At 35.3% G+C, this 61,944-nt stretch overlaps 1 protein-coding gene across 1 annotated transcript; it reads left to right on the forward strand.

Annotated features, from left to right (window-relative positions):
• Positions 1–19,389: 19,389 nt before the first annotated feature.
• LOC104610711 (NADP-dependent glyceraldehyde-3-phosphate dehydrogenase-like) lies at positions 19,390–28,069 on the forward strand. Its single transcript, XM_010277460.3, has 9 exons — positions 19,390–19,967; positions 20,762–20,955; positions 21,050–21,178; positions 25,667–25,786; positions 26,045–26,181; positions 26,288–26,443; positions 26,556–26,934; positions 27,414–27,530; positions 27,629–28,069. The coding sequence occupies exons 1-9, from the start codon at positions 19,823–19,825 to the stop codon at positions 27,740–27,742; spliced, it is 1,491 nt and encodes a 496-aa protein (XP_010275762.1). The 5' UTR covers positions 19,390–19,822; the 3' UTR covers positions 27,743–28,069.
• Positions 28,070–61,944: the final 33,875 nt, after the last annotated feature.

Here is a 61,944-nt window from a genome sequence, read left to right on the forward strand (position 1 = left end):
ACGTAGCTCGTCGTTATTACTATTGTCGCTATATGCTTCCAACCGAAGTGAGGGGATTTCAATTTCGGCTAGGATGACTGCCTCCGTGCCGTAGGTGAGGTTGAAGGGAATTTCTCCAGTGGTGGTCTTCTCTGTAGTTTGGTATGCCCATAAGACGTTGGGCAGGTCGTTTGCCCATAACCCTTTAGCTCAATCTAGCCTGGGTTTTAGTCCGCGGATGATAGCTCTGTTCGTGACTTCTGCCTGACCGTTTGCTTGTGGGTACGCAACCAACGTGAAGTTTTGCCGGATCCCCATGCCTTGGCACCACTCTTGGAATTTGATGTCTTCGAACTGCTTTCTGTTATCAGAGATTAGCACCCGAGGTAGCCCGAAGTGGCACACTATGCTCTTCTAGAAGAAGTTCTGGACGTTTCGAGCTGTGATGGTTACGAAAGTCTCAGCTTCAACCCACTTGGTGAAGTAGTCTACTGCCACTACTAGGAACTTCCTTCCTTCTGTTGCTTCTAGGATTGGCCTGAGTAGGTCGATATACCATTGTGTGAAGGGCCATGGGCTGGTGAGGTACTTGAGGTCGGCGGCGGGCTGATGGTGAATATTGGTGTGCTTCTGGCACTTCTCGCACTTCCTGATTAGCCCGACGACGTCTGCTTTCATTGTTGGCCAATAGTACCCCTATCGTAGTGCCTTCTGAGCGACGACCCTACCCCCCAAGTGTCCGCCACATAGGCCTTCATGAATGTCGCGAAGTACGAGCTCGGCTTCGGGAGGTCGCAAGCAGCGTAGGTAGGGGAGCGTGTAGGATTTTCGGTATAGCCGTCCGTCTATCATGACGTACTTGACTGCCTGACGCTCTACCCTCCTGGTGGCGTTGCGTTCCGCGGGGAGGGTTCCATGTAGCAAGAAGCTCGCGAGTGGATCAATCCAGCTCGGTTCTGCTTGGGTGACATGAGCGACCTCCTCTGCCCCCCGGAGAATGCTAGGCCGAGGTAACTCCTCTATGTACACAGTTCTCATGGTATTGTCACTGGTGCTGGCTAGCCGGGACAGGGCGTTAGCCTCAGTGTTCTCTGACCTCGGGATTTGCTTGATGAAGTGTGACTGGAAGCTAAGTAGTGCCTCTCTTACTTTGCCAAGTAGGCGATCATAGACGGCTCGCGGGCTTCGTATTCCCCTGTAACTTGGTTGACCACGAGCTGAGAATCGCTGCAGATAACTATGTGTTTTGCCTTCACCTCTTGCGCCAGAGCTAGCCCTGCTATCAACGCCTCGTATTCCGCCACATTGTTGGATGCCGCGAATTCAAAGCGCAGTGTGTTCTCCAGTTTCGTGCCACTCGGACCGCGGAGAACTACATCGGCTCCGCTGCCTTGCTGGTTTGAGGAGCCAATTGATGATGCGCGATCCGGTCTGTCCAAGTTGTCGGTTACCTCGCTTCTGACGAGATCGGAGGTGCCTGAAACAAGGGAGAAAATGGAAGCTTCTGGGGAGGAACCCGGTTGGAACACTCCGAAGCTCAAGTTAGTGTTTTTTCAGAAGGCAAGGGAAATGAGGAATTCTAAGACCAGAAAATGCAAGAATCACATACCCTTTTCTTTGTGAGATGGAGGCCTTTTATAATCACCCTGTGTGCTCATTTCCATGCCTCTGCCAGTTCAAGCATCATTGCCTCTGCCAGATCGGGTCACTTCCTTCTGTCAATTGCCAGTTCGGGTGTCATAACCTCCACTGCCAGTTGCCAGGGCCGCCTCTGTCCGTCTGGGATGGCGGTGGCAGGTGGTCGTTGGATGGCGATTGTCATGTGTCAGTCCTTTGATCGGTCAGGTGTGCCGCCTCTGTGTATGGTCTTCTGGGCGTCAAATTCGGTTGCTCAGTCAGGCGATTTGGAGCCGAAGTGGTCTTTTAGTGTGAAGTCTCGAGTTCGGATAGGAGTATGGCCCGAACTACCCCTAGGTGGGTAGTTCGGGTTTTCGGCCTTTGGTGCTCTTTGTAAGGCTCAGGACCTCGAAGGGAGAGCTCGTGACTCTTTAGTTTGGAGCTTGGTTTGTAGGTTCCTTTGAGGGAGCTCGGCTCTCTTTAATTCGGAGCCTGGGTTGCAAGTTCCTTCGAGGGAGCTCGGCTCTTTAGTTCGGAGCTCGGGTTGCTTCCACGTGTTGCATGGCCGAGGGGTCGGGTCAAATCTTCCTCCATCAGGTTGATTAATAGCTGATTAATGGTTGGTACTAGATTAATACATTTTGAAAGTTTGGGTACTGAATTATCGCATTTTAAAGTCTGGGGACCAAAATGTCACTAGGCCCAAAGTACATGGTATAATCTGGAATTGCCCCAAAAAACACATTGGTTTGGTCAGAAAACTGTTGACTCGAACAATCTAACTATCAAACTGTGACCCAGACAATGGTTCATAGGCTGAGAGCTGATTTTTATATTATAAATATTTTATTATGTTAGTTATGACATCATTGGTGGACTCATTCGAACAAGACAATTGAACTGTCGACTCAAAACTAGGAGGCAAAAGCAATTTCGTTTTCTAGTCAATTTTTGAAGTACTAGTGGAGAAGCCCGTGCGATGCACAGATTAAAAATGAATGAAAAAATAACTAAATTATTTAATGCAAATCAAGTATGATAAAGAAAATACAATTTGGGATGAAAATATCAACTTGACCCCAAGTTGGGAAGAACTTGGATTTAGGCCATTAGAAAGTGGTTCAGTTGATGTTTGACAATTTATGATTATTTCTTTGCTATTACTTTCTCATTTGTTTGTATGTGTGTTATATACTATCTTTCCTGCCCTTTCTTGTATTGTCTTTAATTTTCACTTTTCACTACTTCATCACAAAATATAAAGCCGGTTGTGTTGTATTGACATGACACGATTTTGCGGGTTGTCTATGCTTTAACAGGTCATGCCATGTTGACACATGGTCCTAGGTGGGTCGTGCTCTACCTGACCTGAAACTCTTCAAAGGTTAGGCTTACAACACAATCCCAAGCGGGCTCAGCCATAGGCTGAGGTGTGAGAGACATGATTTTTTATTAAAAAATTTGAAAAAATAATGAAAAGTTAAATAAATTAACAAAATAGACAAGAACTTGAAAAAAATCTTAAAATTTTATTATATATGAATTTTGATGTATGCAATTGTTTATATATGAAATTAAAAACATTACAATATAATTTGAATATATATATATAGCCCAATCCCAACACAACTCGGGGGTATGGGCTAGCCCAATTGCTACAATGATCGAGTTGTGTTGGGTATAACCCACTTTATAGTTTCACATTTATGAGAGATCAAACATTGGAATAGCAAAAAATGATGAAGGTAAAAATGAAAGGATGCAACTTAGGTTGATAGTCAGTATGTTAATGGTTAGTATTCATTTTTATCAGAAAAAACTTTGTTTCATAGTGTACAACCCATTTAATGATAGGTTAAATAAATATTGGAATAACAAAAAGTATAGAGGGTAAAAAGGGATCATGGTTCGATCCGATCCAAAGTTTGATCCTATTTTATCGGATTCGGATATCTTCATTACGGATTTTCATATCAGTCTGGATAATCGGATCTGATTAAAAACAAAATCGGATTTAGATCATCCCTATCCGATTCAGAAGGATCCAATATGTTATTTATATTATATTTTTATAAATTTTTATATTATTTATTTTTTATAAAAAACATGTATATATAATGAAAATAGTTGAAAAATACTCACTTTTTTTTTGGTTTTTTTGTTTAAATTGTTACATTTTCTGTTTTAGTAATTTATTATTTAAAAAAATTAAATATGATTGGATCTCTTTTAACAAAATACAATTGCTACAGTGATCGAGTTGTGTTGGGTATAACCCACTTTATAGTTTCACATTTATGAGAGATCAAACATTGGAATAGCAAAAAATGATGAAGGTAAAAATGAAAGGATGCAACTTTGGTTGATAGTCAGTATGTTAATGGTTAGTATTCATTTTATCGGAAAAAACTTTGTTTCATAGTGTACATCCCATTTAATGATAGGTTAAATAAATATTGGAATAACAAAAAATATAGAGGGTGAAAAGGGATCATGATTCGATCCGATCCAAAGTTTGATCCTATTTTATCGGATTCGGATATCTTCATTACAGATTGTCATATCAGTCTAGATAATCGGATCTGATTAAAAACCAAATTGGATTTAGATCATCCCTATCCGACTCAAAAGGATCCGATATGTTATGTATATTATATTTTTATAAATTTTTATATTATTTATTTTTTATAAAAAGCATGTATATATAATGAAAATAGTTGAAAAATACTTTCATTTTTATTGGTTTTTTGTTTAAATCGTTACATTTTCTGTTTTAGTAATTTATTATTTAAAAAATTAAATATGATTGGTTCAGATTTGAATATCGAACATCCTTATCAAATTCAAATCTAAATCAATATTTATGAAATCCGATTAGATTACATTGAACCTATAATTTATCATATAGGCTTTGGATATACCCTGATCTGAATCTGATCCAATCCATTTGCTTCCCTATAAAAAGGGAAAGTGTAACTATGTTTTTTGATGAAAGATTGTTACCATCCTCATTTTTATTATAGATTATAGAAATACATAATGGTTATAGAGAAATTAGGATATAATGGCTAAGGAGGGACAATAATGAAAATATAAAATACTAAATATAACATTATAAAATACAATTGGAATAACAATGACAAAAAGGGGCAATAATTAGGTGATAATATTGAAACCCTAGGATGCTCTCTCCTTTAACGAAACCCTAGGGCGCCTCCAAAGGAATTTGGGGGCGGCTTCCTTCAATCTTGAAGGGAGACGCCCATCTGGGCTCTCCTCCTCCTTCCTCCTTTTGGGTTTTTTCTTTCTTCCTCTCACCCTCTCTCTATTTTGAGAGAATTTTCCTCTCGAGTTTCTCAAGGTTTTGTTCTCTTTCTCTGTCTGTGGTTCTCCAACAAATGATGATGAGATCCGTTCGTTGTTTTCCGTCAATGGCAGCCGTTTGGAATCTACTTGTAGATTTGCTCGCGTTGTGGATTGGAGACGTGCTTTTCTACTTTTCTACTTCTGTTGGTGATGTTTATTCACCGTTATTTGACTATAGAAGTTCTTTATGTTCTCCTTCATCCAATTCTTATTTTGTTCTCTTGAGAAATTGTTCCTTGGTTTTTCTTAGTGGCCTTTTCGGCATCTTTTGTATCAATTTCTTGATTGAATGAAATATGACGCCTATGGGCGATTTCAAAAAAAAGGGGAGGGAATATAGAAATAGATATATAATTGGAATAATAATGACTAAAGAGGGGTAATAAAGGAAATAGATAATTGGATTACCCATCTATCATTCTCATTTTTATATATGATAATAGAAATAAATAAAAATATTCTATCTTTATTCCTCACTTGAATTGGTGTGTCATAAAAAGGGGCAATAGTGGAAATAGAAAAAATCAGGGTCTTTTGATATATAACGGTTATAGAGAAATTAGGATACAATGGATAAGGAGGGACAATAATGGAAATATAAAATTCTATATAATATTATAAAATACAATTGGAATAACAATGACTAAAGGGGCAATAATAGAAATAGATATGTAATTGGAATGATAATGACTAAAGAGAGGTGATAATGGAAATAGATAATTGGATTACCCATCTAACATTCTCATTTTTATATATGATAATAGAAATAAATAAAAATATCCTATCCTTACTCCTCACTTGAATTGGTGTGTCATAAAAAGGGGCTATAGTGGAAATAGAAAAATTAGGGTCTTTTGACGATAACCATTCTCATTTTTATAAATGGTACAGATTACTACAACCAGCTATAGAACTTATAGACCAAATCAAACATGACAACATATTTAAAACTTTTCTAGCCAATTTTTTAAATATTTAAAACTCTTTAAATGGCAACATATCAAACATGTTATATATTTAACAAATCATTTAAAGAATTAATGAGACAAGGTTCAACTAAGTTTGTAAATGGAGAATTTCAAATCGAATTAGTGCATATTCAAATTCCATTGGAAGAAGAAGAAGAAGAAGAATTTCATTGTATAAATGATTATATATTATATTAATGTATATAATATATCCAGTTCAATTTAAATTCGAAATTATTGTACAAGAAGAAGAAGAAGAAGAACTTCATTGTATAAATGATTATATATTATATTAATGTATATAATATATGCATATAAATAAATAAACAATTTGGATATCGGATCAAATCATTTAATATTTGAATTCAATCTAATTAAATAATTGGTCTGAAAATGATATTCAAAATTGACCATTAATACTAATAAATTATTCAAATTTGATTTGATCACCTTGAATCTCCAATTCTAATTTAAAGTTTTAAATACCATTTAATACCTAGGTTCAACTATGATATCGAAAAAACGTTAACCAACCAACTAATATCATAAAAGTGTAAATTGATAACCAATCAAGTGGCATTTATCAAAATTCATACCAGGATTTTGATTGATGAAAGCTCTTCTACAGTGTGAGAAAGACATGATACCAGAAGGGCTTTGACCAATCAACCCCCCCCCCCCTCCTGAATTTGGTTATAATTACTCTTTTACCCTACGCCCATGCTAACGCGTCATGCACACAAATCTTCACAACAGTTCAGTCCTTGGTGAGGATACATATTGGGAGGTTTAGGAGGCAGGGAAGGGTCTAGAATTTATAAAAATCTTTACCAAAATCACCTCATTACTATCTCTATCCTTGAATCTACCGCTAGAGCTTGGCTGAAAATGCAATATCACCTTAACCATCCCTTCCCAGGGCAAATAAGAATTAGCTGAACACAATAACAGACTCTATAGAGTCAATGATAATGTTCTACACAATAATAAAAGGGGTTTTTGTAGTTCAATCCATCCCAGAAATCTGAATCCCACCATACAAGTAGAATGAATCTTGACCGTGGATTGATATTAAATTCATGACTATATGAAACCCACTCCTTTCACAGGGAGACCCACACCTTCGCGTTCAATTAATCCCAACTATCCACTAGGGCTCCAAGAAATTAGGGCCGGCTGTCTTTAGTGCTGACAAGTTAAGGTTCACGTTCTTGGTTTCTAATTGTACACACCGTCGTATGTTCCGTAGCAGTCTGACAACATTGGTGTTATAACTTAAACGTGTGAAGGTGAATTACATGTATGCCTTCGATCTTTCCACACCGGCTGAGAAAGAAATTAGATACAAACAAAAGCAACTCATCTTTATCGACTGGTCAATTGCGTGCCACTGTCGCAGTGCCACCCACCGGCCCTCTGTTAAGTACTTGAGTTTCTCGTTGGTTGTAATGGAGACATAAATAATGTTTGGTTTGAAGGAAAAAGGTAAAAAAAGGAAGGAAAAGATAAAAAAACTTATACAAGATTTATAAAAATTTTTCTGTCTTTCCCTTTCTTTTTTCTTTACTTTTTCCTTTAAACCAAACACATAGAGATGGAATTCCACCTTCACCCGGGACTATCCTTGTTGTGTATTCATTTTGTACACATCACAAAGTTAAATCCAAATACCATATGTCATATATGGTAAGTATTTTATATCAATGTTTTAAAATGTAATTCAGAAGTAGAATCATTTTAGCTATCGGTTTTGGGTTAATGGTTTGATCGTATGGTTCTAATGGATAGTTCATTTCAATTTAAAAAAATAATAATAAAATGGCCAAAACTATTGTCAAGGTTGAACGGTTAATAATTTGACTGTGTGGGTCAATGAATCACTGACCAAACCAATAATTTTGGGCAAAAATAGGTTATGTGTAAAACGGAACAGGATGCCTGAATGGTTTCTGGCCTGAATGGTCCAACCATGTAGATCGACAGACGACAGTTCAAAAACCATGCTTTATACACAAATTCTGATGGCACATTCGTACTTTTACACTAATTACAGAGCACACCCCACACACATACGCGTCTCATTATATGAGATGTTTCCAATGCACACAGTTCTCTCATGTTGAGAAATTAGAGAAGGCACCTTGGGATGTTCGGTTTATTTCTTTTGACATTGCTGGGAGATCCTTCCCTCATTTGATTTAAAAGTTCTTCTGTGTAAAAAAAAATTAAAAAAAAATGGAATCTACCATCCAATGCAGCAATGCTGTCCTAAAATTGTTACTCTTGTAGTCTTATTTCAAACAAGTTGTTTGCATCAGCCAGGATTCAGGAGTGTTGGTCTGTGCTTGTGGTACAACAAATGATTATTAATAATCTTGCCCTAATTATAATTGGGTTGGGAACTTGGGATGGGTTTTGGTTGGTTAGGCCGGGTTAGGTTGGGTGGAGGCCAGTCCTAACACAATTCAAGTTGTCAAACTCCCAACTGATTGACCCGGCACTGACCCAGCTTTTTAGAAGCTTTTGCTTTCAAATATAATTTGTTGATGGACACATATATATATTAATATATAAATTTATAGATATATTGTATATATATACACATATGAAGGCATATTGAATTTGGGTTAGGTTTAATATGGTAAGGTACAAGGCCTCAGCCCTAATTCAATCAGAAGTTAAGTTGGATTCATAATTTTTAACTTTAACACAACCCAACTTAGACCAGTTGAGTTCAATCTAACTTAATCCATTTCACATTAAGGTTTTAATAATTTCTAGGTCTGTCATAAATTATATTAATTTGACTTGATTCCATACATTTATTAAATAGGGTCAGCATTGGATCTACCCAGACCAGCACGACCCGTGGACAGCACTACAAGTGATCGTCCATGATAGGATGCCACAGTGGGATATGAAAATAAGATGAGAAAGAAGGAAGATGTGTGGTGTCCTCTTAGCTCCATTATGTCACCCAGCATCACGATCCCAACGCTCTGTAATGTGGTTGACAGTAAACTGATTAAGTATTATGTGCTGCATGCTGTTACCAACTGTCCCAACCTACCCACCAATTTTGAGTCACTCGGTAGAACTGTGGAAGGTGAATCATTCCCCCCCTTCATCCAACCCCAGCATCCATGAGTTTTTGGGTACTTTTTTCCGTTTCAGCCACCAAACTATTGTTAGTAAACAAAACAACACGGCTCGACTTTGGACCAGTTCAGTACGATGGTACATGGGTCGTGTCAGGCTTTGTACGATCAAGCAGGCCATGTTGGGGCTAGAGTTTTAGGTTCACGGGCCAGATCAGCATGGCATGATCGAGCGAGCCGTGTTGTCCATGGCCCATGTGTCGGCACAGTTCATATATATTATTTATATATGTTATATATAATATATTATATAAATTATAATTAAATAATACTATAATATATAATATATTAATAAAATAAATAATTGTTTTTTATTTTGTTATACTAATTTATTTAATTATTGTATATATAAGCAATTGTATACATCAAAATTCATATAAAATTAAAATATTATTTTTTTTTCAATTTTTTTAAATAATTTTGACCCGGTCCACAGCACAGCACGGGCCCACACGGGCTTGAGCTGTAGGCTATGCCAGACCAACCCTACAAGTTATCCCAAGAAAGAGCGGCATGACCCATTTTACACCTCTACAACTGGTACCCAAATGATCATAGTTTAACAGGAATTTAATGAATTGAGCTCAAGAATCGGAGCCACAGAAACGGTTCAATAAATGAAAAGGGCAGAAAAATGGTAACAAGTATTTCGAATTGGAGAACAAATTGAATCGAGAGATAAATGGTAATCTAGTGCACAAGGCTCCGCTAATGCGGGGCATATGTATGCAACCTTACTCCTATACATACAGATAGGGGGTGCTTTCAAGATTTAAACTGTGATCACCCTGGTTGCAATGAAGCAACCCAATCGTCGCAATTGGATTGAGATATGATGAAAGAAATGAAGAAGCTGAAAACATTCACAATTGCATCGATGGCCGTTGTCCCAGAAAACGGCCAGCTCCACACGGGTGCCACATTAGAAAAAAATGGTACGTGAAGAAACACAGGCTTATTGGGGACTGTTATTCCCGAAAACAATCACGCCTTATAATTTGGAAAAGTATGATCTGAGAAAACGTTGAAATTGATGTTTTCTCGTTTTCAGAACTGTTACCGTCAACGGTACTATGATATGACACTGGCATCATGTAAACTATTGAATAATGTGGATCATTGCTAAAAAAGGGGCCAAACAAAAAGGAGCCATTGGATAATGCGGATCAATCATATGTTATATGCCAAATGAAAAAAGAGCCGTTTTCTTAGAAAACGGTGCAATAGATCCTCATCCATACAATACCGTTATTTCAGGAAACGGCTCTGAAACAACGGCATTGATGTCAAACACCAGCTTAGCTTAATAAGGAATGTGTTGAATCCAATGACATGTATGGCTAGTTGAATTGGAAATAGAATTCATATGTAGACATTTATAACATTAGGAGGTGTTTGGCAATATAACTGATTTTGGTTTTTAAAACCAAAAATAAATCAGTATGTTTGAGTAATCAATTCAACTAATATGTCAGTATTTTTTTTTTTTTTTTGTGTGTGTGTGGGGGGGGGGGGGGGGTTGGGTCATTTTTTGGCCTGCATATTTCTAAGGGGCACAGGTTACTTAGATGACAGCTGAAATAGCTGAATTCTACGACTGACTTATTTTTTAAAGTATAGTAATAAGTAATCAACCGAATTTCAGCTTCCTGAATGAATTATTAAATAGAAAACAAAATAATAAGTCATTTGGTTCAGCCACTTCAACTGTGGAATGCATCTAATCTGCAATTGCCATTCCATTGCCCCTTTCAGTCCCCGCATAATCCTATCCACACATACATTGGATAGGAACTTGCATAAGAAATCATGAAGAAGCTCCTCAACAACCTAAAGTCGCTGGAATAACTCTCTTGGATCTATTTGAGCCATACATTGTGTTCTCCCCTCCCCCATTTTTTTTTTCTGTTTTTAGTTTCTTTCTATATGTGGTGTAAGATGATTGAGCATACAAAGTGGACATATTAAGTTAAATTTAAGACCTAATCAATGTGATTCATCATCATCCTAAATGCATCCTATCCGTCCAACCATAAACATGGCCCACCATGTCAGCAATTTTGGACCACCCCATCGGCCGGCAGTTGGATGTAGCACAACTTAGTCATGAAAAGTCACCTTTGTGATGGTTAAACTACCAAAAGGGACAGAAGAAACCAAAGAAAATGAAATGTATGGAAATGGAATGGTTGTTACAAGAAGTAGCTGAAATGAGAAACTCTCAGTCTAGTTTTGAGGCCACGCTTCATTCTTTCCACAGCCCCCCGGCTTGTGGTTCTCCTTTCAACTTAAAACAAAGGCAAAAGCTGTGGTTCTCTTTGCACAAAAAGGAAAGCTTGAGGTATAAGTATAACCAGCTTAACGATTTTTACGAAATTTTACATCATTTCAAAATTTTCCTTTTAAGAACAAATTTGGCAATTTTCTTTTTAATAGAAATTTTATAAAATTTATTTATTTAAATATCAATTTAAAAGAAAAGGGATAAGGTATAGCAACAAAAATATAAAATTAAATTAAATAGTCTATGTAGAAAAAATAATCAATATATTTACTTTGCATAAACAAGCATTAATAAAAGACCATATATAATAATCTGGAGGTCTAGCTAGCTCCCAAGACTCATAAAATGGTATGGTAGCTAGTTTTTCATCCACTCCATGACCACCACATGTTCACTGGATAAGGACCCAGTTCAATAGGCCCACAATGGATATCAAATTTGAATAATAATCAATTTGTTTGGATCTATATAAGAAGTAATTTATTGCAAATTGAAGGAACTAGAAGAACTAGGGATAAGACGATATCAATCAAAATAGTAAGAATGATTTAAGTATTCATAATTTAACAATGGATATAACACTAAATAGAATAAAATGGTGAAACCTGATTCATATAATAATCGGGATAAGGATTGAATGATGATGATTCAACTTGAAACATGATCATTTACAAGTGTATATACTTACTTGCATGCCAAACTTTAATTATAAAAAGTCATGGTTAAAAGTCATTGGAACACTATATAGAACTCTCTCTCTCTCTCTGAGATAAAAAGCAATACTTTTAGGAGTTGAGAATATCAATAATGGTAATCTAAATATGTAATGGGGCTGAAGTCCTATATATAGCCCCATATCATCTGATTTTATTTATTGTTTTAAAGCTCGATAAGCTTTGGAGAATAATGTAAAGCTTTGATTGAGATGATGTGTAATTCATGGTTGGAAGTGACCTGTTAAGCCTTCTTTTAGTTGCAAGTTGAGACCCAACCACTGAAGCAGATTGCAACTACAAGTCATGTTGGCCCTACACCACTCCAGTTTTTAGATTGTTTTCAGATCTCTAATGCTTCATATTAGAAAGCTCTGAAGATAATGTGTAAGTCTTGGAGTTACAAATCATCATCATTAAATTGATTAAACTCCCAGAAATTTTTTAGGATAATGCAAAGTATTGATTAGAACCCATCCAAGAGTTCTGTTGTTGAAGACCTTTAGGAACTGGGACACATTATTTGTAATCAAAATTACTATCATTTATCAAACACATACACACATCTTATCACCCATCTCCAAATAGAAAAAAAGGAGAAGGAAATAAGAGAAAATAATATGAAAATGAATATAAAAAAGTCATGTTTCCTTTTCCATCTCCACTAACACAGTCTTTCTGCTTTATTTTAAGTGGTTCTGAAATCCCGCATGCTTATTCATCCCATAAATGAGAAATATACAATTTGTCAAGTATTTATAATAAAAAATATATGTTTCTAATGTATAAAAGTTATACTTGAAAGAAGTTAAACAATGATGATAAATCACAAAATATGCTATTGCAAAGTAAATTAAAATATGATATGAACTGCCTTTTTCTTTCCTTTAGCTTAAGCAAAGCTTTCTCTCTCCAGGCTAAAGTACAATGCTTGTAGATTAACCAGGAATATTAAGAAAATACTTGGTTAATGAAAAACAGACAACATTCTTCTGAAATGTGTTCTTTTCAGACAATGCCTGATGTTAAATTTGGCTAGGTATGCAACTTGGGTGGGCGCAATTTAAGCCCGGATCGACCAAACTCAAAATTTTATATGGGCTGGGCTTGGATGTTCGATACATCCATATATAGATGTATATTTATATATAGGCATACATATTTGCACTAGTGGTTCAATTGTCCAGGTCGAACGGTTTGAATGGTTTGAATATTAGGGCAAATGTTTATTTGAGATTTGCCCTAATATGCAAACCTCATAAGAGATGTCGGCTGAGAGAAGAAAGAGAATTGTTGCCTGAGATAGAAAAAAAGAAAGAAGAAGAAGGAGGGAAGAAGAAAGGAAGAGGATGAGGATGATTGGATGTTCACCGGTGACAATGAGGCGGCGGCAACAAATACAAATCTGAGATCTGAGTTCTGGATCTCATAACTCAGATCTCAGATATGAGTTCGTGTCTTCTTCTTCTTCTTCTTCCTCTTCTAACTGGATCACAGATCTGAGATCTGGGAAGATCTGACTTTGTGTCTTCTTCTTCTTCTTCGTGTTAGATCCCAGATCTGAATTCGTGTCTGATCTCAGATCTGAACCATCGAGTTCTCTCTATAACTTTATATTGCGAACTGCTGACCGGGTCGAACGAGTCAACGGTTCGACCGCTTGGGTCAGCGGTTTTCTGACAAAGTCAACGGGTTTTGACCCAATAACGGGTTAGGGGTGAAACGGAACCGATTGTCCAAACGATTTCCGATCCGAATGTCCGGGTCAACGACGACTCAAAAACATTGTATTTGCATATATATATATATATGTACATAATACATACATATATGCATACATAATTGCATAAATACATATGTATACATGTGTAATTTTTAAAATGGGTTCATTGACCAACCCGAATGCATTATTACAATTCGGGTTGAACTCTAGGTGGGAGAGCTCGGCCCAAGCTTGGGCCTTAAACCCAAAATCTTAAGATTGGGCCTGGATTGACCATAAACCCAGCCTAACCTACATGACGGGCACCCCTAAATCTGACTTATTAATTAGGTGTTTGGCACCAAAGTGTTTCATAAGCATTTCATTTCACCTAATTCTTTTTAGAAACACAAAAAAATAGAGATACAGATTGATTGTCCATTTAAAGAGGTTTGGCTTATTAGTATAATATATTTATAATGACAACTATATGATATCTCGAAAAAGAAGTCAGCTTTTTCAAACTTTAATGTGCTACAATCACCTTACTGTTTCAAGATCATCAAGACAATTCAAGAATATCGCCAATTTAACAATTCAAGAAACCCTGGAGCGATTCATTGCAAAATGCAAATTTCTTATCATTATTGCTGATGTGGTATGAATGATACATGTGATTGGGTAGGCATCTGCTATCAACACAATGCTCCCAACTCTGTCCCAACAGGGTACTACAACAGCAAATCCTATTGCCTCCACCTAATTTTGTCAAGGGATATTTATTGTTCAGTCCACCCCATAAAACTTTAGTACAACTTGTACAGTTAGAGAGTAACAACGGGGAAGAATCAAAATTCAAGGGAGTAGTAAATCATAGGTGGAATCTTCCTATTCCTTTCACCCTTTTTTCTTGGAATTAATGTCATCCTATTACATATGTACCCACACCAAAAGATGCAAAAGTACTATATATAGAAAGGAATATTTTATAGTTATTACTCATACGTAATATTTTTAGGAAATTTGTCTAAAATTCACCATAACTTTTCAAGTCTTCATATCAACGATTTTATGTTTTCCAAAACTCACCATTCGTTAAAACATTATTAGTGTTCATTGACAGAAATTATTCATATCAGTATAAATACAACTTTTATGACTAAATTGCCCCTAAATGGCTGATCAGCCTTATTAAATATATTCTTATGTCAACTTATTTTTTATTCAATACACTTTGTTCTAACTGGCATCTGTTAAAAGTGGACGTTGGGTCCTACAGAGCCATGTTTTCTCTTCTTGACCATAGAGCTTTTCTTGATCTCTGTTCTTATTGCATTTGAAATTAAAAGGGATAATTGGATAAAGTGACAGTTGTGTTGTGCAAGTAGATATGGAGCATCAGATGAATTTGATTTGAATCAAAAGCATTCTTTTTTTTTTTTTTATTTGAAGCTCTTTTTTTACTTAAATATGTAAAATGGGCAGAAATTTTTTTAGACTGAAATATTTGAAATATACTTTTGTTGTTTCTTTTTTACTAAAGTTTTGCTTTATTTTCCATTTATAACAAAACAAGGGGTAAAATAATAATCTACCAATATCTGTTAGTCTATTTAGCATCAACTTAGTGATATGGGTATGGTGAGTTTTAGACAATTTCCCATATTTTTATTAATTTGAAACAGCTCACTTTAGATACTATAAAGCCTACTTATTCACATGAAATTCATTACATGAATGTGTCCCCTTAAATCAATTTCAAATTCTTGCCCACCTTCTATGAGAAAATATAGAATACAAAAAGCATATTAGTTGGAGACAAATTTGATAGAGTCCACTAAATAGATTTTACCCTCTTATGCCTCTACCATGAATCATACTAGTAGCTACATGATGGCCCAAAGAGGGTCGAGTTTACAAAAACATTACATCACAAAAAAAAAAAAAAAAAAAATTAGAAAAAGGTAGAGATAGTGGGATCCACGTAGAAATATTAGGGGTGCCAACTAGATCAGATTTGGTCCAATATGAGTCCATTACAGATGAACCTGGTCCAATCTAATCCAATGAATACTTTGGACTAGTCTGATTCAATGTCTGAACCATCCAATTTGTTCAAATTGATTTTAATTTAGATTGATTCTAACTAAAATCTGGTCCCTTGACACCTATATTCATATCTTTTATTAATGGACCGGATATTGGTTCAATCTAATCCAAACCAATATAAATCCATTATGGATGGACCAGGAACAATCCAATCCAATCAATAAAATTTTGGATCATTAATTTGAACTGGTCCAATTTAATATATCTTTTTTATTGGCCTGTCAATCCATCCAAATTGATGATTTTTTTGATTTGGACAGGGTTCAACCCAATACCGGTCCCTTCACACCCTTACATAGAATGAAACCAAATTTATTGATTTCACTAGTTAAAAAGTTGTTTCTAATTCAGGGAACATTTTGCTTTATGGAATTGGTAAGATTTTGATCTCAATGCCCATTCGGAAAAAAAAAGCTTTTTTTTGTTGATTTGGGATGATTTTAATATTAGAACTAACTAAAACAGAAAATTGTTCATACTACTTAGAATTTTCTAAAGATGATTGTTCTGAAAATAATGCTGAAGTTGTGATTAAATGTCATTCAATTTGTACAATGACACATACATTCAGTCAACGGCTGAATGATTGTTCTAAAGATGATCGTTCATTCTATTGGTAGAGTCCCAAAAATTGATATTGTAACCTCATGGCTGATGCGAATTAAACAACGGCTGCTAGGGTTTGTGTTGAATTGGATTTGTTGAAGGAACAGCCCTCTAGGGTTTGGATCAGCATTGGGAAGGAGGGATTCTGGAAAAGAATCATATATGAAAATCTTCTTCAATATTCTTCTTTTTGTTTCAAGCATGGGCACAAGGAATTATAAGCAAAAGGACAAAAAAGAAAGTAAAATGTCATGTTGTTGATCTCAAGCCTTCAGTTGTAGGGGTGTCAATGGACTTCTTTTGGGTTGGACTCCATCCAAATCAAAATCAATTTGGATGAATTGGACGGACCAATAAGACATATTGAATTTGGATGGACTGGATGGATCTATTAGACATATTGGATTGGACCTGGTCCATCTATAATGAATTTATAATGGATTGAACCATTATCTGGTCTATTGATAGAAAATACGAACATAGGTATCAATGGACCAAGTTTGAGTTGAAACTGATCTAAATTAACAGAAATTTGAATAGATTGGGCAGTCTGGACATTAAACTGGACTGGTCCAAAATATTCATTGAACCAGGGTCATTTGTAATAGACTCACATTGGACTGGATCGGATTGGACCAAATGCAGCCCAATTGACACCCCTATTCAGTACGATGTTGAACCTAAGCAATTAAAGCGAAAGCCTCCGTGATGAAGTAGGTTTATCAAAAAACTGGTAAAGAGGTTTCCTCGAGTGTTAATTATATTATAATCCTTTCATAAACCTACAGCTTTTGTTGCAACTACAGATATTGAAATTAACACTCAACAACATCCTGAGCCATCACATGATATTCTAGCTTCCCCTCTGGATAGAACAAGTAGTGTTTGACAAAATGCTGATATAGATACAAAGGAGCATGATAATCAAGCAGAGGAAATTAAGTAATCATAAACAGGATGACACTAAAACGCAAAGGTGATGGAACAAACACTTGAAGGTAACAACACACCCAATCTGTTTTTTTCTTTTTTACTCTAGAGTCTAAGAATGCTCCAGTGGGAAAAAAAAATGATTGCAGGAGGTATCAAAAAAGTGTGGCGATGAAAGGCCAAATCCCAGGCCTTATGGTAAATCAATGGTGCTGATCAGATGACCAAGAAATTGGTTTGTTATTTTTTTTTTTTAATTTCGAGCTTTGACTCCCATTTTAAGTATTTGATGATCAATCAAAACTTTGTTATATTCCTTTAGACAAGAATTGAGACAATACCTAATGGTGGGTACTTATCCTTTGAGCATGGAACAAGTGGTGAAGGCTCTAGGCTGCAACTTCTGTAATTACTTTGGCTGTATGTCATCTGTTCTTATCTATTGGTTAGAAGTCATCTCATCATTCCATTATCAAGAACTTGAATGATCAACATGTATTTGAAAAGGCTTAAAAACCACATGAATTTGAAAAGGATATGAAATGATCATTTTCATGCTTAGCTCAAGTCTAAAACTAAATTACATTTTTTCTAAACAAGTCTGAAATATTGACAAATATATTGTTTTAATAAAATATATCGTTGTATTTATTAGGATCTTATACCCACTATTAGATAGGTCTAACCCAAGAGAATGTTCACACCCAAAATCACCATTAGTCAATGATATTGGTTCTCTTATTTATGCACTATTTTCTTTAAGCTCTTTGATATTTGCAATAAAAACCAGATTCCATTATCCGAATATCTGAAGTTAAAAATATATACATTAGACTGTATAATCAGGTACCAAGATAAATTGGGCTTCTTGCTTAAAAAAAAGAAAAAAAGAAAAAAAGAACATGAATTGGACTTAGTTAATTCTCATTGGGGGACCAATACTTTGGTCAAATCTAAGGGTATTGTTCATATATGATAAAGTTTTATGGTAAAATAGTAACCTAAATGCCTAGAATTTACATTTCAGTATATTTGCACTCATTCTCATACTTTTACTTTTGGAAGGAGTATAAATACAATTATATACTCTGTAAATACATAGAAAATAGTATAAAATACAAGGCTTTATATTTTACAAATTTGTATTTGTACTCCTTCTAAACTGAGCCTTTGACTGCATTTGGAAATGATGCAAAATTAGTGTGAATGTAAATATGTAGAGTGTAAAACGGTTCATATAAATAGTAAAATTGGGTTAGTTTTGCACCGACAAATTTACCTTCTTATCAAACAGACTTTTAGCTGTAATGGATGCAAACATGAATTCCAACAAAACATACGCTTTTTTTATCAAAAACCTACTTGAATGCAAATTTATTTCTTTTTTTATTAACGTAATGTAAATATGCTTTGATCTGTTATTTGTCAATGCATAAATGTAATATTGTCAAACACATGCAAAAGTGAACTAGAATGCAAAATTACCCTGAACCAGGATTTATACTCCATTTGCATCATTTCCAAAAGCAGCCTTCAGTGCAAATATGACCCAAAAATTACAATCACCATGTTTTACTTTTCATTAAAGATGTCTTATTTTTCATTGGTTCACATCTCACAAAAAAGCAATCCGAAACAATGTTTGCTGGACACAAATCAGGAATTTCTTGCTTTTTAGCATTTTTTTTCCAAATTAGAAAGTTTAAGCTTCAGCTACAAATAACTTGCTTATGGGGTCTAGAAGCTGACTTGACCAGCATTGGCAATGAATAAGTGTCCAGGGTCCAATCTAGGATAGCCACGTCATACATCCATGTGGCTAAAACAGGAGAGCTTACCTAAACAAAAGCGTAGTAAAATGTCACATGTGGGCACAAATTTCCCACCTCTAACTGGAATATACCTAACACCACCATGCACGCAGGTATCAACCACCTCGCTTCATTCACACAACTGCACAAGGTTCCTGGTTAATACATGACATGAGGTAGGTGGTCCCCCCGGTGGTCATAATGGTCACCGGCGATCGAAAACTTCATGCAAACTAGAGGCTCTCATTGCTTCGCGGAGAAAGAGAGAGTGATGCAGAGTGGCAGGTTTGGTAAATAAGTGGCCATCCCAGTGGCAAAATGGGGAATTCGGGAGGCGCTTGCTTGGCAGTCTTCTTAACCAGTAACCACCTAACTGGGAGCCTGTCCCGAGTCATCGGAGAAGTGTGGCTCAGTTTCTGCTTATAAATAACTCACCAACTCGACCAAGCTCCCCCAGCTTCAGCAGCTCTCTGAAGGAGGAAGAAGGGTTGAAGTTCGAATCCCTCTTCGAATCTCTGCTCTGCTTTTCTTCGTTCGCTTTCTTCTTCTTTCTCGATTTTGTTGCGTGAAGCGTTGGAAATGGCGGGGACTGGAGTGTTCGCAGAGATCTTTGACGGTGATGTTTACAAGTACTACTCGGAGGGAGAATGGAAGGTGTCTTCTTCTGGGAAGTCCGTGGCGATCATCAATCCTACCACCAGAAAGACGCAGTACAAGGTCCAAGGTGATTAGTTTCACCAGCTTTTGAGGCTCTTATATTTTCTTTGGTTGGATTCAATTGGACTTGAAGTTAATGTCCGGCGAGTCTGAAATGTTTCTTCCTCTTTTCGCTTACCTTGTCAGTTAGAACTCGCTTAAAGGTTTTAGTTCAGGTTTCACTTGAATTTTAACGATCGAAAGTTTCTGCTTCTTCTTTCGATGGGAAAGTCAGATTGAGGTTAATTTTCTTTGTTCGTATTTTTCATTTAGAAACATATGGTCAGAGTGGTTTATTAACATTTCCTAGTTGAAACTACTAATCGGTTATCGGTATTAAATGTTAATATCTGATTTGTCTTTCTTCTCTGGGAGAAGAATCTCTGGTTTTGTTTTTCTGAGATTTGTTAGGGAGAGTCGATTTATTAGCAGCTTTTCTGATAAATTTTGAGTTCTTAAACGAGTCCCGTTAGATTTCCAGTTCTACGACTTCTATCGACTAGGGTCTGCACTCTGCACTGTTTTCCCGGGAAATCTGGCCATTTTCATGGAGTTGGTAAATTTAGGGAAAAGAAAAGTTTCATGTCTTCATGCAAGGCGCTTCAAGAGAGAGGGAATCGAATATTGGTATATGCCAGCCGGACTTTTTTTTCTGATGCAGAAAGATTTGGTCCGGACTAACCGGTAGATCCAGGTTCACCCTTAACAACCCGTACCATTCGGGTTACCTCTAACAGTGCCGAGTTAACTCGCTCTGGAGTCTGAACTAATAAGTCGCTGTCTTGTCCGAGTTTCTGACCAACTCACTCTGCCCTCCAACAGCTTGTACTCAGGCCGAGGTCAACAAGATCATGGAAACGGCGAAAGCCGCCCAGAAGGCGTGGGCCAAGACTCCGCTGTGGAAGAGGGCAGAGCTGCTTCACAAGGCCGCAGCAATCCTGAAGGAGCACAAGGGCCCCATTGCCGAGTGCCTCGTCAAGGAGATCGCAAAGCCAGCGAAGGACGCTGTCACTGAGGTAATTAAACAATCTAGATCTGGGAATTTGTAAGCTTTGAGATACAGCTAGTGATTGAGCTCACATGGCATTATTTGTTGTATGGCTGATGAAGGTTGTGAGGTCTGGAGATTTGGTGTCTTACACAGCAGAAGAAGGTGTGAGAATTCTGGGGGAGGGGAAGTTCCTTGTGTCTGATAGCTTTCCTGGGAATGAGAGGACCAAATACTGCCTCACCTCTAAGGTAATAATTTCTTGCTCCCTTTTCTTCCTTTTTGCTTAATTGATGGGTGGTTCATACCATGTCGACATGTTTGAACTTTGGATTTGGAAGTGGATAAAGGCTCACACAGATGAGTGGCCAGTACTGGCCATTGGCCATGAACGAGTAAACCGTTTGTCCTTATCCGTAAGTGACAATTTAAACCTCTAAAAGGTTCATTCAGTTTTGGTGGAAAACCATAAAACCAATTTCTGGTGCAGAATGCATCTGTCCCTACGCCCTACCTTGGCCCCAGATGATGAATGCCCCCCACAAAAATTAATAAATACCATAAATTACAGATTGTCACCCTATAATTTGGGGATAGTGACACTTCGCCCCTGAACTTTTATTTACAACAAATATCCCTCAACTACCAGATTCCAACATTTTGTCCCCTCTGAATTAGCATGCTTTTCCTTGCCCGCTTTTATCATTTTAATAAAATGTCCTTTTAGTCATATAAATCTCAAAAGGGCATTTTAGACTTTTTAGTAAATTAGCTGTTTTTTTTACACAAATCCAGTTATGAAGTGCTATAAAGTGTCACTATCCCAAAATACAAGATGGTAAGGTAATTAGTATTTTCCTTTATTAGAGGAATCCGGATCTACTATTTAGAGGGTACAGCGCTGTACATTGGGAACAAAAATGCAATTTCTCATTTAATTTTATTTTGGATTTTACTTTGTTCGGCTTTATGTCTTAATTTACTTCATTTGTACTGTATTCAAATAAATTAAACTCAAATTTAAAACAAAAATAGGTTAGAACTTACATTCAAATCATTTCACTCCCTTATAGTTTCATTCTAACAAATATCTCCCCTGAATTTTTGAGAAAAACCTCCCTTCTGTCATCTTCCCAGACTGAAAACGTTAAACTGATGCATCAGTTTTTTTCTAAATACCCATTTTACCCTTTTATAAATTATTTTACATACGAAATTACTGAAATAACCTTATTTTTAACTCGATAAAAACGTTAGAAGATGACTGTTAAAGGAGGTTTTTGTCAAGTTAAAACATGGTCATTTCAGTAATTTTGTATGTAAAATAATTTATAAAAGGGTAAAATGGGTATTTGAAAAAAATGGTGCATTAATCTAATGTTTTCTGTTTGGAAAGGTGACGGAAGGGAGACTTTTGTTGAATTTCTCAAAAGTTCAGAGGTGTTTATTAAAATGAAACTATAAGGGAGGTTTTTATTATTATCAAAAACTTGAGGGGAGGTTTTTGTATTTTACCCTAAATATTAGAGAGGAGATGTATTTTACCCTAATAGTTTGTATTTTACTCTACAAAGTTGGGATCACTACTCATAGGACACTATGGTCATAGCGGCACATGGAACATCTCCCCAAAGTTTTTAAAAGCAAACCGGTCAGGGTTTGGTTCTCGGGTTGAATTGTTTATCGTTCGAATTGAACGGATGGCCCATTTTAACAAAAAAATAAAAAAATAAAAAATGGTCAAAACCGTTGAACGGTTCGAACAGTTTGATCGCTTAGGTCAGTGATTTGCTGACCAAATCAATGTTTTTTGGCAAAATGACAGTTCTAGTGTAAAATGGAACCAATCACCCTGGTTTTTCTGATCCAAACCATCCGGTCCGGTCCGATTTTAAAAACCATGCATCTCCCTCATGAATGACAACAAACAAGTACAAGAGATATTCTCAATGAACAGCTCTAGTGACTTGTTGGTAGGGTGTGGGTAGCAGATCTGAGCACCCATAGTACTGATTACCTATTTTATCTTTCCACGTACGTAAACCAGATTCAACGTACTTCTTAACCAGATGTTCCGGACGGTATATACGATAGCTAGAATGGGGGATTAACGCAAATATTTTGCTCCTTGCGATGGACCTATCCAAATGTTGGTCCACTCATTTGGACAGTTTGGTCTATCACCTCTGTCGAGTGATATTAAAATGTAATTACTAATAGAGAAATCACAACTCACAAGGCCTTGATTGAGAGTAGGATCGTTCCAACAACCTACATATCTTACCATAGTTTTCAAAATTGGACTCTACTTGATGGTTGGACTGAAAAAAACTGGGAACCGGTTAGGTAACTGTTGATTTTGGTCACAAACCGTTGACCCGAACAATTAATTATTCGAATTATTTGAATGGTTTTGACCATTTTTTATTTATTTTATTTATTTTATTTTTTTAAATTTTTTATTTTTTATCAGAATGGGCCGACCATTTAATTCAAACAGTCAGACCATTTAATCTAGTAACCGGACCCTTGACCGATTCGGTCTCCGATCGGTTTTAAAAAACATGGTTGGAATGTATTTTATTGCAGGAGATACTCATTGAATTAGGCACGGGACCGCAAAAAGGTAGGCTCTTCATGTTGTATGCCAGTGGGTATAATCCACTGCATCTATGGTGCTAAAGCCACATCACCACATCACCACACCACGGACACTGGACACCACAAAAAATAAATTAAAAAAAAAACCATGATGCTAATAGACTAAGAGGACAAATTTGTACTCTATCCAAACTGAGAATAACCATATTGACGCTTATATCAGGCCTAAGACCAATTTTAGATCTAATGACGTACTTGGGTCTTTTAGATCTTGTCTAGGCCTAAAACTAATTTTAGATCGTCAAAGGTTAAGCCCAACTCAGCAGGACCTGAAAAATACGCTTTGGTATTTTGTACAATAGGGATGACAATTTTTTCCATCTCCGACGGGAATGGGGATTGAGGTCCCTGCTCAGACTTCGATTATGTGTGTATATATATATATTTTCAAATAAATATTGTTATCTAAAAAAGTTCGGAAAAGGTTAAGCCCAACTCAAAAGGACCTGAAAAATACGCTTTGGTATTTTGTACAATAGGGATGACAATTTTTTCCATCTCCGACGGGAATGGGGATTGAGGTCCCCGCCCAGACTTCGATTATGTGTGTATATATATATATTTTCAAATAAATATTGTTATCTAAAAAGGTTCGGAGATTCAGGTCCTCACGGGGAACCATTTCCGTTGGGGATCGGGGATGGAGGACAAATTTTATCCCTGACGAGGATCGGGGACGGGGATAGGGTTAATTTCATAATTGGGATCGAGGACAGGAATATGATCCCCGCCCTGTTGCCATTCCTACTGTACAAGCTAGGGGTGTCAATTGGACTGGATTTGGTCCAATCCAATCCAGTCCAATGTGAGTCCATTATAAATGGACCAGGTCCAATTCAATGTCTAGACTGTCCAATCTGTTCAAATTCATTTTGATTTAAATTGGTTTCAACCCAAATCCGGTCCATTGACACATATATTCTTATCTTATATCAATGGACCTGATATTGGCTTAATCCAACTCAATCCAATATAAATTTGTTACAGACGGACCCAGTCCAATCCAATCTAATAAATATTTTGGACTGGATTGGTCCAATCCAATATGTCTTGTTGGTCCGTCCAATCCCTCCAAATTGATTTTGGACTGGACAGGGTCCAATCCAAAACCGGTCCATTGACGCCCTTATGTACAGCCCAGGCCTAGGCCGGCTTACCATAACCGGTTCGTCATATCTGATATCTGATATCCGGCTTACCTTGATGTCAAAGCAGAAGGTTGGCTTTGTTGATGGTTTTCATGGATTTAACTGCCGAGTTAATTGGTGCAACCATTGAGCTTGGGTCAATCTACCAGACTACCAGTCCAATGGGTTGGAGTAGTGGACGGACCCAACCACAGGCAGAACACTGCTGTTAAACACATTGTGAAAATGGTTCAAGTAATGCATATAATACTCAACGAAAATAATTGGGTTACTGATTTTATGAAGTATCTCTTCATTGTAATTAATTGTGTACAAGTACCTCTTTATCGTTTTCTCTTATGATGTTGAGGTTTTGTTTCATAATCCTACCAGTCTATTGAGCAGTGTTAAATGGACTATCCTAAATGGATGAAGTAGTGTCCATATCAAACGTACACTACATATTCTTGAGGACATGCTTCTACGTAGAGTTGTTTCCCATGTCCATATCTTTTTCATCTTGTTGAGTCAGATTCCTGAACAAATGTTGGATTTCAACTCCTGTGTCCATGTAAACACAGATCCTTCGTTTTTATTTATCCTATTTATTTTTCTCCAATATGCCATAATGTCTTTCTGATATTCTGATGGAATATAACTCACAATAAGATTCATTTCTTTGTTGTGGTCTGTTACAGTTCCTATTTGGTGCAATCTAATTATAATTTCTGGTTTTCTTTCACTACCATGTTTCTTAAACTGGTTTGCTTTATCTTTACGTAATTTTGGTAAGACTTATTTCCTCAAATTCAAGGACTTTTCATCCAACAAGAATTTTAAAAGCAAACTGTAACGAGAACTCTCAAAAATCAAAGTGAAAGTCTTCTTTATTTATTTCTTGTCCATACTTCTGGAATGGGTTAAGAATTTCAATTGTGCATTTAACTGCAGATTCCACTTGGGGTTGTATTAGCAATCCCACCTTTCAACTATCCTGTTAACTTGGCAGTCTCAAAAATTGCTCCTGCCCTGATTGCTGGAAACTCTCTGGTTCTCAAGCCTCCAACTCAGGTATTCTACTAAAAATTTCATTTACTCTAATAATGAGGTTGTCTACTTGTCTTGGTAGTACATGCACATATTTCAAATTCCCCTTCTAAAATGGCTACAACTCTTTATGCACATATTTCAAATTTCCCTTCTAAAATGGCTACAACTCTTTAACCATGTTTAATGGTTCTCCCACTTAAATGGTGAAAATTCTTTGTCATTTGCTAGTTATTCTAGATTAATTCGTTTCCATAAGCTCACTTTATGCATGCTCTGCAGGGTGCTGTTGCGGCTCTCCATATGGTTCATTGTTTTCACTTGGCAGGTTTCCCCAAAGGTCTTATCAGTTGTGTTACTGGGAAAGGTTCTGAGATTGGTGACTTTCTCACAATGCATCCTGGGGTGAATTGTATAAGGTTATATTTCTTACCTTGAGGCCTTCAATACTCCATAAGTTGGTGCTTACTTCTTTTCTGAAATATACTCAGTTTATCCTGCCTCACAAGCATGTTTGGTGTGTAGCTTCACTGGTGGAGACACTGGAATAGCAATATCAAAGAAAGCGGGCATGGTTCCTCTTCAGATGGAACTGGGGGGAAAAGATGCATGCATTGTGCTTGAAGATGCTGATTTGGATTTAGTTGCAGCAAACATCATAAAAGGAGGCTTCTCTTACAGGTATAAGGATTCAGAGAACCTCTAAACTTGTCATTGAATGGTTTAGCTTTTCATCTTAGCAAATGCATTTGACAAATACATCCGGAATGCCTTCTATTTTCTTTTGTTACAGTGGCCAAAGATGCACAGCTGTCAAGGTTGTCTTGGTGATGGAGTCAGTAGCTGATGCTCTTGTCAACAAAGTCAAAGCAAGAGTAGCAAAACTGACTGTTGGAGCACCAGAGGATGACTGTGATATTACACCAGTTGTCTCAGAATCATCTGCGAACTTCATTGAAGGGTTGGTAATGGATGCCAAGCAGAAAGGAGCAACATTTTGCCAAGAGTACAGGAGAGAAGGAAATCTCATCTGGCCCCTCTTGTTAGATCATGTCCGACCTGATATGAGGATTGCATGGGAGGAACCATTTGGTCCTGTTTTGCCAGTCATAAGGATAAACTCTGTCGAGGAAGGAATTCACCATTGCAATGCTAGCAATTTTGGATTGCAGGTAAAGATTTGATCTTCCTTTCCTCCCCTATTTTCAGAATAGTCCCCTTCAGCTTGGAGGAAACATTGAATCACTGTTTTCTCCCAACTTAACATTTCCTTCTAGGAAATTGTCCAATATCCTTGAACCCAAATGAAGGCTATCATATTAACTCTGGATCTAGCCCCCTATTGAAATTAGGGTTGCAAAGGGTTGGGTTTCATAGAAATTAGCATGATTGAATCATTGAATGTGCGGTTAATTAGGATTGTATTTTGGTCTCAAATACATTTATTGGCACTTTACTATGGTCTGCTTGATGCAAAGTGGTGTTAAAGCATTTGTTATCTAACGACTTGTCAAAGTAAGAGAGATTATTATTGCAATCTGATACTAGTTACCATCAATATTTGATAGTAAATGTAACTTTTTTTTCTTTTTGTAACTGTAATTGGTCCTATTACAATTAGAATTTCATCTTATACATGATTTGAACTCAGGGTTGTGTCTTCACAAGAGATATCAATAAGGCAGTTTTGATTAGTGATGCAATGGAGACGGGAACAGTTCAAATCAATTCAGCCCCAGCTCGTGGGCCAGATCATTTTCCTTTCCAGGTATACATGGGCTCTCTGAAACTAATTCAACATTAAAATTTTCGGTGACTATACTCTTCATATGGAGATTCACTGGATTAATTGTTGTTTATTTGCAGGGTCTAAGAGATAGTGGAATTGGGTCACAAGGAGTCACAAACAGTATTAACTTGATGACCAAGGTCAAGAGCACAGTCATCAACCTTCCATCCCCTTCATACACCATGGGTTAATAGGTTTTATTAGAGATCACCACTTCTATTGTAGTTAAGTCCTTGATGGGCATCCTTTTCATTGTTTTTTCTCTCTCCTTTTTCTTTTATTGATATTAAGAGGATTAATGGAGAACCGCGTGGCTGCCTGGTTAGAATCATGGAGTAGCTAGTAGTTCTGATAATCTATATGTACGAGAAATGATTTTTCCAACTTTCTCATCTCAGGCCAAACTTCTAGTTTTGGAAGTTTTGAGCAGTCTAAGATGTATCTGTTCTACTGCATAAGGAGAATATAATATGGAATGATGAATATAAGCTATTTTAATTGATCTATGGTTTATATCATTTGATTTGCAGTTTGATTTGATAACTACTAGCTAGATTGTTTCTAGCTAAGCAGATTGGTGTAATTCAAGGTGTACGTAGTAATGATGGAGGAACCATTACCAATTTATGGATCAGCTTGGGTAACCATATCTAACTGTCTTTTTATAGGTTTAGAGATATAGAGTCTTTATCAGATACCATAGCCACGTCACCTTATCATAATAATCATGGACATCTCTTATCATATAATAACAACCAGAATTTGGAATAAACCCAGTAGTGAAGATTACGATTACTTGGGTGTTCTATTTACACTGTAAAGGGGAGTTTTACATGTACGGGAATCTCGACTGTTACAAGAGATAAAGAGTTTACAAGGATAAGATATATCAACAGATGATGGAATTATGATAAGAGCTATCCATGATTATAATACGATATATCATCATGAAGTTGGATTTGCCAGTTCGACACTATCATCAGTCTTGTGTGGGTTAACTTTGGTTGTTGGGGTCTGTCTGGGCTGGGCACGTTCTAGGTAGTTCACCTATTCATGCCCATGCTTTGATTTTTAGTCAAAATAAATTAAGATGTAATTATTAATTTACCCGTTCTCATGGTAACATGGCATTTTCAGAAATTCTCTCAACAATATAGGCTGTTGAGCCCCAACAGCTAAAGTTTTTCCATCTGGTGTTTGTGAGCATGTCCAGTTGTCAAAGGTAGTTGATTCATCAATTTGGAGCTTTCAACTCCTCATTGCTCATGACCTTAGAACCTTACATAATTTTATTCCAAAGGTCTAGATATTGTCACCTTAGACTTCCAAAGCAAGATTAAACAATTTTTAAGTCCAAGAATACCTAAGAACCAAACCTAGAGTCAACTAAGTTTAGTCTTGACTAGGGCTGTCAATGGGTTGGGTTGGATCCCCCCAAACCGGTTGGGTTAGTTCTGGTTCTAAAAACCAGAACTGATGGATTGGTTTGGTTCATGATATATTGTCCCCATTTTTATCGGTTCAAAACCAATTCCACCCAATCCCAAACCATTCAGACCCAACCAACTATATATAATTAAATGAATAAGTAAACTTATATTTAATATATATAATATGTTAAATTATATACAATTTAATATATATATAACTTAATATATTAAATAAATTAATATTATGTATAATACTTTTAGTAAGTTTATTATTGTCGGTCCATCAGGTTAGACCCGATTGTCCCAACAACTGGTCGGTTCGATTCTATGTCTAAAATTACATACCTTATTAGGTCCGATTCGGTTCCGGGTCCTTCGTATTTTTTGTTGAGCCAATTTCGATTCCACTTGGACTCAACCCGTTGAAAGCCCAACTCTTGACTAAGCTCATAGTGTGCATCCCAAGCTTATGATTTACATCAAGTCCTAGCCATAACATGACACAATGTAGACTTCTTAGACTTACAGCTTCCTCCCTCTAACATTTATTAATTATTTTACCTTAATAGAAGTAGTTCTAAAGACCGCCACCTACATCGATTTTAAAACTGGCACGACGGTCTATAATAATATGCTCGATGGATTTTACAATTAACTGGATTTAAACTGGTCTAATGTTACAATGGATCGGTATAGGACAAACGTTGTTTATAACAAGACCCAATCCGATTAAACCGATCAATCCGGACCGATCCAACCTGAGTTGGCTGGGTTTTCTTCAATACTGGCCGGTTTTGGGTTGTAAAAAATTATAAATCGATGGTTCAGGTCAGTTTCGGTTTTCATGTGTGAGAACCGAAACGAATCCGAACCAAACCAACTTAGTAGTTAGTAGTTAGTTCCTAGTTAGTAGTTACAACCTACTTAGTTCTTACTTAACTAAGTTATTTCTGTCCTAGTTACAACCTAACTTAATTTCTAGTCTTCTAGTTAGGAATGACATTAATGGCAAGTATTGTAAGACAACTGGACAAGAATTTTTTTTGGAAAAGTTCAAAGAAATGAATCAAAGGGTCCTAGTTTCTATAGTATTTTGCACCAAATAGGCAACCAATTACAATTATAATTAGGTGTCATTTTTTACTTAGATTAGAAAGTTTCTTGAAATATACAAATTTCAGTCTCCTTTCTCTAATACAGTTTGACTTTTTACTTTCTTGATAACTTCTATTCTAACTTGGTCCGCCCCCCTTAGCCCTTCAACTCAAGCACAATCTCTAATACAATTTGACTCTCAAGCATGGTTGAATTTAGAGCCGAAACCGACCCAATCCAAATCAAACCGATCAGGTCGGTTTTGCTTAACATAGAGTCGGTTTCGGTTTCAATTTTAGGTAATCCGCTCAGGTCAGGTCAGTTGGAAAAATCTCAGTAAACCGACCCAACCCGACCCATGAACAACCCTAGTGAAGAGAACCCTTCATATTCGACAAGACAAAAGGTTCTGTACAAAGAGAACCCTTGTAGAAAGATTTTAGAAAAGACGACAAGCTTTTTTTCACGAGCAAGAAAAATTGCACAGAGGCAATCATTGTTCGTGCAGAAGTTGGGAAGGAAATCTAGGGTTAGGGTTACAATAATGTAACAAACTTTCTTCGTTTGTGCTTGAGAAGGGGGAAATTTCTGGGCAATATCCAATCCAACACCGAACCTTGTTTGTTCGAGCAGGAGAAGAGAAGGTAACGTTCTAACCCTATTTCTTTTAATCATTTTCATGATCAGCGGCAGTGAACAGTGAAAACCAGCTGACCATCCACCTTTTCTTTCTTCCTCCTCTATCGTTCTCTCCAGTTCCGCTCTTTCTTTCATTTTTTTTCTCAACGAATCCCCCATTTCTCTTCATCTTCTTCTTTGGGACAGCAGTGATGAACTGGATTTTTTTCAGGTATAATCAATTGTAATTTCTCTCTTTTTTTTTTCAGATTCCTCTAGGTTTTAAGTGATACTAATGCATAGATTTCTAGCACAATGAATTTATAAGAATTTAAATTTTGATTTGTAGCTTGTTTTGCCTTTCATTGTCATTTATCTTGTTTAATAATCAATGCTCATTTGTGGATTTGTTGCTATTTTTCAAGTTTGGTAAAAAAAAGTGTTGTGATTTGTGACATGTCTCTGCTCTGGTCCAGGAACAAGTAATTGATATGTCTAGTCGTTGATTTCACAAATGGCTGATTTCAACAGCCATTTCACAAATGATTGGAGTTTTTTTATTTCATAAATGATTTCAACAGCCATTTCACAAGTAATTGATATGTCTAGTAATTGACAGGTCTAGTTGCAATAGTTTTTTGGAGTTATAGTGGCTATTTCACCAATGATTGGAGATCATTTATATTGTAATAGTTTTTTGTATATTCTCTGATTCACCGTAAATAATATAGTGATACTTTTGATTAGTCTTGATACATCTTCTTTTTACAACTGAGGGAGCCCCTCCCTTCTCATTCTCATACTATTAATACAATACTTTTTTCCAATTTATCAAAAAAAAAAACTGAATAAAACCTTGATTGATCTTGCTACTCATATAGAATGTCATGTCCAACATCCTTGCTTGTTTATTAGGGGTGAGCAAAAAAAATCGAAAAAACAGAATTGACCGAAACTGAACCAAAAACTCAATTAACCGAACCGGTTGGTTTGGTTTCAGTTAACCTTTAAAAAACCAGCGATTAAATGAATCGACTGGTATATATATACTAATATATATTATATTATATTATATTATATATATTTTATATTATTTTTATTTTTATATTTTTTAAAATCGAATAGCCTTTCTCTTTCTGTCATTTTCACTTTTCACCTTTTCGGTGACTCAGCTAGTCAGTTTTTCATGGTTTCCTATTTTCTTGTTGTAGTCTTGTAGATGTAGAGCGACGTGTATCCGCCCACGATGCGCATCCCCATGCAAAAATGCAAATACCCCTTTCTAAATTCTAATCTTCCTCTCTTCAAATCAAATTAAATGCCCTTCCCTTTCTCTCTCACTCTCAGTTCTTAACCTCTCATCTCTCTAGTCTTCTTCTTCTCCAAACCGATTGACGGCCTCCGAGTCTCCAACCGACGACCTTTCAGTTCTTTGTCTCTCATCTCTCAGTTCTCTCTTTCAGAGTAAACGCCTTTCCCTTTCTCTCTCACTCTCAGTTCTCAATCTCTTGTCTCTCTAGTCTTCTTCTTCCCCATACCAATCGATGACTTCTAGGCTCCGACCGACGGCCTCCGAGTTCTCAGGTTCTCATCTCTCAGTTCTCTCTCTCTCTCTCTCATCTCTCTTCTTCTTTCCGAATGAGAAAAATCCCAGATCGACCAACGGTCTTTCTCTCTCTTTTTTTTTTTCTTTTAAATGCATAAAAAACCAAAAAATCGAACTGTATTTAATCAATTCACTGGTTAACTAGTTGCATCGGTTCAGTTTTAGTTTGAATACTCAAAAAACCGATTAGATCGGTTCGGTTCAAAAAATAACCCTATTGTTTCCTCACTTCACAGATAGTATACCATACTGCAAAGGTCTCGTACTGCCATTTATGAACCAACCCACTACCACCTAGAAATATCCTACTAGTCTACCATGGTTTGGTTCATATTCTTATGTATAGAAAAATGTTTATGGACTAAGCCAATTTTATAGTATTCAGACTAGATAGATAGGTCATGGGTTGAATAGTCCAACCATCTGGTTAACAGTTCAACTAGTTCGTTGAATTACTGACAGTTCAGGTGGGACCATTCCATTCTACAGGGACTACAAACTGGTAATAAGTATAAAGCTTAATCAAACATGGTGAGTATCTTTTCAGGTGAACGTGCTGCCAATAATTCAACGATGATGAGTATTGTTGTAACCCTAACCTTAGATTTCCTTCCCAACTTTTGCACGAATAATGATTGTTCCTCTGCAATTTTTCTTGCTTATGAAAAAAAATTTGCCATCATCTCCAAAAAAATTTCTACAAGGGTTCTCTTGGCAGAGAACCTTTTGTCTTGTCGAACAGGTAGGGTTCTGTTCGCGTGGGAGAAAGAACTTTTTTCTCCCTACGTTTGTCCTATTGTAATATTAAACCGATTTAAATCCGGTCCATTGTAAAATCCATCAAGCATATTACTATAAACTGCCGCATGATGTAGGCGCGGTCTTTAGAAGACCGCCCCCTCAGATATCACTCTAGTGGCGGTTATTAAGACCACCAACTCTAAACCGCTGGTACAAACTGTTTTCCTTGTAGTGCCCAGAAGCAAGGTATTTTGAGATCGCTCAAGTTTTAAGAGAAATGGTGAGAAAAAGAAAATAAAGAAAACTTATTAGGGTATTTTAGTAATTTAACACTTTCATTATCTAACTCAACAGCCGAGGGGTTATTTGTTACTACATAAAAATTAAGGGGGTCTTTGGAATTTACCATTTTATTTAAGTTAATTAAATATATAACGTGTATGAATGGGAGATGCTCGTGAAGGGCTTTCATGTTGTTACTTGTTAGAGAAAAAAAGGGAAAAAATAAAAGGACAAAATTTAGAGTGGGTCTCTTCGGGCAGTCAATGGATCAATTCTACGTGACAGATTCAGACTAATTGCGGTTCTAGTTCTATAATTTTGTTCCAATTAAAATTGGGTCGGATATGGTTTTTCTTGTTCCAAATCAATTATTTTGTTAATAATACAAGAGGTTTCCTAGCATTTTTTGTATTTTATGTATAAAACTATAAATTTGAGAGGTATTATGTGACAATTTTGATTAAAAATACTTGATTTGTTAATGTATAAATAATTTATTATTTTATTGTCATATTTATTAAAATTATATTATAGATTATTCATTTATTTAAATAAGAATAAATTTCTTAAACTACCCTTATGATTTAGCTAATTAACTAAGTGTAAAAATTAACTGAGGCTAACCCTACTGTTTCTGATAATTTCCGTTAGTATTCCGTTAAAACCCGCATACACGTGAGGTCACTTGACATTGAATTTCTTTTAAAACCCAATATTATCCCTCCCTCGTCCCCTTCCTCTGACCGACACAGGAACCGATCTAACACCTTTGACATGACCCGTCTTCGCTTCCTATTCGCCATTGCCCACTTCGGTACTTTAATGGTGAATCCTTCCAACCTAAGATAAAGCCAGAAGAAGGAGCCATGCAAGAAGCCATTAAAGCATCTTCTAAGCTTTCTGTCTTCCGTACTTTAATGGCGACTTGTTTGTTGCTATGACGATAGCGGCAATCGTAAGGAGCTCAGATCTGTCCATTTCATTCGAGGAGGCTCTTACTGGTCCTCAGTTTTGCTCACGTCAGCCCCCACCTAATTCCGTTGTTTATTTAGCATTTCTTTAATCGAGTGCATCTCTGTTCTTTGGATATGGTGGAATTCGTTTCGTCAGCTTCTCATTTGCGGCTTTCGCTGCCTTATTATCTGGTTCTAGAAACCCTTTAAAGACAAAACCCCACCTTACACCTTTCAATCCAATCCGAAATTAAAAATTAAAAAAAAAGGGAAAAAATTCCGCAAAACCAATCCAACAAGCTATTGAGCAATGAAACAAGCTCTGTAAGTCCACTGTTTTTTATACTTCTTAGTCTCTTACTCTATTCATACTTTCCACTTCTCGCTTCTCATTCACTGGAATTTTGGATTTGTAGAGAAGGGCTTGAAAATGGCGATTTTGGAAGCATCAATGACTGCAACGGTTGATAATTCTGAAGAAAATCAGGAGAACTCAGAGCCATTGATTCCTGGTTACCGGACAAGATCGCCGAGCATTGTCTTTTACTTCTCCCCTACCCTTATCAGACGCTGGTTCATTCTGTTTCTTCATCTTCGAACAGAGCCATCACGAACCCCAACTTTCTGCTTTCCGAGAAAACCCTCTCGCTCTCTTTGCTTTACATCTTCGTCTTCGCCTTTCACAAACCGATGGGCAAGATCCAATGGCAAGCCCTGGACCCATGATCGGGTCGTTGGTTCGTCTTACTTTCCATGCCCTGCGTCAAACCTGTGTGCCCTCCTGGCTTCGCCTGCGCATCGCTGTCACGACAGGGTGCGCTTTACGTGTTCGGCGGGATGCGCTTCGACACAGAGACATCGCTGCAAACGTTGATGACCTACAGGCCAGTGCCGATGGCTAAAATGCCTGTGGGGTTGGCGAGGTACGCTAACGAGAGTTGTAAAGGTAAAATAGTCATTTTACATTTTTCCGTTCATGTTTAAGGAAAGCTTCAGTCAAATTTTAAATAGTAAGGGTACATTTAATCAATTAACTAAATCATAAGGGTAGTTTAAGAAATTTACCCTTTAAATAATTGTGGCTGTGAATACTGATTATTTAATCGGGATGGTTCTGGCTACGATTTTGAATTTGTTCTGCCTAATAACAAAGGGTGATCATGGGCCAGGCCGAGCTTTGCGCTTATGATAAGGGCTATAACTTAGACTCGGGCCCGACCCAGCCTAGGGTTCCTGGCCTTAAACATAAGCCTTAGCCCAGGTCTACATGGGCCCAGGCTGGATCAGGCTTGATTTTGAGCCAATGTCACTCATATATAAAACATTACATATCTTTAATATTTTATATTAAAAGACATAACATTGCATATAAACTTATTTTATATATTATATAATATAAAAATATTATATATAATATAAAGTATATATGTGATTTTATAATATTTATATATAAGATATATGATATAATGTAAAATAATATGTATACATTATACACAAAACGTATAAATTTAAATATATGCGTGCCGGGTTGGGACTGGGCCGGTCGGGCTTGAAGTATTAAGCCCAGCCTTAAAATTTGCAGGCCTAATGTGGGCCCGAGCCCAAATTGGACCTGAACACAAAACTAGGCCCAAGCCCAGAATTTCCAGGCCGGGCTGAAATGATACCCCTACTAATAACTGTGACGGGTTGGATCAGTCTCGAACCAAACCTCACCCGATGAGATCCTATTGGTTCACTACAAAAATTGGGGGTTATAAATGTTATCTCTAAAGAGATGAAAAGATAAGATTAAAGATTTGTATTCCAACTAGAAAACCAATGATAAGATTAAAGATTTGTATTCCAACTAGAAAACCAATTAGATTGGTTAGAGTGAAAATTGTTAAATTATTTGAAATTTTGATATAAATAAAAGAGTTTGTTTTCGTAAAAATCTCTACCCACCTAAAACCATGGAGGACGTCAGTAGCAGAAGTCCAACTTCGGCGAAGAGTCCGAGGAAGACCAGCGACTCCATATGGGATGTTGATTTCTCCGACATTCCACCTGGCTTCAGATTCATTCCAAGCGATGAAGAACTCGTCGTTTTTTACTTGCAGAAAATGCTTTTAAAAGAAAAGTTGCCTAAGAACAAGATTAAAGTGGTTTCTCTTTACGATTACAGTCCACAAGCATTGACAGGTTTGCTTCTTTTCGACATGAGTGGTGGTAGATCTAATCTTTTTTTTCTTTCTTGATTTCTGTTCTTTCTCTCTACTGTGTATTAATGTATCCATTGATATACAGACAAACATAAACCCTACGTGAGGCAGAAGGAATGGTATTTCTTTACCCATAGAGATCGAAAGTATCGGAATGGGTCTCGGCCGAATCGATCTGCTGGAGATGGGTATTGGAAGGCCACCGGAGCTGATAAATCAATTTACAGCGACGGTGTACATGTTGGGTATAGGAAGGCATTGGTCTTCTACAAGGGGAAGCCACCAAAGGGTGAGAAGACTAACTGGATTATGCACGAGTACAGGGTCGCAGAAGACATTAATCTTCGTTCTAAGGAAAAACGTGATGACATGAGAGTATGGCTTTTGATCATTCTTTTTATTAGTTTTAATCAGTTATGTGTTCATTCCAGTTTGCTCTGAGCAAGTTTTTCAGCCTTCTTCTTATTTTTTTCTCATGGAGGTTTAATATCTGATCCGGCTCTCTTGTTCTTTCCCTGGCTCTCTTGCATTCTTCGTTAATTATAGTTTATTCATTTAGATATCTGAGAGAGTTTTCTAACATTTCTTTTATGCCTTTTTTATCGAGTTTCATCTTTAATTTTGAGCATACTCTTTCGTTTTAAATACTGAATTAATCTTTCTTTTTCTTTTAAACCCTAATCTTTTTCTTTTCGTTTTTGATGCAGTTGGACGACGTTGTCCTTTGCAGGATTTATAAGAAGCCAGAGAAATCGGCAACGACTCGGGTGGCGGGAGATCCAGCGAAGGCCAAGGTTGATGGTGAAGCCAGAGAAATCGGCAATAACGACTGTGATCTTGATATCCTATACACACAATCATCATTTTATGGTGAATATATTAACATGGAATATCCTGAACAAAACTTTTACACTAACGAAGGTATACAAGATCAACTTCTGCAGCATAGCAATTTAGAGTACCGGCAGAACTTTCCTAACAACGACCAGAGGTTGACAAATATGGGGTTACTTCATGGATCTGCTGAACTGGATTTAGACTACTGGAACTCCAACTCGAATCTGCACACTAATGGTGCAGATAGCCCTTGGAAATCAGTACAAGGAAGCTGTAACGGTCTCTTTCGGCAGTTAAGTGATTTCATGCATGATACGTTGTCTCCTTGTATTGCTAAAGCTTCAGTTGTACCACCAGAGCTCAAAACAGACCAGGGTGACGATTCAACAGTTGTTCCACCAGAGCCACCACTCAGACGGAGGCGCATTGATGCTTCTCCGTCACCATTGAATTACAACTTTGTTGATGTTCCCCCGTTGCCACTGCAACCATTCAATCAAAACTTTGTGGGTGATCCTCTGGTGGAACTACTGAATGAAAACCATGTGGGTGTTCCTCCATTGCCACCGGTACTCCAGCCAAGCCAGGTTGATGCTCCTCCTTTGCCACCACCCAACCAAAACAATGGTGGTGTTCCTCCAGAGCCATAACAGCATTACCATGGCCGGCGAAGATGATGTTTCTGTCTGTTGATTTGTTGTGTATATTATTGATCAGTATTTAGATCAGAAAAGTTGATATCTAGAAAGATGATGTCTTAATTTGGTAACTAGAAATCATTTAGGTTTAACAATGACTTTGGTAGAAGTATTTTCAGTCGTGAAATGCTATTTCTTTTCTTCTCCTAAAATTTATCCTAAATTATCTCTTCCCCTTTCTTCAAAATTATATCTAATTCCTATTTATCTTTTAAGTTATCTCTAATTCTTATTTTATCTCCAAAATTATCTCTAATTTAGTAGAGAGTTTCTCTCCTAAATTATCTCCCTCCTATTTATCCTCTCCCCTACTTTGTATCTATATCTATCTAAATAAAGTTTGGATTAAAAAAATTAAGAATTATTTAAATATTTTAACAAAATTATATAATAACTTTAAAATATTTATTAAAAACACAAAAAATAATTTTATATTCTTACAAAACATATCACGAAATTATGTACTAACAAATTAAATTATGTTTTTCCAGATTATCAATTTAAATGTCTTTCAAATATTTAATAATATGTAATAGCTTTAAATAAATAAAATTCAAGTAACAAAAAATTAAATATTGTTTAGATTATTTAAATATTTAAGTAACTATATATTTATCAAACTATATTTTAAATAATTAAAATAACAAATTTATCTAACAAATAATTTTATATTTTTTAAAATATATCGCGAAAATATGTACTAAAAATTTAAATTATATTTTTCTAGATCATCAATTTAAATGTTTTCAAACATTTAATAATATGTAAATAGCTTTAGATAAATAAAATTCAAATAATAAAAAAATCAAATATTTTATAGATTATTTAAATATTTAAATAACTAGATATTTTATCATAACTATATTTTAAATAATTAAAAAACGAAATTATGTAATAAATTTAAAAACTTTCTATAAAGAAGAAAAATAATTATAACACAATATTGAAATTAATAATAATTTAAATATATTACAAAATTAATAATGGAATTATGTAATAATAGTATAAATTATGATTTTATGGATAAGTAAATTCCATAAATAACTAATATTTTGAAATTTAAATACTTTACATATTATTTAAGTATTTGAATAAATGGGTATTTTAAAAAACAAAATATTTAACATTACTAGATTTTAAATATTTAAAATAAAGAAATTATGTAATAAATTTGTAAACAATTTCTTAAAATTAGAAAAATAATTATAACATAATATTGAAATTAATAATAAATTAATATTTTTACATAATATTGTAAATAACTAATTTCACTTATATCAATTAATAATTCATTCGAGAAATTAACTTTCAAAAAATTAATATTTATTAATAATAATTTTAAACTCTTAATCTGTATTTATTATATAATTATATATACTAAAATTAATATTTATTATATTTCAGTAATTATTTATTGTTTTTTGTGATAAATGTATTTTCAATGACTACGTATAAATTTATTTTGTTTTATTATTTCACAAAAAACTTTCAATAATTATTAGAGATTAAACTACTATTGTTGAAATTTTTAAATTTAATTTATTGTACTTACTGAATTTTTTTATAATTTATTGATTAATATTTATTAGAGATTAAACTATTATTTGAGATTATACTATTTATTGACTTAAGTTAATACGTCTTTAGTATTTATTGTATTTTTTTTATTATTGTATTTTTTCATTATCAATATATTTTCAATAATTGTGTATTTTTGCTATAAATTTTCAATAACTATTAGAGATTAAACTGTTGTTATTTATCAAAGATGAGACTATTAATTTAGCTGAATTTATGAGTGTTCATGAGTTGGTTTGGTTCGGTCGTAGGCTATTTGGCCAACCAAATTTACCTAATTAGGTTGGAGAGTTGGTCAGCTAAAATTGATTGACCTTTTGTGAAAACTGGCCCACTCAAGTTATATCAATTTGGGTCAATTTTTTGGTTTGGAAAGTCGGTTCAAAAGATTTAAACTTAAAAATTTAATATAATTTTAAAAATTATGGTGCAGATATTAAAAATAAATTTAAAAATTAGATTTATGATATAAAACATTTTAGACTAACAAATATGGGAAATTTCTCACTTTTCAATGTTAAAAATAATATTTAAAATATAAAATATTAATATATATTCATGGTTAAGTCTTTCTATTTTGGTTGGTTTACAAATGGCCAAAGTGAAATTAATACAACTTGGTTGAATTGGGAAATTTTTGAACCAAAGCCGACCTAAAATACAAGTGAATCAACCAATTCGGGTCGAGTTGATCGGCTTGGTCGGTTTCATCAGTTTAATGAATAAACTTAACTGAAATTAATTATTGTTATTTTTGTATTATAAAAAATGAATAATTTTTAATTATTTGAAAATTTGAAAATATAAAACAATTGTATACTCTTTGTGATTCTATTAGGGTCATTTACTAGAACACAACTTATAATTTTATATATTTACTTAAACCTACCTTGTAGATTTCATTTTATTAAAACATCCCATATATTTTACAACTTATTTGCTTAATCAACCATTCATTAGTGTTTCTTTTGCCATTAGGCCCATATTTTTAATTCCAAAAATACTCTTAACACTTTAACCAAATATAACCAATTGATTGGTTGTTCGTGTCTTATAAAGGGTAAAAATGGTATTTTTATTTTCTTTTGTTTAAATTTATTTAAATGAACACTAGGATCAACACTATCATTTTCCACTGTCATCTAATTGAAGATTGATTAAATCCATTTCAAATTATAAGCGGTGTTTTCGTAAAATTTTAACTATAGGGTATATTTAGTAAATCCATGAAACTATAAGGGGTATTTTAGTAAATAACCCTTCCAATTATTTAGCTTTTGCTGAATAAATCCCGTGCATCGCACGGGTCCCCGCTAGCATATATTAAAATAAAGCGATCAAGAAATTTTCTCCTTTTTTTGAATTTATTATTTTTTTATTTCATTTCATTTTTTAAACAACCAAAGATATGCACTTTCCCAATAACCTAAATAATCTTTTCTCCTAAACTTCATACCCACTTTCTCCATAACTATCTCTAATTCCCATTTATCCTCTCCCCTACTTTTTATCTATATCTATCAAAAGAAAGTTTGGATTAATAATACAAGAATTATTTAAATATTCTAACAAAATAATATAATAACTTTAAAAAATTTATTAAAAACACAAAAAATAATTTTACATTTTTCTAACAATTTAAATTATGTTTTTCTGGATTATCAATTTAAATGATTTTCAAATATTTAATAATATCTAATAGCTTTAAATAAATAAAATTCAAATAACAAAAATAATTATATATTTTAGTTTAAAATTTTAAATAACTAAATATTTATCATAACTATATTTTAAATAGTTAAAATAATGAAATTATCTTTTAAATAATTTTATGTTTTTACAAAATATATTACGAAATTATGTACTAACAATTTAAATTATGTTTTTCCAGATCAACGATTTAAATGTTTTTCAAACATTTAATAATATGTAATATCTTTAGATAAATAAAATTCAAATAATAAAAAATTAAATATTTTATAGATTATTTAAATATTTAAATAACTAGATATTTATCATAACTAGATTTTCAATAGTTAAAATAACGAAATTATGTAATAAATTTAAAAACTTTCTTTAAAGAAGAAAAATAATTATAACATAACATCGAAATTAATAATAATTTAATATATTCAAAAATTAATAATGGAATTATGTAATAATAGTATAAATTGTGATTTTATGGATAATTAAATTCCATAAATAACTAATATTTTAAAATTTAAATACTTTACATATTATTTAAGTATTTAAATAACTAGGTATTTTAAATAACAAAATATTTAACATTATTATATTTTAAATAGTTTAAATAAAGAAATTATGTAATAAATTTATAAACAATTTCTTAAAAGTAGAAAAATAATTATAACATAATATTGAAAATAATAATAATTTAATATTTATACATAATATTGTAAATAACTGATTTCACTTATATCAAGCAATAATTCAGAAAATAACTTTCAAAAAAATTAATATATATTAATAATAATTTTAAACTCTTAATCTGTATTTATTGTATAATTATATATACTAAAATTAATATTTATTGTATTTCAGTAATTCTTTATTGTTTTTTGTTATAAATGTATTTTCAATGATTATGTATAAATTTATTTTGTTTTGTTATTTCACAAAAAAAAATTTCAATAATTATTGGAGATTAAATTACTTTTATTGAAATTTTTAAATTTAATTTATTGTACTTATTGTATTTTTCTTATAATTTATTGATTAATATTTATTAGAGATTAAACTGTTATTTGAGATTATACTATTTATTAACTAAGTTAATAAATTTTTAGTATTTATTGTATTTTTGTGACTATTGTATTTTTTCATTTTCAATAATTGTGTATTTTTGCTATAAATTTTCAATAATTATTGGAGATTAAACTGTTGTTATTTATCAAAGATGAGACTATTAATTTAGCTGAAATTATGAGTGTTCATGAGGTGGTTCGGTTCAGCCATAGGCTATTTCGCCAACCAAATTGACCTAGTTAGGTTGGGGAGTTGGTCAGCTGAAACCGATTGACCTTTTGTGAAAATTGGCCCACTCAAGTTGTATCAATTTGGGTCAATTTTTTTATTTGGAAAGTCGGTTCAAAAGATTTAAACTTAAAAATTTAATTTAATTTTAAAAATTATGGTGCAATTATTAAAAATAAATTTAAAAATTATATTTATGATATAAAACATTTTAGACTAAGAAATATCGGAAATTTCTCACTTTTCAATGTTAAAAATTATATTTAAAATATAAAATATTAATATATATCCATGGTTAGGTCTTTCTATTTTGGTTGGTTTACAAATGGCCAAAGTGAAATTGTTACAACTTGGTTGAATTGGTAAATTTTTTAACCAAAGCCGACCTAAAATACTAGAGAATCGACCAATTCGGGTCGAGTTGATCGGTTTCATCAGTTTAATGAATAAACTTAACTAAAACTAATTATTGTTATTTTTGTATTATAAAAAAATTATTAAAAGTAGTATATAAAATATGAATAATTATTAATTATTTAAAAGTTGAAAATATAAAACAATTGTACACTCAGGTGATTCTATTAGGGTCATTTATTGGAACACATCTTATAGTTTTACATATTTACTTAAACCTACCTTATAGTTTTTATTTTATTAAAACATCCCATATATTTTATAACTTATTTACTTAATCCACCCGTCATGAAGAAGTGTTTGTTTTGCCACTAGACCCATGATTTTTTATTCTAAAAATACCCTTAACGCTTGTTTTTGTACAAAAAACAAAATTAACCAAATATAGCCAATAGAGTGGTTGCCTTATGTCTTATAAAGGGACCAAATGGTATTTTTAATTTTATTTTCTTTTGATTAAATTTATTTAAATGAACATTAAAGTCAACATTGTCATTTTGCAATGTCATCTTATGGAAGATTGATTAAATCCATTGCAAATTATAAGTGGTGTTTTAATAAAACTTTAACTATAGGATAAATTTTAGTAAATCCATGAAATATAATGGGTATTTTAGTAAATGACCCTTTCTATTATTTAGCTTTCGCTTAACAAATCCCGTGCATCGCATGGGTCCCAGCTAGTACTCATATTATAATATGCATCCAAAACAGTGACTGAGACTTATTATTTAGAATTTATGATGTCAATTCAAAAATGTTATCTCTTTACAATTTGCACTTTATATATAGTGTAAGTGCGGTGGTTAGGAAGACTGATGGTAGGGGGTAGGTTGAAGGCTAGGGCAAATGTGAGTGATAAGAAGATAAGATGATAAGGCCGAATGAGTAATGGAATGATGAATTTGTTATGAGATGGACCCTCATTTATAAAGAGGGATCCCGGGGTGTTTGATTCCCACTAGGAAATGGACTATTGGATTCATTGTTAGTTACCAAGGAACACTGCTAGGGTTTCGCTATGTGTCTTATGAGATCTCTCAAGGACTAACTTTCTTTTCGTCCGAGGATTCTCATAATCCGTGTATGTTACTTCTTTTTGTGACCCATTTAACCAACATGGCACTGGTGATGCCATCATTTAGTAGGCGTACTCTTATTAGACCAATGTGGTGCCTTATTACAGGTATAATTAAAGAGACACGTGTAACTGATATTTATTCCCAGTCTACAGTGATCCCATGGTTCTATAATGGTCTCGAATTCATCGCAATTTCACGCGCATCCGAAGTTCATCGCAAGACTATGCGCGCCTAAAGGTCATCATGGGTTTATATTAGCCAAAGTTTATCACGACTCGTCTCAAGTACGGGTTTGTCACGATCGTGCAATGAGTCGTATATTCATCGTAGATGTTCGATAAATATAAGCTCATCGCAAGCAACCGATGAATTGCGAACTCATCGCAAGCATCCATGTGGTATCAATTTCGGTGCCATCTGTAATTTGATGGTCTAACCGATCACTATGTACCTACATATAGTATAGATATAGATATATATTATTTTTTTATATTATGTATTGTTCTTTTTTGCTACAATATTATGTATTATGTTATATAGGCTAGTGAAAGCTTAGAAATCAAGGCCCAAGCCCAACTTGCAAACTTTTGGGCTTAATGTGGGTTTGGATCAAGTCAAGTGGGTTGGGTCTGGATTGGATCTAGGTAGAATCAAAACCCAAACCAATTATTTATTGGGACAAAATCACAGACCCAAAACTGTCCCAATTAATAGTCAGGTCTACTGGGTTTGGACTCGATAGTCCCAATTATATTGAAAACTATAATTGTATATTTAAATAATAACTTCAAATTTAAAATTTGATAATATAACCTTAATAAAAACAATAGAAAAATGCTAATTTATTTGTATGTTTATAAATTAAGTATATTTAATTAATAGTATCTTATTTATAATCTATCAAATTTATCATTTCAAACATAAAATATAATAAATTTCTTAAACTACCCTTATGGTTTAGCAAATTGACTGTGTACCCTTACTGTTTAAAAATTGACTAATGTTGCTCCTATTGTTTCTGACAATTGACTAGGTCTTACCAGTGTCGTTAAACATGAACGAAAAGTCTAAAATGTCCATTTTACCCTTTAACTCGAACTTACAACCGAAAGGGAAAGTTACATTTTTATCCTTTGTTTTAACCCATATGTGTGGGTTCACTTAGCTGAATAAAACACTCAAAAGGAGGGATAGAGTACCATTGCCAATGCCTGCAACGACAATCGTTGCAACTACCGAACAATGGAGCTTTGGTGAGAAATAGTATTTTTATACATTTTTTTATTTAAGAAATGATATTCCTTGTTTTTTTACATTGTTTGCTAAGTTTCACTTTAATGGGATACTAAAACCCTAGTCAAAACGTTGAGGGTTTTGTATACTGATTCGTTTACCTCATGTACAATTCGTTAGTCACTAAGGTATGTACAGATGCCTTGTCTTTTTATGACTTGTTTATTGTATGTAGTCCGGTTGTGGGGGACCATACTTTGAGATCTGTGGCCTTCATGGCTGCACTCATATCGGTTGTTGGACCAAGTAAAATGGGTGTTTGAATGTTCCAAAGTTTATTGCAATGGGGACCATTACATCAGTCTTTTTTGAGGGTTGCACATGGTGTGTTTGGGACCCATATGTATTTTATAGTGCACACATGGGATCCACACATGACTAGTTCACAAAAAAAGGTTGTTACTTCGAATGCACAACACCGAGTGTTTGACTAAATTCCTAAATTGCCTAGGATGTGTCACTTGCATTTTTTTAGCACTATACACTCAATAGGGTGGAAATAACTCATTAGGAACTCACTCTCATAGCCCTTCAGTTGTATTTTTTGTATTCTCAAAATGTTGGAGCATAACCCTTTACATTGAACAAGAATTGAATAACCCACTAGCCAGATAAGATACTAAACAAAACTTGAGCTGTATAAACACATTTATAGGATATTTTATTCTCCCATTATTGCGGCCTAGATGATAAATAGCTATTACTGAAAGAATTAGGTTGAAATCCAAAGCAAAGATTAAATTAAAACTGGACTAGAACTATTTGTTGGAAAAGACATGTCTTAAGATCATGTGCCCATGGTTATACATGCATCTTAAGGGTTTGGTTGAATTTTGGGTCCAATAGAGTTAAAGTGAATTTTAAGTGAATCATTTGTGCTTAGATTTCATGTTTGAACTTAGACCCATGAGTTCTTCAACATGGATATACTTGTATTTGGATTTAATTTGCAAATTGTAGCAATAGAGTTAGCTATTCTAGGTAACTGCTCAATCTAATTAATAGAAGGCAGGCTTCATTGATGACATGGTGTGATAGGAATAAAAAAAAAAACCATTGTTTGATTGCTTCATGTTCAGTTTAAGTTGAACCCCTAACATTGTTTAGATTATATTTGAACATTTGTTTTGAGTTTAGTTGATCCTACTATCATATTTCAATCATTATTTCCATCTTTTATGATATTATACAGTAATGTCATTGTCAGTGAATAAAATGTGGTATATCTTTAAGAGGCTACAAATGGGAAGTTGTCATATGTCATGGTGAGGTGGGATTTGTGGATAATAATGATAGTGACAGGATTTGCTACTTAGACATCATTGACGACTTCTGTAGATTGTGTGGGGTACCTCCTAGAAATACGACAACTATAAACTATAAGGTACCAAATTGTGGATTAGAGAAGCAATTAGGATTGTTGGGCAATGAGAGTGATAGTTTGCATATGTTTACTTTACATGGTTATATGCATGAGATTGTTTTCTATGTTACTACTACGAAGGCTAAATGTGTATCAGTGGATGACAAGTGTGTTAAAAGAAGTGGAAAGACTAGTGACCATGGAAAAGGAAAGGATAAAGTTGAAGGTGATGATGATTGCTATATTGTTGAATTTGCTTTAGATGATGATACTTAATGCGATGGTTTTGAGGGTGCAACTGAGCATGATTATGTGGACTATTTTGAAGATTATGGGGATGGAATGGAGAACAGAGATGGTGAATTTAATGAAGAGTAAAATTATGTAGAATTATGGTTATATGCATGAGATTGTTTTCTATGTTACTATTGTGGAGGCCAAATGTGTATCAGTGGATGACAAGTGTGTTAAAAGAAGTGGAAAGACTGGTGACCATGGAAAAGGAAAGGATAAAGTTGAAGGTGATATTGTTGAATTTGTTTTAGATGATGATGCTCAAAGCGATGGTTTTGATGGTGCAATTGAGCATGATTATGTGGACTATTTTGAAGATAATGGGGATGGAATGGAGAGCAATGATGGTGAATTTGATGAAGAGTAGAATTATGGAGAGGGGTTGGATGGTGATGATGATGGGATGGAAGCTAATGTTGGTGAATCCGACTTAGAGCAAGATTATGGGGAGGGGATGGAAGCCGGTGTTGGTGGTGCTAGGGGTGTTGGTGTACCATCACAGGGCATGATGGCAACATGACATGCTAGTGTAGTAGTGCTATAAATAGGGGTGGGAATAGGGATACAGTTGATTTATTGGATTATGAGCTAGTGAACAGCACTTACATTCCAGAGAGAGGGGGGTTTGGCTTGAGAATGGGCAATCCACCTAAATTTGATTTTTTTTAAAACCAAAATTCCTTATGGGAATGGAATTTACAACTATGAAGGAGTTTAGGAAAGCCTTAAGGCAATACTATGTAGTAGAGGGTGTGAAGATCAAGAGGAAGGAGATTGAGAAGTCCAAATTTACTAGAGTCTATGCTATTAGTGAAAGTACATAGAGGTTACATGCATTCCTCAGCCATGATGGGAGTAGCTTCATTATCAAGACACACCATGATAAACATATTTGTCTAAGGATGACAACAAACAGGGAAGCTACCAAAACATGGCTATTTGGTTGATCCTGGCATGTTAATACAACTTGCAATAGGGGTTAGCATTCCATTTACTCAGTTAAAAATCGAATCGAATAAGTTGAAATTTTAAAAATCGAATCGAAAAATAATTATAAAAAAAAACTAAAATAACCAAAGCTAAAATTTTTGGTTCGATTTCTGGTTATTACGGTTAAAAACCTAATTTAATTAATATATATATAGCATATTATATATTAAGTGTTATATATTATATATTACATATTATATAATGAATTTCAATTAATTCGGTTTTTTAATTAACCAAATTTCTAACTCTGAAAGCCAAAACCCAAATTTGAAATTTCTAAAAACCAAATTAATTGAATCGAATTACCCAAAAACCAAACCAAAAAAAACTGAAACCAAAATTTTCGATTCGGTATTTCGGTTTTAACCAAATAATGCTCACCCCTAACTTGCATCACAATCAATTTTGACCCAGTTCACATGAGGGGGTTTCACTTGATTTGCTCAGGGTCTAACTGATGGGTTTGTGATTTGTAGGCAGCATTCAAGCCAAAGGGCTATGCTTTTCTGTACTACATTCATGGCATCCCTATCTTCACCTTTGAAACAGAACTCATTTCTTGCCAACCATAGTTGCCAGCAAATAATTACTATCAAGGAGGCCCAACAAGAAGAATCTCCATCTGGATAGATGTTATCATCAAACTAAGTCATGACCCAATCCGAGATGTGATTAATGTGATGTTGATCTAGGGATTGGATCCAGACTGCACGAGCATAAGGGGACTTGTAGCTTCCAGATTTCTTTCCATGGAGCTGTGGGAATCTATGTTTTATTGATAGCTCTTGGCTGGCTACTACATGCAATTTGGTATCCAGGTTTAACTATGTATTGTGAGTAAGGCCAGATCAAGGTTTAAAGTATTGATATGTATTGGCCCGTATTGGCCTATATGTATTGTATCAATTTTTTTTCGATACGCCCCTCCAGGTGTTGTATTGGATCAGACCATGGTTCAGAGGGTAATCAGGCCTTAAACCGATCCCTTTGAACCGGTTTTAAAAAAAAATAAAACCTAAAAAAGTACCGCCCTGTGTCGATAATTTGAACCTTGGGCCAGATTAAAATATCTTCATTCTCCTGTAAACTCAGAGGGATAGCCATGATATCATTGATTTCTGCTTGGTTAAAAAGAGTTCTGAGGATCTCTAAATTCCAGCAGTGGGGATTTTCCAGAATGAGGTCTTTAACCTTCCTATATTCGCAGTCTGGGGGGCAGGGCGATTGGACTTTGAAGTCTGGAGAGTTGGGAAGCCACGGATCGTCCCAAATGTTCACTTCAACACCAAAACCAATGCACCAAATTAGACCTTTCTTTAACAAGCGTAAACGATAGGTTAAGCTTTGCCATAGCCAAGATGATCTGGCCCGGTTCCCCATTTCAAGCAACGGTTTGTTGGGGTTGTATAAAGAGGATAAAATCTTACCCCAAAGAGAGTTTCTATTTTGAATTAGCCTCCACACGAGTTTTCCCAGCTAATGTATCCTCCGCTAATCACTACTCTGTCCCCAAAAGAAATTGGAGAGCATACTGTTTAACTCACGTATGCCAAGGGGAAGTTTGAAATGGCTCGTGTAATATAAAGGTGCCGCTGTAGCCATTGTTTTAACTAGGGCGGTGTTCGGCATGGTGACCATATTCATCTCCACGGGATGAAGACATGTTCGATTGGGTCCTGTGCACACTCTAATATAGTGCGGATTGGTCCAGTACACATCCCAATATATCGTCAACGACAAAAACTTGTGGATACATCCCCTCCACGGTTTATTTTTTATCCCATGCTTCAAGGAGAAAGGGTGAGAAGTTGTGTGATTTAAGACAGACTGCATATACATATAGATACACTTTCAGTTTTATCTCTGAAATTCCTGTAGTTTTATTTCGGTTGTATGATCTAAAATATTAATTATTTTACTTAGTTTTTTAATTTTTATAAATTTTTAATGTTATCAATGAAATAATATTTTTAAATATTAAAAATATATTTTTTATAAAAAATTAATATTTATTGGTTAATATTAATTCATTGGTGCATTTTTTAAAATATTTATCATATAAAATGCAAAAATTAGATATTTATGATTAATTGTATATATCATTCATAAAATGTATATGAAATACATGGAATCAAAAAAGTGTGGTGTTGACTACTCCACGCTACAGAACGCCACTGTGGGCTGTGGTGTGGTGTGGATTGGTCCCTACCACAGGGTCTGGTGTGGACCAATCCACACCCACCAATTTTTCATCCACACTTCAGAACACCCCCTAAGACTTCACAACCTACAAGGGAGAGGAGTTTTTGCTTCCAGCCTTAGATTCTTTCAGATGCTCTTTCTTTTATAATCTCGAACACCTATCTCTTGTTTTGCCCAATTTGGGTTGGTAAACCCAAATACTTTGCATGACAACTCTGTTCTTTCATTTCAAGGGTGAGACAGATCATTCTTCGAAATTTCTAGAGAGTATTCCTACTGAAGTAGACCTCTGACTTAGTGTAATTACTAGCTGTTCAGAGGCTTTACAGAACTCTACAAGGATACCTCTAACTGCATTTGCATTCTTCATATATGCTTTGACAAATAGAATGCAGTCATCAGCATAAAATAAATGAGAGACTAAAGGGGTACCTCTCTTCATCGACATGAGGATAATTTCCTTATCTATGATCGCCTGGTGAGAATGGGTCACCTTGGCGTATTCCTCTGCTCTGACTGATGTTTCCCCTTTGGACACCATTAAGTGTTAGAGTGAAATTTACAGTAGACATACATATATAAAGCAATTGTAGCCAAATCATTGAAACCCATATTCCTGAGGATCTCCATTAGGAAGTAGGAACGACCACTCAAGCCTATTTGTTTAGATCTATCTTGGCTGTCATGTTGTAAGCTTTGCCCTTCTTTTTAGTTTTAAGGAAACTATAGGTTTCATAGGCTATCACCACATTATATGAGATCATCTTGTTTTTTACAAAGGCAAATTGGTTTTCATTTACCAATCTTGGGAGCACCGACGTCAGCCTATTGAGTAGGCATTTTGCTAACATGCGGGTGGTGACATTTGTTAGGCTGATTGGTCTAAATTGTGAGACCTGCTCTGCTCTGGATGTTTACACTTAGGGAGGAGAACAATGTTAGTGAAATTCACACTTTTGGCATTACTGAACCAGTCCTGGATCTCAATAGTGACTTTTTCGCCAATAATGGACCAGAAAGTTTGGTAAAAGAGTGCCAGGAAACCGTTGCTGCTTTTGAGTTTGGTGTAGCCCACATTGTGCATAAATGCTTTTCTATAAAGTGAAAATCTATGATGCGGAAAAGATATGGTATGAGAAAATTTTTGACCAATCAAAACCTATCAATGAATTTTGATAAATAACATCTGATTGACTACCATGTTTATTATTCCAGTTGATTGATCAAAAGTTTTTTAGATATCATATTCGAACCCCTTCTCCATGTCTCTACAATAAAGTAACTCAGTACTCTTTACCTCCCAAAATGTCAACTATATGCCTTAGATTTATTTTGTTGACATCATGATATTGGCTCCAACGTAAGAATATCTTTCATTAAATCGCAAATGTTCTCGATTTTCCTCATGGTAGTAATTAAAATCATCAAGTATTTCAATTAAACAGAATAATTTTAGGCAACAAAAATCGTTAAGGTTGCATTTAGTTGCAATAAAAATTTCATTTGCATTAGTGTAAATGCATGGGAGTGCAAAAGGGTTGACTGTAAATTCTAGTTTACTTTTACTTTAAATTTGACTGTCTTATTCAATGATTCGAACCATCGTTGACTCGGATGGTTGGACCATTCGGTTCAAGAACTGTCCAAGCAATTAGTTCTGTTTTACCTCAAATCCCATCCTTGGCCAAAAATCGTTGAATCGGTCAACAGCTCGTTGACCCAGGCAACCGAACCGTCGACCTGTTCAATGATTTTTTGTTCTTTTTTATTTTCATTATTTTTTACTTTTTAATTTTATTGTCAAAATGGGCCATCTATTCAAACCAGATGGTCCAACCACCGACTCAAAAACCAATGGCCAAAATGGTTCCAGTTCCAAGTCATTTTTTAAAACATTGGTCTTATTTTTTGTGAGAAGTAAAATGAAGTAATCTCTACTTTAAATGAAAGTGAATAGAGGTAAAAGTAAGGTTATGTGTCTAGCATAAGGTTCAAAGTATCAACATGTATCGGCCCGTATCAGCCGATACGTATCGTTCCGGGACCCCTCCGGTACACCCCTATAGTGGCTGTATCTGGGGTCTGACCGGTTCAGGGGCTGGAGGAGCCCTAAACCAGCCCCCCTAAACCGGTTTCAGAAAAAAAAAATAAAAAAAAAACAAAAAAAAAACAGTATCGATTCGCCTGATACGCCCATTTTTTATGAAAGAATTAAGATTGGAGGAAGGTGGTACAAATTTTGCATTGATTTTTGAGATGTAAAATTTGCATTACTAGTGTGTAAGCAAAAAGGTACAAATTTTGTATTAGGTAGGAATGCAAATCATATCTAATAAAGATTTGAATTAAACCCAAATGCAATCTAAATATTTCAACTTCAAAGTCTCTCCTGGCATCAAAGTCCTTTATGGCAATAAATCCTATACCATCTTCACTTCGGTTCAGTTTGGAAGGAGTACAAATACAAATTTATACAGTGCAAATACATACAAAATAATACAAAATACAATGTTTTGCATTCTACATATTTGTATTTGTACTCCTTCCAAACTGAGCCTTCAGGTTAGAGAAAACCCTTATATATTAACTCTTTATCAAATGGGCAAATTTCTTAAACTACCCCTATAGGTTACGAAATTGATTAGCTGTACCCCTGTTGTTTACATATTGTCTTAAAAGTACCCTAGGGTTCTTTTACAATTGACTACCTCTACCCCTGCTGTTAGCATTGTTAATATTCCATCACACAAGGTGCATATGTGACACCACATGACATATACATTTTTTAAAGCCCAATATTACTCTTTTGTGACCAACAACGAGCTAAGCATACTGAGCGCCTCCATTGACACACATCTCCCGGTCGTACTGTTTCTACAGAGATGCGTTCTTGCTTTTGAATAAAAAAACTAAGCAGACACCATCTTATGATGAGTGGGCATGGCTTTGGTTTGTTTATTTGATTGGATGGGTGGCCAGATGGTGGAGTCAGGATGAAGGACAACAACCGGCTATAGAGCAATGCTGGCGGAAGATTCGACGGCAATGGCAGTCCATGTTTTGCAGTGGCAGATAGTCACGATTGCAGAAATATGAGAAGTAGAAGTGGTTCGGTGGTCGGAGAGAGAGGATTTCGAGATTAAGGGGAGAGGGATGAAATGAAATATGGAAGACTGGAGAGATTTAAGAGCCAGGATTTTTTTGGAGCCCAGATGTCCATTAATGGTCTGAACTCCACTAAGTTCAATGGTTTTGAGCGAGAATGATGTGGCAAAATTTAGTCGAGGTTGCAGCTGCACCATGGATGCATAAATAAGATTGCTTTTACCTTCCACTATCAATTGAACTTAAAACAAAAACAACAACACTAGTAGGACTGGTTCCAATGAAAAAGCCAAAACTTCCATTCATGACCATCATCACTTTCCAAAGCTGAACGTTGATTTGTTGAACCGTAGATTTCCGGAGTGCAACCGCGTCAGGATGAAAATGTATGTACAACAGGCTTTCTGGTTTGTTCAAATGCTTGTTTGCTTCAAAATGTACAGAAGGTGGATCTTTCCTCCACCACTCGGGCGGGTCCATGTCTAGCCTTTTTTTTGACGTGTGTAAACCCAGATCGGAGCTTGGGTTATTGCGCCTTTGTTTATCAATTCTCATGTTCCGGTCAGCCAGTTTAATTTTTGATGTTTTCAGAAATACTAAAATGTTAAAAAAAAAAGGAAAAACAACTAAAGATGGACAAGTGGGAGAAATCTTATACGCATACATCGCCCAACATGAGGAGGAGATAGAGTCCGCTCTTGGGGTGATTCATCCAAGGGTTGGTGCAATTGCTTCTGAGACTGAGTTTGGAAGGAGTACAAATGCAAATAGGTAGAGTGCCAAACCTTATATTGTGTATTATTTTTTTATGTATTTATACTATACATATTTGCATTTGCATTTGTACTCTTTTCAAATTGAGCCTCATCTCAACTCTAGGGCCAACTAATTCGTCCAATGGTCGGTGCTGCTTTTCTCTGACGGTACAGTATCTGTAAATTGCAATACCCATACAACCTCATTTGGAGGAACACCACTGCTGGAGGAAGACAATCAGGAGCACTCAAGAACCATGACGGGAAATGGCGTCATAGCAACTTTCAGCCATCATTGCATCACCAGAATCTTATGGGGTTTATCTTCTTGGTCTCTGTATTCTCTTTTTCCTATCTATTTTGTCCAGACACGAAGATTGAAAGAGGAAAGTAGTTCCTCTCCATCCTTCCCATGGACCGGGAGACCATTTAGTAGTTATTTACATTTTTCATTTATTTTAAAAATTGGGTAAAATACAAAAACCTCTTCTAAAATTTCTGACAATCATAAAAAACTCCCTTATAGTTTTACTTTAACAAAAATCTCCCTCTATTTTTAAAAAATTCAATAAATACTTCCTTTCCATCAATGACTAAGACAAAAAACGTTAAAAAGATTATATTTTTTCAAAATACCTATTTTACCCTTTTATAAATTGATGTGAATCTGTTTTTACTAAAATAGCCCTACACCTCCCTTCCAACATTTCCTCTTCTTTAATTTTCCTTTGATTCTCTCAATCTCTCTCATTCTCCCCAACGCTGCGGCTTTTGCCTCTCTACTCCTCGCCCTGGCTGTAACAACCATACCAGTGTGGTTGTCCCGAGAGAGCACCGTCACCGACACTTTAACTGGTGGCGAGCTTGCTGTAGATGTGATAAACCTTCCCTCTGCATACGGATTAGAGCCTAGCCCAATTGCTTCCGCCCATCACTTCCTCTTCTCGTGTGCCCCAATTCCCCTCTTGGCTCATCTGGGGGGCGGTGTCAAGGGAATGGTGGGCTTCAGTTGCAACCAAATTGGATTACCGTTGCAGCTTGCAGCAGCGTTTAATTTCGACCAGAAGCTTTATATGGTGGTTCCAGGCATCGACCTATCGGAGACACTTCAATTGGAGAAGAATCTTGTACAGTTGGATGTGGGTGCTACAAGACTGGGGTTCAGTTCTTCACTCTTGACCCGGAAAATGACGTGCTCCGACTTCAACCTCTATCTAATTCACAGAGGCTCCTCAGTTTTTCTCTCTCTCTCTCTGATTTATTAGGATTTGTATTAACAATCCTACACTATTTTTTTGGACTAACTACGTGAATTTTAATTTACAAACGTGTGAATGAAATTTTACTTTTTCCATCAAAGGAGATGGATAGGTTCCAAATAACAGTATTACACCAAAAAAATCTAGGAAATTAAATTTTAATCAGATATTCAAACCTCAACTAGAAACTGTGATAAAGGTAATTGGAAAACTCACTCCGTTCTACTTGCAATAGTCGACATTCGTCCAATAGTCATCCCCTTTGATGACATCAGCAGGCCAGTACCGACTTGGTATGGTGGCGGAGATCAATGATGTTACCACCTCCCGTCTCACCCCACACTCCTTCGCTGCTTTTAGCACATTAATCGTCCCCTTGATCGCTAGATCCAAAAGCTCTCTCAATTAATTAAATAAAATTAATTTTCATTTGTTTTGCCTCAGAGCCTTTGAGAAGGACCTCAGGGTCTTCGACTTTATCCACAATGCAGGGGAAGCAAGGTGGAATATGCTGACGGTTCCATTAATCGCGGCCACAAGAGAATCGTAGTTGAGGAGATCGATCTAGAAGAGGCGGAGAGACGGGGACTCTTCTCCTTGTATAATCGATGTGCCATTATCTTCTGAACTCAATAGCGGTCAGCTAGGTAGAACCAAATTGGTCGAGTGGGATAATGTTCGAGTAGCGTCGTGAGGAGGAAGATGAACAGTGTTCAGGCATATTATGGAGTTGCTAAGACAGGGTTATTTTAATTCATAAAAGGGTAAAATAGGTATTTTGAAAAAAATCATCTATTTAACATTTTCGGTCTTGGTCATTAATGGAAGTGAGGTATTTGTTGAATTTTTCAAAAATAGAGGGGAGGTTTTTGCTAAAATGAAACTATAGGGGAGGTTTTTATAATTGTCAGAAACTTCAAGGGAGGTTTCTATATTTTTTGAAGAATAGTGGAGGGTAAATTTAACATTTTGTTTTTTCCATTAGTGCATACCGGCAATGACAACTATCAGAAACCTTATGGGTACTTTAAGAAATTTGCCCTTACCAATTTCTTCTCAAGTTAAAACCATCATTGTGCATTAACCCCTTGTCAGTTTAGTCTTATTGTTAAGTCAGACATCGTGCTTTAACGCCTTATCAATCTCAATTTACAATTAAGCCATCCCCCATGTATTAACCCCTTATCAGTTTCATCAGGTTAAGTCAGTCCTATTACATTAACCCCTTTACCCTATGAATTTAGTTTTAGGGTTAACTCAGTTCTTGTTCATTAATCCCTTGTCTGTCTCATCTTAGGATTAAATCAATCCTTATTCATTAATCTCCATATTAGTATGATCTCTAGATTGAATCAGTCTTCATGCATTAATCTCCCTTATTAGTTTCATCTCAGTTTTATGTCAATCCTCGTGCATTAAATCCTAACCAATTTCTTCTTAGGGTTAAATTACTTCTTGTACATGAGCATCCATATTAGTTTTGTCCTCCCACACTAACACCTCTTATCAGTTTTAAGTCAATCCTCGTGCATTAATGCCTTGTGAATTTTGCTTTAATGTTAAGTAAGTTCACATGCATTAACCCTTTATCAGTTTTCATGCATTAACTCTTTATTTGTTTCATCTTAAGATTAAGTCTTCCTCATTTTGGTAAGTTGGCATGATTGATATCTATGCTTAGATTGAGGGTAAATGCTGAAAAACTATAATAATGAACAACTATTGATGGTTTTTTGAACTTTTTAGAGATTTGGTTAATTATTTGTTTCATTTTTATTTGATGCTTATAAGCACTGAGATTAGGAGGTTTACTTCATGGTTGAAGATTATCTGGAGCCGCTACTTATCATATGTTTAAAATTTGGAGCGATGGCACTTCCGAATTTAAAATTAAAAAATATATATAGCTTGAATTATGGTGACTTCAAATCCTAGGAAATTAAAGGCAATCTAAGCAATTTGTGTTAATTTTGGTTGTTGGGGGGGCAACAGTCTATGATGTTGAAAGTGTTTTTAGGTTGGACATGTTCACTAATTCGCGCCCATGTCTATGTTTATGATTAAAAAGGGAGCAATTGCTATTTACCCCACTCTATGGTAATGTGGCATTCCCAAAAATGTTCTCAATGACAGAGGCTATTGGCCCTTAACAATCAAAGTTTTTCCAGTTGTGGGAGGGAGAGGGAAGGTGTTAGCTACCATTTGCCCTTGTCAATGCACATGCTATATCCCCAAGTTCTAATCAAGTAAAAGAAGGGGAAGACATACAGAAACACATGAGTAAGGGGAAAAAACTCAAAGAGCTAGGCTGGAAATCTATTCCCAAAGAGGGAACCGAACATGAGGAGAGTAGAAATTCTCTTAAATATTTTCATATCTTGATTCCCCTTTAAGAGAAATGGGTCTTTATAGGAATGAAGAGAGTTTGGGCATTCACTAGGGATGATATTTATAGGGTTGTCAGTGGGTTGGGCCGACCCGACGGACCCGAACTGATTGAGCCAATTTTATTCTAGGTCTTAATATAGGACCCCGATTATAATGTATTAAATAAATTATATATATACTATACATATAATATAGAATATTTAATATATATTAAACATAAATATTTATTTTTTATTTATTATAACCGGGTTTGTCAGGTAAGACCCGATTGTCTCGGAAACCAACTAGTTTGGTTCCGGGTCCAAAAATTGCACCCTATCGGGTTTGGTTCTCAACCTTTCATGTTGGGCCAGTTCTGGTTCCAACTTACACACACAACATATTTATGACCTGGCCTAACCCAACTTACACACACAAGGCTCACACATAATGTGGGTTGGGCCCAGGCCAAACAAACCTTAATCTCGAATGGCCAGACTTAGCCCAAAAATTCTAACCAACCAAGGGGTGACTGGTTCACTCCGACATTGACATGGAATCAATTCCCACAACCACCGATTTGGAGAAAGGGGGTTATTAGTGGTGTGTAGCATCAAATACCAAAAAAGGCCTGAAAATTCTATAATAATACAATATTTTGTAGGTATTATATTATTTGACATAATATCTTAAGGTATGTTTATATTATGGTATAATATATTAATAAAAATAAATTTTAAATATGTTGTATGATTATCATAACAAAATTAAATTAATATTTCAGTTTTTAAAAACTATTATCTAATTAATTTCCACGAGCCAGCTTAGCTTGGGCTCAAACATATATTATTAGGCTTGGGTTACAGTCTGAGCTGGGCCGAGCAATTCCAAAGGCCATTAATGCACCATAAAAACCCAGCCCAATTGGGTCCCTGATCATCCCTAGCACTCACCCAATCACCCACTTGCTTTATCCAATACTCATTCCTCATATCGAAGATTGAAATATTCCTCTATGGGATTCCCATCGAGGAAATGACTCCATGGATATTCTTACTCGAAGAGAAATAAGTAAGGTCAATGACAAATGAAAAAGAAAACATGCAGGTTAAAACTGAATACAGTTAAGGTGGACAATTCTTTGGTCCTATTTGATTCATGGGAATAGGGTCTACAATTGGAATCGAAGTAGTCAGTTGTTTGGTTGGGCAGAATCAGAATTCCATTTCCATTCCTTATGGAATGACATTCTCCCATTTGAGAGAATGGCTATTCCCTCCCTCTCCTTGGGAATGAAATCCTATTCCAGCTGATTTCAATTCCTAGTTCGATTTCTGTCTGAACCAACCATATTAGGGGAACAGACCATTCCGATTAGGGATGTCAACGGGTCGGTTTCGGCACGGGTTTGCCTCAACCCTAACCCGACCTTCCAGTGCCCCAACCCAACAAACCTTTAAAATGCATGATTCCTAAACACGACCCGACCCTATAGGGTTTAACCCGAAACCAACCTAACCAGACCCAAAACATTTCAATTGCATGTTTTAAACACGTTTTAAAGACATAAAATCCATTAATTTAAGTTAGGAAATTGTTTTATAGATTTTAAGGTGTCACTTTTCCCATTTAAGAAAAGAAGAAAACCAAAATCAATATGGAAATAAATCTTAAACTTTAAGACTATAGAGTTAGAAGTAAAAAAGTTACAAGAATGCTTTGTATATATGCAGGGTATCATGACCCGTTGGGATAGGTCAACCAAAACTTAAATCCGACTCAGGTTGAAGAATCAAAACCCTAACCCGACCCTAAACCTAATATACTTGACCCTAAGCCAACCCTATAGGGCATGGTCAAGCCAGGGTTACCATTTAACCCGACCCGTTGACATCCCTAATTCCAATTTTAATTTTGAAGGATTTTGATTCCGATTCCGACTATGAACCAAATAGACCCTTAACATTTCATAAAAAAAATCGTCCAAATGTTCTTTCATGGTAGAAAAAACAAGAATGTCACAAAAGACAAAACATAGTAATTCACGATTTTATAGAGACTTGGCATATCAATTGAACAATCGACTAGTTATAGCATTTACCTATTTAAATTGCTCTACTAATAGCTCAAAATGATTATAATATTAGGAAAGAGATTTCAAAACAACAAATCACCAACGATCAGACCATTAGAATCAAAACTCACCAATGTTACTAGGGGCTCTATCGCCCTTCTCTAGCTAGACTATGAATATAGCACTAACTGATTAGGCATCAAAGGGATATCAATTTGTCAAAATTACAACAACTAAGAGAAACCCTAATTACATTCCAAGACAAAGAATAGCAGTCTAATCAACTTTTTAGTCTAGAATGAAACAAAGGGAGGTAGGTTGAGCCTACCTTAATGTGAGTTTCAACTTACTAGGTTTTGCTGAGATGACTATTTATTTTCTTAAATGTGTCTTAATAGTTGAACCAACAATGATGACAATGAAGTCTCAATTGTTGAAAATGGGATGCTTCTCTCTGCACAATGTTGTCAATGGCGGGATTACCATCATGATCTCAGTAACATGAAGATTTTTTTTTTATATCTTTTGAAGGGATACACAACGGGGTACCCCATCCCCCAACCCATAACTCCCCCCACCCAGGTGCAGGCGGGATTCGATCCCAAGTCTTTGCTACGACCAGCATGAGACCTTATCAATTAGCTGGTCGGAACCTTGCTTAGTGACATGAAAATGGTATCATTACGAAAATGATGATTGTTGAGGTAGACAATGGTTTCTCACATTTCAGTTGTTCAAATCCTCCAAATGGTGAATCATCTAAATTCAGATTTTTCCTCAAAAAAATTGAACTCACACTATCCTTACAGTCCTTGTAGTCGTGTATTGAGAACATCTCCCCATACGGAGACGTTCCCAATGCTGCAAAAAGCTGTGAGGATCAATTTGTGTTTCTCTTTCTTTTTCCCTTTCTCTCCTGCCCTTGTTATCTCCTACTTAACTCTTGCTCTTAGACTTCACTCTCACTAACTGTTGCTTATTAGAATGAAATTGGGTTAAGATTAAACCTAAGAACTCATTATTAGCTGAAATAATGAAGAACCCATAAGCCCATTAATCAAAATAATCAAGAAGTCATTAATCGAAAAGTTATAAAAGAGGGTATTGAGTGTAGATGAAACCACGGAATAGAATTGGAAATAATTAAGTAAGCCAATACACTAGGGGTGTAATCAAATCAAGTTCTAATCAAATAGTTCAGGCTCGAGTTAGATTAGGCTCGGTTCAAGTTTTATTTTAATTGAATTCGAATCGTGATTGAATCTTAGGGTAAGCTCGATTAGTTATTCACTCGAGCTCAATTTGGCTTGCAAGCTTATGAGCCCAGCTCGATTATATATCAGGACCCGTGAGATTCATGGGCTTTGTTAAGCCAAATTATTGTAAAAGAAACTTATAGCGTTTTCAATTAAACGAAACAAATCCAAGTCCGACTCAAGCATTATTTCTAAGTTGCATTCACAACCTAAGTTGCACCCTCAATGAGAGTGGCCAAGTTTGTTATTATTTTCTATTAATTTTACTAATTTTATTATTTCCAATTTGATTTTAAAGTAATTATTCTTTATTAAATTATATTATTTTTAAATTGAAATTAAATGGAATTTAAATTAGTGAAAATATTAACATAGATTTATAATTACTTTTAAGTGCAATTTAAATGGATTTTAAGTCGGTGTTTTGAACCTACCACTATTGGATGGTCGAATTGTTGAAACCATCACCTAGCCATGATTTTAGGTTCAGTTTTCCTATAACTTAGGATTTGGTAAAAAATTGTTTGACTCGAGTGATTGAACCATTAACCCATTCAACCCAGTTACTAGGTCACGGGTTGCACACTACATGTATATGCAAACTTCTAGAGGCCATAATTTTACATTTGGTTGTTTAATTAGGGTGATCGTTATATCGATTTGGGGTAATCTTTCAAGATCTATGCATACCAAGGGCCAAATGTGCATTGTCCTGCTTTTTTTTGCCTAAACCCCCTTTTTTGGCCTCAATCGACAGTTAACCGAACCGGTCAACCAACGAACTGACGGTTAACCGATCGGCTTTGGTTCGGTTTCGTCGATAACCCTGGCTCAATTTCAAAAATTAGCCTACGGTTCGGTTAACCACTAGTAGGTTTAGGTTCTAGGTTGATGGAAAAGTGT

Source organism: Nelumbo nucifera, chromosome 8 (genome assembly GCF_055504915.1).
Source record: "Nelumbo nucifera cultivar China Antique chromosome 8, China Antique-T2T, whole genome shotgun sequence".
In the NCBI taxonomy this organism is placed as follows: Eukaryota; Viridiplantae; Streptophyta; class Magnoliopsida; order Proteales; family Nelumbonaceae; genus Nelumbo; species Nelumbo nucifera.

Excerpts from the sequence above, each read along its gene's own strand:
- LOC104610711 (XM_010277460.3), top strand. The coding sequence starts at position 19,823 with ATGGCGGGGACTGGAGTGTTCGCAGAGATCTTTGACGGTGATGTTTAC. Across the intron at positions 25,787-26,044 it reads TTCTCAAGCCTCCAACTCAG|GGTGCTGTTGCGGCTCTCCA; the intron begins GTATTCTACTAA and ends CATGCTCTGCAG. Across the intron at positions 26,444-26,555 it reads AAAGGAGGCTTCTCTTACAG|TGGCCAAAGATGCACAGCTG; the intron begins GTATAAGGATTC and ends CTTTTGTTACAG.